Source organism: Schistocerca cancellata, chromosome 10 (assembly GCF_023864275.1).
Source record: "Schistocerca cancellata isolate TAMUIC-IGC-003103 chromosome 10, iqSchCanc2.1, whole genome shotgun sequence".
In the NCBI taxonomy this organism is placed as follows: Eukaryota; Metazoa; Arthropoda; class Insecta; order Orthoptera; family Acrididae; genus Schistocerca; species Schistocerca cancellata.
In genome coordinates, this window is record NC_064635.1 from 99,448,467 (window position 1) to 99,520,555 (window position 72,089).

A 72,089-nucleotide genomic window follows, 5' to 3' on the forward strand; every position below is an offset into this window, starting at 1 on the left:
CTCCTCGGTTTGCCTCACAAGGGCTGAGCGCACCCCACTTGCCAACAGCGCTAGACAGATTGGATGGTCACCCATCCAAGTGCTAGCCCAGACCGACAGAGCTTAACTTCGATGATCTGACGGGAACCGCTGTTACAACTGCGGAAAGGCAGTTGCCCACCGATAACGTAATCCACACGAAATCATACTATTGAAAACGGTACAATGAAACAAGTTTCATTCCTAGTCGTGTAGGGTGTTACGTATGCGTTCATCACAGGACGGGACTGGTAACGACATTGAGATCTGGAAGTACAGGATGACCTAAGTGCTCGTTAACTTTTGGAAATGCACTACTTCGCGCGGAATAGCCGCGCGGTCTTAGGCGTCTTGTAACGGTCCGCGCGGTTCCCTCCGTCGGAGGTTCGAGTCCTGCCTCGGGCGTAGGTGTGTGTGTCGTCCTTAGCGTAAGTTAGTTTAGGTAGTGTGTAAGTTTAGGGACCGATGATCTCAGCAGTTTCGTCCCATCAGACCTTACCACAAATTTCCAAATTTTGCACTACTTCAAGGAATAATGTAGATAGACGTAACAACTGACACGGGGTTCTATTGAAACCGAAGCCGATGGCAAAAGAGCCAGCAGATAAAGCCCAGCTGGGTCGTGACGTGCTCGCCCCTCCCCCCCCCCCCCCCCACCCCTGCAAACGGGCACGGGTTCGATTCCCACCAGGGTAGGAGGTTTTTCTCCGCTCCGGAACAGGTTGTTGTGTTGTCCTCATCATCATTTCATCCTCATCACCGTCGAGGACAACATACTGTGTTCTCTTATTTATCTGTTATACTGTGTTCTGTTATCGATCCACTCACGTATCTACGAACTTACTTCACACGCTCGTTTCCATGCCCATGTCCACGAGTGCATCCAGAACTCTTCATCCCTTGATTGTAAGTGTTTGAAGGGCTTCGCTGGCTTCAAAAATAGTGTAGACGGTCTCTCTGAAACAAATGGTTCAAATGGCTCTGAGCACTATGGGACTTAACTTCTGAGGTCATCAGTCGCCTAAAACTTACAACTACTTAAACCTAACATCCATGGGGATTAGTCGAGCGGTCTAAGGCGCAGCAGTCATGGACTGTGCGTCTGGTCCCGGCGGAGGTTCGAGTCCTCCCTCGGGCATGGGTGTCCGTGTTTGTCCTTAGGATAATGTAGGTTAAGTAGTGTGTAAGCTTAGGGACTGATGACCTTAGCAGTTAAATCCCATACGATTTCACACACATTTGAACATTTCAACACATCCATGCCCGAGGCAGGATTCGAATCTGCGACCGTAGCGGTCGCTCGGTTCCAGACTGTAGCGCCTAGAACCGCACGGCGTTCAATCAGGTGCTGGAAGGTTTCTTGGGGAATGGCAGCCCATTCTTCACGTCCACTGAGGAGATGTATAGATGTCGGTCGGTCAGGCCGGGCACGAAGTCGGCGTTCCAAAACATCCCAAAGGTTTATATGGTAACAAATAAGCCCTCGGTCACAAATATTAAGTCAAAATTGACCTGGTTTCGACGCTACTATGAGCGTAGTCTTCAGAATTAGACTAACTGTACTAAAATATTACGTATATAGTAGATTAATAAAATTAAAGTTTGTACTGACTCGAAAAGATGCAGTACTTACAAGTCACGTATTAAAAAAGATCTAAGCCGGAAAGGCGACGTCATGAACACTTGTGAGATGGCGAGCCGCTAAGAGCTGCTCGTACTGTGAACAAGGGTTGCCCTTAGCGGCTCGCCATCTCACAAGTGTTCATGACGTCGCCTTTCCGGCTTAGATCTTTTTTAATACGTGACTTGTAAGTTACTGCATCTTTTCGAGTCAGTACAAACTTTAATTTTATTAATGTTTTAGTACAGTTAGTCTAATTCTGAAGACGACGCTCACAGTAGCGTCGAAACCAGGTCAATTTTGACTTAGTATTTGTGACCGAGGGCTTATTTGTCACAATATAATTCTGACACGGTCACTGAACCTTAGCAGCTATGTTCAAAGTTTTACATCCCAAAGGTGTTCTATAGGATTCAGATCAGGACTCTGAGCAGGCCAGTCCATTACAGGGATGTTATTGTCGTGTAACCACTCCGCCACAGGCCGTGCATTATGAACAGGTGCTCGATCGCGTTCAAAGATGCAAGCTACATCCCCGAACTGTTCTTCAACAGTGGGAAGCAAGAAGGTGCTTAAAACATCAATGTAGGCCTGTGCTGTGATAGTGCCAAGCCCCTCCATGTAAAACACGACCACACCATAACACCACCGCCTCAAAATTTTACTGTTCGAACTACACACGCTGGTAGATGACGTTCACCGAGCATTCGCCATACCCACACCATGCCATCGGATCGCCACATTGTGTGCCGTGATTCGTCATTCCACACATCGTTTTTCCACTGTTCAATCGTCCAATGTTTACGCTCCTTACACCAAGCGAGGCGACTTTTGACATTTACCGGCGTGATGTGTGGCTTATGAGCAGCCGCTCGAACATGAAAGTTTTCTCACCTCCCCCCCTAACTGTCATCGTACTTGCAGTGGATCCTGATGCAATTTGGAATTCCTGTGTGATGGTCTGGATAGATGTCTGCCTATTACACATTGCGACCCTCTTCAACTGTTGACGGTCTCTGTCAGTTAACAGACGAGGACGGCCTGTAGGCTTTTGTGCTGTACCTATCCCTTCACGTTTACACTTCACTATCACACCGGAAACAGTGGACCTAGGGATGTCTATAAATGTGGAAACCTCGCGTACAGACGTATGACACAAGCGACACCCAATCATCTGGCCACGTTCGAAGTCTGTGAGTTCCGCGGAGCGCCCCATTGTGCTCTCTTACGATGTCTAATGACTGCTGAGATCGCTGATATGGAGTACCTGCCAGCACAATGCACCTACTCTGAAAAACGTATGTTTTTGGGACTGTCGGTATACTTTTGATCACGTAGTGTAGCTACTGTCTGCGAAACGTGTTCTGAATAGTGTTGGTATCAAACAAGTAAAAAAAATGGAGTGTTACGCTTCATGCTGCAGTTCTGATTCATGAACAGCGAAAATGTATCAAGCGATAAACTTTTATCCATTCATCATTTGTGGGGGTTGTCAGAGAAATATCGTCAAGTCTTGATATTATGTGTAAAGCTTGTCGCAAGTCACTACGTATTCTCATTCTCAAATACTGGATGAATAAAATATGGGTATTTGCGCATAAGGGGCTAAACTGTCATTTCATCCCACTCTTACCTCTTTCATAGGCAGGTGATTTTTACCCCTACAGCAGTTCTTTCCAGATAATAACTGATATTGGTACCAAGTTAGTTAAAAATGGTCATGTAGTTTCGGTGAAGATGTGGAATTTATATACATTTGTACATGTATGCATCCATTATTATAATATGTGTGTATTCTTCCTAGCTTACGGTGTAGGCAAAATAACAAAAATTTCATTATTTCCGTTCGTTTGTAGAGTTGCAGTTCGAATGGCCAACAGAGCAGGTAAATGTGAATACTATTCTCTTGTCGCTTGTATTGGAGCTCCTGCGCGAGAGGGATTGAACCAGAACAGCAGTGAGTGATGACAAGTCTGTATCAACCTGTCTGTGTACTACAGCTCAGAAGATTGATGCTGACTGAACTGGTCTTCACGTAAGGATAGAGTTCAAGCCCAAGAAACCAGTCGTGCCACTGATATGCAAAGACAAAAAAGCGCTTTAGTAGCGCGAGAAGTCTCGATTTTTGTTGTTGTTGTGTGTGTGTGTGTGTGTGTGTGTGTGTGTGTGTGTTTCAGGCTAGTACTATTGTCCAGAACGAAGTCAGTCAAATTCTTTTATATACTTCTAAATGAAATTCCGAGCGAACCAAAAATTGTTCTGTTACCAACTTCCAATTAAATTAGGAACGGTTCACTATTACAGCAAAATATAGCAATGTGGTGGTGACTAGGTAGTTGTGGGGGCTTTATCACCGTTTGGGATTGTCTTGCAATCCTCGATATGGTTTATGAAACTTTGTCTTGCTTACACAGACGTGAAAAGCTGAAAAATAAGTTTAGACATTAAAAATATAGAAAAGAATAGGTTTGCAGACAACTATGTGTTATTTTCCACATCTTTACTACAGAAGACAAATACGATAATAAATTAAATTTGGAGCAGTATTGTAGCTTACGAGTATGAATGTATACTGGAAACACAGTCACATGCACATGTTTCACGATGATAGTCCCAGTATTTCCATATCTTAAGTCCAGCACAAACACACAGCTTGGCACTTCTTCGTCCTGAAAATGTGTGTTGAAGTGGCTCTCAGGATATGATTTCAGTAACTTCCGTATCAACGAAGACATTTGTTTGGTGTCACGATGTGGAGTGGATGTCTCATCACGACTAGGTAGCCACTGTGCAGTAACTGCTGTCACAGGAACAATCTGTGTCCTGCGCCAGGATAGATTGTGTTATAGTATTACCAGCATCCTGGAAGGTACTAGCTACTCCCTTCAAAGAAATGGGGGGGGGAGGGAGCGGCGAAGGAGGGGGGATCATGTCAATGTAATACAGCGGCGCCATCACATCCACTTCATACCCAATGATCGCCAAGTGTGGTGATGTCTTTAGAGGAGAGCCACCATTCCGCCTGGGCACCTGCACTGATGGAGTTCAGCTGAGTCCGGACTGGTGAAACTTTTGGAAAGTAAACAAAAATTGCCAAGTGAGTGCTTGTCACGGTAGTAGCCAGCTGTGTCCATTACGGTGATAGCTTTGCAGTAGAATCAGTATCTCTACTGAGCGGTTTTTACTGTGAGGACCAAAAGCAGCTGGCATTTCCAAGTCTTTGGAGGAGAGCAGCTACAAGCACTACCTATTTTTAATGAGGCAAGTCTAGCATGGTGATAACTTTGGTATGGAGCTATAGACCTTGCTAGGTGCCAACTATGACACAGCAAGGTAAGTTGAGTGAGCTGATGCCTGCATAGTAGAACCACTGTCCTCTGCAGGGGTGTCTGAACCTGGGGACTAGCTGTGCCAGGTGTGGGGATGCTTACTCAATAGAGTCAACGTGTCCAATAGGTGGCTAGTGGAACTGGCACCTACTACGTCCATCCTGGACTGTCCACACTAGACAGCTTCTGTCGTGGGGACCACCTGCATCTGAACTGTCAAGTTAATCACCGACCTTAGGCACCTGCACAGATGGATGTTAGTAAACTGCAACATGTTGATTAGGGTGGAGCTTTCGCCCTTGCTATGTGTCTGCTATTACTGGGACAAGCTACATAAAGTGTTGTGATATCTTTAATATAGAGCCACAATTACGGGCAGCCACTATGATGGCGGCCACGTTAGTCTGACTTTGCAATGCCTTCAGAACAGTCATGAACATGCTATACGTCATTTATGATAGAAGACAGCTCAGCCTGTTCATAGTGTTCATAGAGTCAAGTAATAATCACCAGTACGTGGCTACCATGACTGACGTTGATTGACTTTGAGGGTGTAATGTCTGTGCAGTAGAGCCACCTTCCCTCACTAGCAAATACAACAAAGGAGAGGTTGACAGTCCCAGTCGTGGAGATGTACGTACATGCTGTTCCGTAGGTGTGGTGATACAGGGCAGTTGAGAGTACATGGTGATATGTGGACAAGACCTGTCATCCATGTAGGCACTTGCCTAATACTAGCATCATAATATTAGTGAAGTGGAGGACCATTCCTTCTATGAAACTACTATGAGAGACGATAGCGAAGACTGGTGTCATGATGCCTTTGTGGTGGTTCTATTATTCCCTCTACGGGACTGTGGTAGCTGATTTTGGGTGAGAGTAACTTGTTGAGACAGAAAACCAGTTGGATGCTAATATGGAAGTGTGCAGCTTTGCCCACTTTCAAAACTCATGTAGAGTAGTTTACCACAAACTCTACTGGCCAGTTGCAATGTCTGGGTGGGCTAAGTGAGTTTTGTCAACGACTTAAAGTCATATGAAGTGGCTGCACCTCTTCTACTGGCTAATTACAATGTCTGGGGTAGGTTCAGTGAACATTGTTGTCGTCTCCCCTATAGTGAGGTCAGGTGGTTATCGTGATCTTTTCTGTCAAGTAAAGGTCCTCCAGACAGCTGTGGTAGCAGGTAGTCATTTAAGCCCAATATGGAACAATCTTGCGTGTTTGAGGCACCTTTGCCAGTTTATAGCCGTCACGACAGAGGCTAGCTGGACCTGGTGTGGTGTCTTGCGAGCAGCAGAGCTAAGCGGCTACTATGGCGGGCGCTTGTCGGGTGTGGCGTGGTGAAGTCTGCGGCGAAGTGGTGGCGTCCGCACTCAGTCGCCGGATGCTCGTGAGGACGATCTTGGGCAGATCGCGACGGTACAGATCTCGTCCCCACGCAGCCATCGCCAGGTTGATCACCAGCAGAGCCATGTCCACCACCACTGAAACAGCAAAGTCATCACCTATACTGACGGAAATGGAAAGCGTTCCGCTGTGAACGCCATTACCGAACACTACCGACTGAAACTCCAATATTTACATGCTTTTTTGATATGTTGATTAAATTTTCATGCTTATGTGAACTTCAGTACTTACAGTACAGACAAAAAGGCCATCCTACATCAACATGCATAGTGCAGTGCATGTTGGAGGGCATGACATACCATCACTAGTCATTTCGTTCCCTGTTGCACTCGCAAATGGGGTTTGGGAGAAGCGACTAAACGACTGTTTGAAGCACCCGCAAGTGTCCTAATTTCTCGCAGCTTATCTTCATCATCCCTACGGGAAATGTGCGTTGTCGGCAGTAGAACGTTCTGCAGACGGCCTCAAACGCCGTTTTTGTGAATTTCCACAGTAGTTCTTTGCGAGAAGAGCGTCATCTTCCCTCGTTCCTTTCTTCCCATTTCAGTTCAAGAAGCGTCTCTGTAATGCACGTATGTATGTAGAATGAAATTTTCACTCTACAGTGGAATCTGCACTGATATGAAACTTCCTGGCAGATTAAAACTGTGTGCCGGACAGAGACTCGAACTCGGGACCTTTGCCTTTCGCGGGCAAGTGCTCTACCAACTGAGCTATCCAAGCACGACTCACGCCCCGTCCTCACAGCTCTACTTCTGCCAGTACTTCGTCTCCTACCTTCCAAACTTTACAGAAGCTCTCCTGCGAACCTTGCAGAACTAGCACTCCTGAAAGAAAGGATATTGCGGAGACATGGCTTAGCCACAGCCTGGGAGATGTTTCTAGAATGAAATTTTCACTCTATAGCGCTGATATGGTAGAGCACTTGCCCGCGAAAGGCAAAGGTCCCGAGTTCGAGTCTCGGTCTGGCACACAGTTTTAATCTTCCAGGAAGTTATGTATGTATGTATTAAACTGTGGACCTAGAAACGACGGAGAGGCTTCGTCCCACCGTAGGCCTCAGTGGTTCACAACCTCATAGCAGGCCACAGCAGTCTACCTCCCCCTCCCCCGTCCACACCCACCCCCCCGCCACCCCACACCAATCAGGGGGTTACTGTGCGGCTTGGCCCCCAGTGGACTCCCTGAGAAACATCCCATACCAGACGAGTGTAACCCCGAATGTTTGCGTGGGAGAGTAAGTGTGGTGTACGCGTATGTGGAAATGGTGTTTGCGCAGCAATCGCCGACACAGTGTGACTGAGGCGGAATAAGGAGAGCCAACCCGCATTCGGCGAGGTAGATGGAAAACCGCCTTAAAAACCATCCACAGGCTGGCCTGCACACTGGACCTCCACATTAATCCGCTGGGTGGTTTCCTGCCGGAGACCAGCACGGCTTCCCACTCGGTGAGCAGCTTGTTAGACTGCACGGTTAGCCAGGAGGGCTATCTCCATGATACTTGCGTGCTGGTCGAATCTACTGGCAACGAACCTAGCTGCACGCTCCTGAATTTTTTCGATGTGTTCCTTAAATGCAGCCTGGTAAGATCCCAAACACTCGAGCAGTACTCAACAATTGGTGGCACTAGTATTCCACATGCGGTTTCCTTTGTAGATGAGCTGTACTTTTCCAAAATTCTTGAAGTAAACTGAATTCGAACTTTCGCCTTCTGTCCTACTATTCTTACATGCTCTTTCCGTTTCATATTCCTTTGCAACGTTACGGCAATGTATCTAATCGACGTGACTGTGTAAAGCAGCACACCTCTAATGCTGTATTCGAACACTGCAGGCTTCTTCCTATTCATTCGCATTAACTTTCATTTCTCTACATTTAGAGCAAGTAAATGATACCAACTAGAATTTTTTCTAACTCATCTTGCATATTCCTACAATCACTCAATGACGACACATTTCCGTACGTCAGAGCGTCATGAGACACAGCTGCAGATTGCTGTCCACCTCGTCCGTCACATCATATGAGAGAGAGAGAGAGAGAGAGAGAGAGAGAGAGAGAGAGAATTATTGTTATTTTCGTATCAGGAGGAAGGTCATCTGCTGTGCAGGTGGCTGGACACCGTCGATATTAAAGCATATGTTGAACAGTCTGTTCTTCCCCACAGTCACATTGGGTTTTGTTTTCTTCAATGCATCCCCATTTCGCCGGGTTAACCCGTGTTCTGCCCACTCCTGACCTCAGACTATTCAAGGACTTCCACACTGGCCAATTCTCACCTTCACCAGGCGGTAAAAACCCTGAAAATCTTTTATAACCAGGAGGACTGAATGTCTCGGTCCTCCACAGTTGCAGCCTGGCTTTTTCATCAGTGGATGTTGGTTTCTCCGATGCACTGAAGAAACTTTACCTTGATCTTAAGTCATTGTGGGTAGTTGCCCATTCATAGGGTGGGTTTTTCCTGCTCCAGTTTTGTCCTTTCTCTGTTTGCTGCTGTTTCTCTTTGAAAAGGTGGTGCAGTTCCTGCAAGGTGGTAGAGCCATTCGGCAGGAGTTGACTTCGAGCACCCTGTTATAATCCTGCATCTGTCGTTTACTGCGATGTCCACCTGTTTGGCTTGTGCTGACTTATAGCAAACAGGACAGGCATACTCCGCAGCGGAGTAGCATAATGCCACTGCAGAAGTTTGCATGGTTTCAGCTTGACTGCCCCACTGTGATCCTGGCAGTTTTCTCTGTAGGTTGTTCCTGGTGGAGACTTTTGGTTTGAAATTCATGCAGTGTTTCTGAACGTTAGAGACCTGTGAAGTGTATTCCCATCTATTCTGAAGTCTCACAGTCTTCCAATTTAACCCCAGACCATTCTACTTTTAACTTGCAAAAAAAAAAAAGAAAGTATAGGGAGTAAGAGTAGTCTTATCACATTTCTCTAGGGAACTCCTGATGATACCCTTGTTTCAGATAACATTCACCATTGACAAGTTGATTCCGTATTTCTAGATTTCCGGATGGCTTTTGACACCGTTCCTCACAAGACTTCTAATCAAGCTGCGGGCCTATTGGGTATCGTCTCAGTTGTGCGACTGGATTCGTGATTTCCTGTCAGGAAGGTCGCAGTTCGTAGTAATAGACGGCAAATCGTCGAGTAAAACTGAAATGATGTCAGGTGTTCCCCAGGGAAGCGTCCTGGGACCTCTGCTGTTCCTGATCTATATAAATGACCTGGGTGGCAATCTGAGCAGTTCTCTTAGGTTGTTCGCAGATGATGCTGTAATTTACCGTCTAGTAAGGTCATCCGAAGACCAGTATCAGTTACAAAGCGATTTAGAAGAGATTGCTGTTTGGTGTGGCGACGCTAAATAACGAAAAGTGTGAGGTGATCCACATGAGTTCCAAAATATATCCGTTGGAATTCGATTACTCGATAAATAGTACAATTCTCAAGGCTGTCAATTGAACTAAGTACCTGGGTGTTAAAATTACGAACAACTTCAGTTGGAAAGACCACATAGATAATATTGTGGGGAAGACGAGCCAAAGGTTGCGTTTTATTGACAGGACACTTAGAAGATGCAACAAGTCCACTAGAGAGACAGCTTACACTACACTCGTTCGTGCTCTGTTAGAATATTGCTGCGCGGTGTGGGATCCTTACCAGGTGGGATTGACGGGGAATATCAAAAGGGCGCAAAAATGGGCAGCTCGTTTTGTATTATCACGTAATAGTGGAGAGAGTGTGGCAGATATGATATGCGAGTTGGGATGGAAGTCATTAAAGCAAAGACGTTTTTCGTCGCGGCAAGATCTATTTAGGAAATTTCAGACACCAACTTTCTCTTCCGAATGCGAAAATATTTTGTTGAGCCCAACCTACATAGGTAGGAATGATCATCAAAATAAAATAAGAGAAATCAGAGCTCGAACAGAAAGGTTTAGGTGTTCGCTTTTCCCGCGCGCTGTTCGGGAGTGGAATGGTAGAGAGGTAGTATGATTGTGGTTCGATGAACCCTCTGCCAAGCACTTAAATGTGAATTGCAGAGTAATCACGTACATGTAGACGCACTGGGTTCTGTTACTTAAGAAGTCTTCGAGCCACTCACAAGCCGTATGCTCGGATCTTCGTCAACAGTCTGCGGTGGGGTGCCGTCTCAAACGCTTTCCGGAAATCTAGAAATATGGAATCTGCCTGTTGCTCTCCACTATGGTTTGTAGGTTTGCTTTCTAAATCCGTTCTCATTTGTGGGAAAAAGCTTTTTCTTCTTATGGAAGTTTAATATATTCGAACTCAGAATGTGTTTCTTGGACAAACCGCGGGACTGCTACGGTCGCTGGTTCGAATCCTGCCTCGGGCATGGGTGTGTGTGATGTCCTCAGGTTAGTTAGGTTTAAGTAGTTCTAAGTTCTAGGGGACTTATGACCTAAGATGTTGAGTCCCATAGTGCTCAGAGACAATTTTTTTTTTTTTTTTTTTTTTGGACTATGCAGCAACCAGTGTTAAGGATATTGATCTGAAAGACACATTGCGCTTTTTTCCGGTTGGTATGAACTTTGCGCTGGGCGAGAAACTCGCAATAAACACACGCTCAACAATGGGTCAATGGCGCTGAGTACTCTCTGCTATATCGAACTGGTATTTCATCTGGACCTGGCGCCTTATTTGTTTTCAACTCTGTCCGCTGCTGTGAATGACGTGAGGACATGGCCTTACCTGCTGTTACTGGATCGTTTCGTATGGAGATCGCAACGCAGTGTGCCCAGAAGCTGTTCAAATGGTTCAAATGGCTCTGAGCACTATGGGACTTAACATCTGAAGTCATCAGTCCCCTAGAACTTAGAACTACTTAAACCTAACTAACCTAAGGACAGCACACACATCCATGCCCGAGACAGGATTCGAACCTGCGACTGTAGCAGCAGCGCGGTTCCGGACTGACGCGCCCAGAACCGCTCGGCCACAACGGCCGGGCCAAAAGCCGTGCACGCGAGATAATCACCATCTACGCTAACATCGTGTCGAACCTTCTGTGGCCCGTTGTAGTGCAGCATCTCGCTATATGATGGTCTCAACAAGTCGTTGGAAGTCACCTGCAGAAATACTGAAATATACGATGATCAACTGAAACCTCAGCTTCCGACAGGTGTTGTTGATATACCTCGATGTGGAAAGCTGAAAATGTGTGCCCCGACCGGAACTCGAACCCTGGATCTCCTGCTTACATGGCAAACGCTCTGTCCATCTGAGCCACCGAGGACACAGATGAATAGCGCGACTGCAGGGACTTATCCCTTGCACGCTTCCCGTGGGGCTCATATTCCCAACTGTCCACAATTCTACGTATGTACTGTACCTTATAGACGTTTGCCCATGTACTCATTACTCGCGCACAGTTTGGCGATTCCCGTAAGAGTTTGGGCAACCTGTGCGCATTCGCACAGACGAAGGTCAATGGCTGGGTAGCCTTTAAATATATATATGAAGACAGTAACTCTTCTCGAAAGAGAGCTCTTACGGGAATCGCCAAAGTGTGCGCGAGAAATGAGTGGATGGGCAAACGTCTATAAGGCACAGTACATATGTAGAATTGTGGAATGTGAGTCTCAAGGGAAGCGTGCAAGGGATAAGTCCCTGCAGTCGCGCTATTCATCTGTGTCCTCGGTGGCTCAGATGGACAGAGCGTCTGCCATGTAAGCAGGAGATCCCGGGTTCGAGTCCCGGTCGGGGCACACATTTTCGGCTGTCCACATCGAAGTATATCAGCAACACCTGTCGGCAGCTGAGGTTTCAGTTAATCATCATTTATTCCAGGGAAAAGCTGCACGGTCATCAACAGTATCTCGTCTTTCGAGAACAGTTACTGTCGTCATATATACTGAAATATACCGTCCGTAACTGCGAAAGTGTTACAGTGCAGGATTTTGTGCGCGAACTGACCTTTCGATTATGTCTCATAATGTTCGAAGAGATTCGTGTCGAGCTCTCTGAGTGACAAATCATTCGCTCGAATTGTCCAGTCACCAACAATTGTGGGCTGGTGACATGACACATTGTCATCCATAAAAGTTCTATTGTTGTTTGGAAACATGAAATACATGAATGGCTGCAAATAGTCTCCAAGAAGCCCAACATAAAACGCTTCCAGTCCATGATTGGTTCACTGGGACCAGAGGACCCAGTCCATTCCATGTAAACACAGCCCACACCATTTTGGAGACACCATCAGCTTGCACAGTGCCTTATGGGTAAGTTGGGTCCATGGCTTCGTGGGATCTTCGCCACACTCAAACCCTACTATCAGCTTTTACCAAATGAAATCGGAACTCATCTGACCAGGCCACGGTTTTCCAGACGCCGGGGTCCAACCGATGTGGTCACAAGGCGAAAAGGCGCTGCAGGCGATGCCGTGCTGTTAGAAAAGGCACTTGGGTCGGTCGTCTGCTGCCAGATCCCATCAACGCCACTTTTCGCCGCACTGGCCTATCGGATTCGCTTGGTTTACGTCTCTCGTCGATATGTGCTGTTATTTGACGCAGTGTTGCTTGTCTGTTAGCACTGACAACTGATGCAAACGCTGCTGCTTTCGGTCGTTAAGTGAAGGCCGTCAGCCACTGCGTTGGCCGTGGTGAGAAGTGATGCCTGAAAAGTGGTATTCTCGGTACACTCTTGACACTGTGGGTCTCACAGTATTGAATTCCCTAAAGATTTTGGAAATGGAAACATCCTGTCCGATCACGTGCATCCATTCATGTCCATTGTGCATTCCGAAGGACTTGGGCAATTCCAGAAGCAGAATGCGACACCCCACACATGTCCAGAATTGCTACAGAGTGGCTCCAGGAACACTCTTCTGAGTTTGAACGCTTCTGCTGGCCATCAAACTCTCCAGTCATGATCATTATTGAGCATATCTGGGATGCCTGTTCAGAATAGATGGGATGCTTTGCAACGTGCTGTTCACAAGAGATCCACCCCTCCCCCCCCCCCCACCCCACCGTACTCTTATGGATTTATGGACAGCCCCGCAGGATTCATGGTGTCAGTTCCCTCCAGCACTACTTCAGACATTAGTCGAGTCCATGCCACGTCATGTTGCTGCAGTTCTGCGTAATAGCGGGGGCCCTACACTATGTTAGGCATATATACCAGTTTCTTTGGCTCTTCAGTCTATATGGAAGAATATGACGATTCCAAATTTATATGAAAATTTCAGCATATGAATGAAATGTGAAACTATTTCCTGACATGAAACATTTTTTCTTGTAGTAGGCCTAATAGACAATTGGTATGGTACTTCGTGAATTGTTTTCTGTCATGTTATTTATGTAAATGAAATACATAAAAATTACCATTTTTACCAAAACAGTGTCCCTTATTTGGCGTGTATTACAAATGCTGCGATATTAGAAAGCCCATTTTGTTTTATCCAGTAGACACTGAGAAAATAGACGTAATCAAATCACGAAACCACGCTAGTCTTGGGTACTATTCGTATCAACAGGTTTTTCGGTGTCAGACAACGACATTTCGATTTTCCGCATAGCGAAATGTTTAACGACCTTTGATAAGGTAGATTCTTTCGCAGGAAAGGAAAAAAAATGGCTTTGAGCACTATGGTACTCAACATCTGAGGTAATCAGTCCCCTAGAACTTAGAACTACTTAAACCTAACTAACCTAAGGACATTACACACATCCATGCCCGAGGCAGGATTCGAACCTGCGACTGTAGAGGTCGATCGGTTCCGGACTGAAGCGCCTAGGCAGAAAGGAAACCACGCCGTGTAAATCTGTAGCAAGATTAGACAGAAAAAAATGGGGCATATGGACTGAAGAAATATGAACTGTGCCGCGCGGGGTTGCCGCGCGGTTTGGGGCGTCTTGTCACGGTCCGCTCGGCTTCCCCCGTCGGAGGTTCGAGTCCTCCATCGAGCATGGGTGTGTGTTGTCCTTAGCGTAAGTTAGTTTAAGTTAGATTACGTAGTGTGTAAGCTTAGGGACCGATGACCCCAGAGGTTTGGTCCCATAAGACCTCCCCATAAATTTCATTTCAATGTGGTCTTGCTTGTCTCTTGTATTTACTGGTTTTATGTTTCTTATATTTTATGTGACACTGAAGAGAAAGTTATTAGCCAATAAGCAATTAAGAATGCAAATTTTCTGAAGAGGTCTTATTCTCCCAGTCATTAATAACCCCACCCAGTATTCATTGTGAGGTTTTTTAAACGGGGTTAGGTTGTCAAAGCGACCGAGGGAATAGGAGAGGCACCACAGGACATTTTAATGTCCACTGTCCTGAATATCGGTTTGACGGCTTCCATTACAAAATATACACGTCTGAATTCCACAGTGCGAAATACAGTGTCATGAAGTAGAAGTATGCTGCGTGAAGAGGCTTGGCACTGCACTTAGGCTAACATGTCTTACAGTCCCTCAAACAAATATCTTTTATATGTCACACTCTTGCGCTACAAAGTATATTTTTGAAAAATAGATTTTTTTAGAATTTTTGAACTCCTGTCTCAAACGGCCGAGGGGGAGGAGAGAGGGGAGGGGAGGGCACTATCAAGTTTTAGCCCCAGGCCTAAGTCGCTTTGCAGTATGGCACATGGAAGATACCTACCAGATTGTCTGCGGTGGAGGGCCTTAGGAATAATGGAAGCAGGACACTCTCAAACTGAGGTGACCCTATGTGAATCGTTCCGTTGTTTCTCGGATATAGCGAGAGTTCATAGAGACCGAAAGTACGAGGTGCATTCAAGTTCTAAGGTCTCCGATTCTTTTTTTCTAATTAACTACTCACCCGAAATCGATGAAACTGGCGTTACTTCTCGACGTAATCGCCCTGCAGACGTACACATTTTTCACAACGCTGACGCCATGATTCCATGGCAGCGGCGAAGGCTTCTTTACGAGTCTGTTTTGACCACTGGAAAATCGCTGAGGCAATAGCAGCACGGCTGGTGAATGTGCGGCCACGGAGAGTGTCTTTCATTGTTAGAAAAAGCCAAAAGTCACTAGGAGCCAGGTCAGGTGAGTAGGGAGCATGAGGAATCACTTCAAAGTTGTTATCACGAAGAAACTGTTGCGTAACGTTAGCTCGATGTGCGGGTGCGTTGTCTTGCTGAAACAGCACACGCGCAGCCCTTCCCGAACGTTTTTGTTGTAGTGCAGGAAGGAATTTGTTCTTCAAAACATTTTCGTAGGATGGACCTGTTACCGTAGTGCCCTTTGGAACGAAATGGGTAAGGATTACGCCCTCGCTGTCCCAGAACATGGACACCATCATTTTTTCAGGACTGGCGGTTACCCGAAATTTTTTTGGTGGCGGTGAATCTGTGTGCTTCCATTGAGCTGACTGGCGCTTTGTTTCTGGTTTGAAAAATGGCATCCACGTCTCATCCATTGTCACAACCGACATGCTGTCGTTGCGTGTCAACATTGCTCGGCAACATGCCACACGGGCAGCCATGTGGTCGTCCGTCAGCATTCGTGGCACCCACCTGGATGACACTTTTCGCATTTTCAGCCGTCATGCAGGATTGTGTGCACAGAACCCACAGAAATGCCAACTCTGGAGGCGATCTGTTTAACAGTCATTCGGCGATCCCTCAAAACAATTCTCTCCACTTTTTCGATCATGTCGTCAGACCGGCTCCTACGAGCCCGAGGTTGTTTCGGTTTGTTGTCACACGATGTTCCGCCTTCATTAAATTGTCGCACCCAAAAACGCACTTTCGACACATCCACAAATCCATCACCACATGTCTCCTTTAATTGTCGATGAATTTCAATTGGTTTCACACCACACAAATTCAGAAAACGAATGATTGCACGCTGTTCAAGTAAGGAAAACGTCGCCATTTTAAGTATTTAAAACAGTTCTCATTTCTCGCCGCTGGCGGTAAAATTCCATCTGCCGTACAGTGCTGCCATCTCTGGGACATATTGACAATGAACGCAGCCTCATTTTAAAACAATGTGCATGTTTCTATCTCTTTCCAGTCCGGAGAAAAAAAAATCGGAGGCCTTAGAAATTGAATGCACGTCATATATACCGAAGACCAGGACAGGGCTGACCATCTGTGACATCAAAAAAGAGCACCGTTATTTGGCTGTAAGGGCACGATGGTACTGCCCTTGGACTGCATGGCAACTAGCATCTGAGCCCGCAGCATCCACTGGACGTATTGTATCGAGGCAAACGGTGTACAGAAGGATTCGGCAGAGTGATCTTTACTGTTGGAGACCTGCTGTATGTGTACCTCCGACACGTCTTCGAGGGGGAGGTCCAGAGTCGAGTAATCAGCTTGCCGGATGGACGGTCGAACAGTGGGCCAATGTCATTTTCACAGATGAGTCCCGATTTGATCTGGAGAATAATTATGGACGCATTCGTTTATGGAGGGAATGTGGATTCCGAAATCCGATCCAAACATTGTGGGTTGGTTGGTTGGTTTGGGGGAAGAGACCAAACAGCGAGGTCATCGGTCTCATCGGATTAGGGAAGGACGGAGAAGGAAGTCAGCCGTGCCCTTTCAAAGGAACCATCACGGCCTTTGCCTGGAGTGATTTAGGGAAATCACGGAAAACCAAAATCAGGATGGCCGGACGTGGGATTGAACCGTCGTCCTCCCGAATGCGAGTCCAGTGTGACATTGTGGGAAAAGACCGATGTCGAGGCAGATCTTTAATGGTGTGGGCAGGGATTATGTTGACTGCTCAGACCCCTCTTCATGGAATTGTATGGGTGAATCAGCAAGATTTAACTGCTGTCACGTATCGCAATGAGATCTTGGGACTTTATGTGAAGTTGTCGCGACGTGCTGTGGCCCCAGACGTCTTACTGATGGACGATAATGCTCGACCCCATATGGAACAGGTGGTTGATGTATTCTTTGAGACGGAAGGTATTGCACTCATGGCGTGGTCTGCTCGCTTTCCCGAGTTCACTCCAGTACAGGGAGACGGGTTGCATCACGTCAGCGTCCACCAACCACTTTCCAAGAATGCGAGCAGCTCTGCAGGAAGAATGGGCGTTATTGCCACAACATGAGACTGATGACATGCATGCCGTATCGCTGTCATTCCTGCATTGCTGCCAGAGGTGGTCACGTCCCATACTGATCGCATTACCCAGTCGTCAGAAAGTGTTTGGCTGGTTTGTTGTTTGGGGAAGGAGACCAGACAGCGTGGTCATCGGTCTCATCGGATTAGGAAAGGATGGGGAAGGAAGTTGGCAGTGCCCTTTTAGAGGAACCATCCCAGCATTTGCCTGGAGTGATTTAGGGAAATCAAGGAAAACCTAAATCAGGATGGCCGGACCCGGGATTGAAACCGTCGTTCTCCCGAATGCGAGTCAAGTGTCTACCCACTGCGCCATCTCGCTCGGTGTCAGAAAGTGTGTGCAAATCCGTTAAGTGGAAAAACAACTTTTTTTTTGTTTATCGTTATGCATGTTGCAGTTGCTTACATTCTGTGTTCTTAATGTTGTTTCTACTTTACTGTCAACTGAGTATACTTCTATCTATCTATCTATCTATCGCTTGTGCCTTTGTCCCGTATTGTGCACGGCGTTGGCGTGGTTGATATGGCATGTTAATGTGAAGGGTTGGCCGGATGCCCTTTCTACCACCACCTCGTACCCCCTGGGATGGAATCAGAGTAACACATCTGTCTGTATCTAGTGGAAATCAGGCAAAAGTGTGGATTTGTTTCAAATGTCTGTGAGTCGTGTAACTGAGGTGAGACATGGGGACCATCCCGGTATACACCTAGAGGGATGTGAGAAACCTCCTAAATACCACATTCAGGCTGGCCGGCACACCGTCCCTCGTCATTAATCTGGCGGGCGGATTTGACCCGGGGCTGGCGCGCCTACCCGAGTCCAGGAAGCAGCGCATTAGCGCTCTCTGCTAACCTGGCAGGTCAAACTGAGTATACTGTCTAGTGCCAAAATAAACACAACCTTGTAAAATAGTCTAAAAGTGGCGATATAGGAAAGTCATCAGTGCGTGACCTTTTGCTGTCACTGTCGTCCCGACCGCTTGCTTTGCCTTCTCAATCATTGCTGGAGACTCTGAGTCCGATTTCTGCCACAGTATCAGCCTCATTACCGACCTCGGTCTCGTAATCCTTCACCTTTAATAGAAAGTTTCAATCGCTGTTCAGTCTACTTTTATTGCTGGACACAATAGCAGTAAAAAGACTGATTGTTTCAAAAATCGGTTTATTTTATCGGTTTTTAGAGCCAGTATAAACTGGAGAGGAATAAAACGCTATAACTGAAAACCGGTTTCCGCTATAACCGCCATTCCTAGCGTTACGCTTCTGCAGTGTGGCGGAGAGAGTAACAGAAAACCGGTCCATTCGCAAGTTAGAATCTATACTTTCTGAAGGTCCTGCAAGAATTATGGCCCAAATATTCGCAAGGGGATTGATTGCCGGGTCCAATGTCTTGCTAGTATACCTTTTCACTTAAAATGTGAGGTCACCATGGTGACGTTGCCTCGTGAGATTCAGTTTTCACCACGAGCCTCCTCCTCTCGATGGAATGTTACAAGCGTGGCCACAGCTGACCAGTGCAGTTTTATCACACCACTCTCCCCTCGGTTTAGGAGACCGGAGGCGCTAGTTCTCGATCAAGCAGCCCCTCACTTGGCCTCACAAGGGCTGAGCGCACTTCGCTTGCCAGCAGCGCTCAGCCGACCGGATGGTCACCCATCCAAGTGCTAGCCCAGCCCGACAGCGCTTAACTTCGGTGATCTGAGGGGAACCGGTGTTACCGCTGCGGCAAGGCCATTGGTGAAGCAATTCAAAGCCAGATATGTTACCAGTAGGTTCGAACAACACACAAATTTCACAGAAATGCTTTGGAAACTCAAATGGGAACCCATGGAGTAAAGATGACATTCTTTTAGAGGAGCATCATTGATAAAATTTAGATAACTGGCATTTGGAGCTGAGTCTAGACACAATTCTATTGTCACCAACGTACATTTCGCATAAGGCCGAAGAAGATAAGAGAAACCGGGGCTCATACAGAAACGTATAGACAGTCTGTTTTTCGCTCACTCTGTTTGTGGCATATGGAGTATGTAGGTGTAGATGTAGACGTAAAATGCGAAGAGGTTAGAAAATGTATCAGAGTTGCCCAGTGTGTGCTTACTGTGGCAGTAGAGCGCAGGGGTGAGAGGTGGGTAGCAGGCCAGCGCCGCTGCTATTGGCCGGGAGACGGCCTTGAGCATTGCATTCAGGGCTACCACCACCTGCATGGCGACGAACTTGGACCTCACGCGGTGCTCGGCGAGGGCATCCCCGAGCAATGACAGAAACATGTTGGCGCCCCACAGCGCCACCATCAGTGAAACCATGGGCACCACCTGCACCCACTGGTACACTGCCTGGTACACCGCCTGTGGAAATATGGTACAGATTATTTCTGACACACACAGAATGTTGCAAGAAAGCGTATATTTTTGAATTGGTCTTCTTAACCTAGGGTAGACTTTACAGATACTACAGTATCCTGAGGAAGATAATTCAATTAGCCCAAAAGTTCCTATTATCGATGACACTATTAGCACCATCTGCCTCCCCTAGTACGTCATCAGGTACACTACATAGCCATTTGAGAAGTTTAAAAAGTAATTAACGTAATCCAGAATGAGATTTTCACGCTACAGCGGAGTGTGTGCTGATATGAAACTTCCTGGCAGATTAAAACTGTGTGCCAGACCGAAACTCGAACTCGGGACTTTTGCCTCTCCCGGGCAAGTGCTCTACCATCTGAGCTACCCAATCACGACTCAAACCCCGTCCTCACAGCTTTACTGTGGCGGAAGTAAAGCTGTGAGGACGGGACTTGAGTCATGCTTGGGTAGCTCAACTGGTAGAGCACTTGTCAGTGAAAGGCAAAAGTCCCGAGTTCGAGTCTCGGTCCAGTACATAGTTTTAATCTGCCAGGAAGTTTAATTAACGTAATCTTAGTAAACTCACACAGTTTCAGGACATCATTTATCTTCAGTAATGCATGATTAAATTTTGTCAACACAAGCCAGGTGAAATTTTTAGAAAATTTTTTGAGTGTCAAGTCATACAAATAACTGCTCCCGGTTTTTAAGCATATTGAAACAATAAAAGAGAAACTAAATGGCTAAAATACTAGGGAACTGAACTGCAAATCTAATTAACCTCTATACATAGCTACAGGGTGTTTTATAATTTTAGGTGCAAGTGAAAGGTGTTAGCAGGAGACAACAAAACAATCAAATACTCCTAATAAAGATAGGTCCAGGAGTCAATGGTTTCTTTGACACAACATTTACACTAGTGCAGTCAAGCCAGTGTTACCATACTGTTAATGATGTCTGGATGATATTCTTACAGTGAAAATGTGTGTATTGTGTACATGCATGGTGGTGAATCAGCAAACTTTCATGTGGCTGTTTGGCAACTTGCATTCTGAATCTTCGACAATAAGTGTATTGGTGGAGGATCACCAATAACATGTCCTCTGAGGACCCCTGACTTACACCCACCGGATTTTTGTGTGGGGATATTGAAAAGCTATAGTGTACTACAGCCCGCTGATAGTGCTGATGAACTGTGGGAACACAGGAATTGTTGTCAGGGCATTCGGAACAAGCGTGGAACTTTTGTCATCGATGAAGAGACGCACTGAAACCTACCTTCACAAGAACAGTAGCCATGTGGGACAATTGTCATAATGTGTTTGTCCTCACGTGAATGTAACCAGCATGAATCCTAAGGACTCAGTTATAATGTGTTCATATACTCAGATAAATATTTGCTTGTTTCATTGTCATCTACTGATCTTTCATTCACACCTAAAGTAGTTACAGACCCTGTTTAGATACTTCAATAGATTACTCAGGAACATGTCAAAGTACACCAGGGGAGGAGGTATGCTCACAAAGTGAACATATCCACTGTCTGATTGTTGTAACTGATGTCTATGACTAACCACATAATAATACAAAAATGATACAAATGGTTCAAATGGCTCTGAGCGCTATGCGACTTAACTTGTAAGGTCATCAGTCGCCTAGAACTTAGAAATAATTAAACCTAACTAACCTAAGGACATCACACACATCCATGCCTGAGGCAGGATTCGAACCTGCGACCGTAGCGGTCGCTCGGTTCCAGACTGTAGCACCTAGAACCGCACGGCCACTCCGGCCGGCAAAGATGATACATCTTAAATCGCAAATATACAATAAAATATTTACAACATAAAATTTATTTTCAGATATACCGTTCTTGTAGTGAAAATTGGTACAGCATTAGGATGCACTTATAAAACTTGAAGTTTTTCTAATTAAAAAAGTACCCACATTAATTTTTCAGTGAACAAAGTGATTCCTGTAACAATGCTTCATTTCAGAGTAATTTATGATCTGTTATGCGACTCTTCCCTCTTTTGAGTAATTCAGTATGTAGTTTGGTTTGCCAAGGTGGTAACTGAAACTTTATGGTTACCCATGTAGATGTGTGAAGACGTGATTAATGGAGGATGTTGGAGGAGACCTATGACCATCAGCAGATGCCAAATGGCAGACGAAGGTGACGGCTATAAGCGAGAGTGGTTATCTTTTTAACACACGGACAAATTCACTATCAACTCAGTACAGCACACAATGTGCTGAGACATGTAAATTGTAAAGTCTCAGCGAATATAGCTTCCATCTGGCTTTATGGTTCTTTACATCAGTATTAACTGAAATGTAGTCTTTCAGGTTTAACTAGCACTCGTATTTCTGTACGACGAACACAATACCGTTCTATTAATATTACTTATTTTTTTATTTTTTAGCTACAAAATCACACGAACATTTCACAGTGCTGTAACCGCTCCAGATACGGCAGTGATTATCGTCAGATACATGACGCATGCTGATTACATGCCCGTTGCTAAGACCACATGATTAATAATCAGCAACGGCGGCCGAAGACTTTCGGTATAAGAAGTCACCACTTTGCCAACGGCCTTGTCAAAGAGGGCGGAGGAGCTGACAGAGTTTCAGGACACTCTCTTGTCCCAGAGGTGGGAAACTGCCACTAAAGGCGGAAGAATCGGCAATGATCAACGGCTTGAGGATGCAGAAGGCAATGGAAACCACTGCATTAAAGACATGTAACGTGTATCAATAGGACATGTGGCCTGTTGTGGAAGAAGTGTCATGATGATCTCCCCATTGGAAAAAGATTCCGGAATAGTCCCCCATTTCGGATCACTGGGAGGGGACTACTAAGTGGGAGGTTACCATGGAAAAAGATTGTATAATCAAGAGAAGTATAACGTTCTACGAGGCGGGGCGTGGAATGCCAGAAGATGGGAAGTGGTAGGGAAACTAGAAAGTCTGAAACGCGAATTGCAAAAGCTCAATCTAGATATAGTGGGGATCCGTGAAGTGAAGTGGAAAGAAGACAAGTATTTCTGGTCAGATGAGTGAGGGTAATATCAACAGGAGCATAAAATCGTATAACAGGAGTAAGTAGGAAGGTAGGGCAGAGAATTTGTTACTGTGAACAGTTCAGTGATAACGTTGTTCTTATCAGAATCGACAGCAAACCAACACCAACAACGATAGCTCACGTATACATACCGACGTCACAAGCTGAAGATAAAGGGACAGATATGTAAGGATATTGAAAGGGTAATACGATACGTAAAGGGACTTCAATGCAGCTGTAGATGAATGAGTAGAAGAAAATGTTACAGGAGAATATGGGATTTCGACAAGGAATGAGAGAGGAGAAACAGTGATTGAGTTCTGTAACAAGTTTCGGCTAGTAATAGCAAACATTCTGTTCAAGAATCACAAGAGGAGGAGGTATACTTGGAAAAGCCCGGGTGATAAAGGAAGATTTCAGTTACATTACATCATGGTCAGGCAGACATTCCGAATCACATAAAGGAATTGTAAGGCGCACCCAGGAGCAGACATTGACTCAGGTCACAATATAGTAGTGGTGAAGAGTAGGCTGAAGTTTAGAAAGAATCAACACGTAAAGAAGTTCGATACGGATGAACTAAGGAATGACGAGATACGGTTGAATTTCTCTAAGTCTATAGATACAGCAATAAGGAATAGCTCAGTAGGCAGCATAGTTGAGGAGGAATAGACATGTCTAAAAAGGGAAGGGACAAATAGGTACAAAGAAGGTAGCTGCGAAGAAACCATGACTAACAGATGAAATACTTCAATTGATCGATGAAAGGAGGAAGAACAAAAATGTTTCGGGAAACTCAGGCATAGAGAAATACAAGTCGATGAGCAATGAAATAAATACGAAGTGCAGGGATGCTAAGACGAAATGGCTGCAAGAAAAATGTGAAGTCATCGAAAAGGAAATGATTAGCGGATTGACAGATTCAGCATACAGGAAGGTCGAAACAACCTTCGGTGACACTGAAAGCAAGTGTGATAACGTTAAAGAGTGCAACGGGAATTCCACTGTGAAACGCAGAGGAGAGAGCGGATAGGTGGAAAGAATACACTGGAAGCTTCTATGAGGGGAAGATTTGTCTGATGTGACAGAAGAAGAAACAGGAGTAGATTTAGAAGAGGTAGAGGATCCAGTATTAGAATCAGAATTTAAAAGAGCGTTGGAGGACTTAAAATCAAATAACACAGCACATGGCAGTCATGCTTTAGCAAAGTGCCAGGAGACCCACCTGGTCCTCAGCCAAGAGGACGAAGAGCACCAGGTCGATGAGCCACTGCACCACTGGCAGCTGCAGGATGAGCACCCGGATCCTCGTCAGGCTGCTCCTGGTAACCACAGCCAAAGCAAACGGTCAGTAGACGTTAGGCATCTCCCAGACACTAGGTCAGCTTACACTCTAGGATACTGTGAGTAGTGGTTCAACGGCAGTTATTTATTATTTATTTCATTAACAGTACGGAGTAACCCACCACCTTGAAATGTAAGGTGGGTCGGATTCTACTAAATCTATTGCAAAAACTTCTTATTGTTACAATCTTATTGATATGCAGTTCTTAATGCTATTTTAAATACTATAAATAACACAATATATAAAAATTTCTCTGAGTTACAGAGAATTTAATGGTTCACGATTGTTAATAAGGTTCTATATAATTTGTTTCTGCCTAGTTGAGGAGAATATAATTTATATAATGTAAGTATCAAAAGAAGTGTTGAGCTGTGCTGCGGCTCGCGTTGGTGCCGTTTGTAGGTTTCCGCCCTCTGTTGGAGGCCACACCGTATCCTTCAGTTGGCATGGTTGCGGTTGTTTGTCTTCTTCTCGTCTTGACTGGCGCCACTCGTTTCGCAAGTGTCGCCTGTCCGTTACTGGCAGCAGCGGCGGTTATCGATATGCAGTATCTGTTGCCCTATCTTTGGTGTGACGTCGTGGTTCTTCCGGGTCGTGTGAGTGGGCAGTTTGGTTGGGGACTCAGGAGGAGTGAGGTCCACGCAGTGCGGGAACACGCCGGGACTGCTGGCGGCACACGTGGACTGCTGGATGGAAGGGCTGTGGTCACGGGGGTGCACGGCCTCGTCGTAAACCAGATCCAGCAAGCCGTAAGATGAGAGCATTTTAATCCAAGTAGAGCAATCACCCGTGTGTGCCCCGTAGTACGTTTGTGATGTTGTGACAGATTACTATCGTGCCATCATGTACAGTTTTGTGGATCTGCATACCGCTTAGTACTTGAAGACCCTGCTGTGTTAAAAGCACTTGGCTCAGTAATTAGACGGTGTGGTTACTCAGCTGTGAATTAATAAAGCAGTGAAGAGATTTGTTTCATTCTGCCAACGATCGTCAGTGTTGTCGCAGTGATTTCAGCGTGCGTTTGTGTGCCTAATGAATTTGATGTCGCTCATTTGGTACTTGCTTTTGGCTCGCTTTGCGATTGTTTGTGCAATGACGTGTGGTTTCTGATTCTGGTTGGTTACATTTCGGTTTTCCTTCGCACGCAAATCGAGTGTGGCTTTAGTTACTGTTAGTTTGTCTGGTGTTCTGTACTGTGACTGGTTTGTTCAGATTTTCGGTTCTGTGGAATCGGACGGAAATATGGTAGCGCTTCCTTTCTCGTCCCAGGCACTCTAAACATTGTATTCTGGGGGCGTAGTGCAGACCGCCAGTTCCGGCTTTGGCGTATTTTTCCATCGTTGTTTTTGGTTTGTCGGATGCCAGGTAGCTTCAGCAAGTTATCACTAGTCATACGTTGGAGTGCCACTAGTCTGAGTTACCATCTGGCGAAGTGATGCAACTCTTGGGCAGCCTATCGCATCGTTCGCGAAAGTGTTTGTTGCCGGACCTCCTCAGAGGTCGTTATTGGAGCACCGTCTCGATTAGTTGCTTGTTTTTTTTTTTAAATTAACTTTTGCTATTGTATTTGCTGTTTTATAGAAGGTTTCAAATATTTTTTATAATTTTGTTGCCGATCCTGGCGTTTAAGGCCTTCAGCTGTGATTGTGGCCATTTGCCTTAAAATTCTAATTTGTACTGGTGGTTTAGCAATAAGCCTTAAAACCTTATTTACTGCCATTCCTGTGTCTGATATCTTCTGCTGTGTTTGTGGCTACATACCTTTTAATATTTCAATACCCGTAAGTGGTAACTGCAGCGAGTTCTTAAACAATCTTAATTTATTGCCATTCTTGGTGAGTAAGACCAGCTGTGATCACAGTGGCCTGTTTTCTAACATTATCTGTATCTGTATTTTATAGTGATTTGCAAAACTGTAACGCAATTAAACCACTATTATTTACACAGTTGTTTATTTCTTCGTTAATAACGCGTGGTATTTTTTATTTATTGTTGAGTCTGGAATTACTGTTTTAAAAATAAATGTGTGCAACTGAAAAAGGCAACCAATACTAACTGATTATGGCCCCATCCACAATCGTAACCGAATCTTGCCTTCCTTCATAAGCCAGGTTTCAAGTGTGATACAATAAGTGTGGTAGAAATAAGTTGCAATATGTAGAATAAAGTGATATGCTACCTTTGGTTGTGTAATATGGTCTAAGTAGCGTGTTGGTTGATAGCAGCCTAATTCTACCTACTTCATATGAGAAGGTCTCAGTAGAACCTCGAGCTGTTCTCATCTCAAATAATGTGTGCTTATGTAGGTTTGCTATTCTTGTGTGTATTGATTTATTACTTGGAATTATGCGTCTTAGTCACTGTGTGATATTCAGTAGTTGTTTGTTTGTCTAGTTGTTGGTAGTTGTGCTATATTCTGTGTGATACATCAGATACATACACACCTGGTGTTATACAAATTATATACTGACTGAGCATTTGATACATGGAATACATAAATTTTAGCTTTACCTGAAGAATAAACTTATGGTTGTAAATTTATTAGTAGAAAGAGAATGTAGTTCATTGCTAATTGAGTGCAGTATTTCTTAAACCATACGTTACATTTTCAGTTTTATGCATGGTTTATACAGAAAATATTTGATAAGTAACATAAATTAATTGTAGCTTTACATAAAGAAGAGGATATACTTCTGCCAATTGAGTGCAGTATTTCTTAAACCATACGTTACATTTTCAGTTTTATGCATGGTTTATACAGAAAATATTTGATAAGTAACATAAATTGATTGTAGTTTTACATAAAGAAGAGGGTATACTTCTGCCAACAGATAATGAGACGAATAATACATTACTGTACAGTGTACTATAAACAATACACAATGTGTCATTGGGGAGATGGAGCCTCGAAATAAAACTTCTTCTAGCCTTTTCCTCCCAAGCATGGTTACCTTATTACTAGAGTATTAGTATGTGGTGTCACTGTTTGTGTCAGCGCTTTTCTTGTTTTATGATTGTTACTCCCTGTTGTATTGTTTGTGGCTGTGTTATGGCATACAGTGTCATGTGTTGTTGGTTTGGGTCACTTAAATGTTAATCCCAACTGGGTCATGTTCACTTAGTGTGTTGGTTCCTTCCTCAGTGTGAGAATCTGTTATTATGCTTGTGTTCTCCATTGTTAAGAAACCACATCAGATGACGTCAGTGTGTTTTCAAGTTTATTTTGAATTTCTTTACAGATTAAAACTCCTTGCATGGCTGACTGCTTGAACCCAATATCTCGTCTGTTGGCCTGGATTTTGTGTATTGATACACTAAACTGTTTTGATCTGTAAAAAATATTCATAACTGTATAATACTTTCCACTGCTCGGTGGAAGATGTGTGTGTGTGTGTGTGTGTGTGTGTGTGTGTGTGTGTGTGTGTGTGCGCGGCCCTAATGCACACACATGCCTGTGTGTGTACTTGGTTTATAGGCACTCAACAAAGGGGTTACTCACTAAAATAGACAGATGTGGTTAAAACATGTAAAACTTTAATACAATAAAAAAATCCGCTTCAGTTGCCAGTAATTTCGTTTTTATTGCACGACCGGTTTCTAACCGTAAACCTCCATCGTCAGTTGCGATCAAATAATTTTATTATGGCACCTGAAAATCTTCCTTCAGGCTTCAAAACTGGTCATGCAATAAATAATACATTACTGGCAGCTGAACCAGATTATTTTATTTTATTAATATGTTCCTCAGTTGCGGGCATTTGCTGCATTAAATATTTGGATATAAAACTTGAACAGATGCTAAAATACATTCTTATTTAAAATTGCACTCATTTTCTCCCAGCCTCAATCATCGACACCATCATGTTTACACTTTTTCGCAACTTCTAAGATTCTGAAAATCTGCTCTTATGTTCCAAAATATTTTTAAACATGGATAACACAAGATAAAAGCAACAACAATGAGACAGAGACACATTGCTTGAATAATATCCGTAAAAGAAAGATGGATGAACCAACCACCTTGATTCCAAGTTACATGGTCTACACTCATATTTCAAAGACCAAGTAGAACACTTCAAAGAATCTTAAAACTGGTACCAAATTCGTCTCACTGTGAGCTAATGCAGACAGTGAATATGCAAGTAAATGAGCCCCTGCCGTCTTGTTTGACAATGAGAAATGGTCAACTAAAATGTGGCGAACTGTGACTGCATGCCACGTGCCTAACGCTGGAGGAACCTCTTGCAGGATTAAGAAGACATGCATCAGATGGCTGTGTACTAAACATTGGCAACTGAAAGAATCGTACCTTATCTGTGTGTTTGTGAGGGGATGTGCCGTTGCTGCATTTTTGAGTTCACTACCTTTAGCTTATTGCCCACCACGTCCACCCATCCTTCTTCCCAGCTATGCATGACCCTGTATCTCGGCAGTGAGGTGACAGAACGTGGGATGACAGGTAGAGATCAGAAGTGGGGTCTAAATGCTTTTAACTCGCCAACAGTCCTACGATGTTACCTCCATAGTGTCTATCCCCGTCCACTTGGAGACTCACCACACTAGTCTCTGCTGCTGCCCATTTAACTGAAAACTCGTTGCTTGAGTATGTTGTGGCTACAGGAGGACTATATCAATGTAGAAATGATAATGAATACATGACTTCACAAGTATATCCGAGAATTCCCAACATTGCCACTAGATAGAGAAGTGATGGGCATGACGATTATTTTACCAATGCATTGACCAACAAGTTAGCAGAGAATATTGTAGAATACTGTTATTCATGTGTATATACTTGCTTTTTCCCTTCAGCTTTGCTTGTTTAAGCATTTGACACCTATATTTCACACATCTCCTCCCCACTCTCTCTGTCCACATCTCCCTCCCTCCTTCCATCTCTCTGTGCATCTCATCTTCTCACCTCCAACTGTCCATCTCCTCATCCCTACTCTCCCTGTCTCTCCATATCCTTCTCGATCTATACCATCCCCTCTCTCTGACCATATTTTGTATACATCCTCCCCACCCTCTCTTCGAACATCTCCCCCTCTTCCTTCTCCACATGCCCATTGTCCCACCTCATCTTTCAACTGCCTTAAACATCTCCTCCTCCTCTCTCCTCTCTCTGTCCATCTCCTCCTCCCATTCTCTGTCTATCTCCTCCAATATCTCTCTGTGTCCATCTCATCCACCCTCACACTCCTTATGTCCACTACATCCTCCCACCTCTCTCACTACCCATCATTTCCTGCCCAACTCTATCTGCATAGCAATGCCCATTCACATGCATAGCTCCTGTACGACATACCAATACGTCATGTACAACACACATCCTTTCCCTCTGTGTGATAATCTCATTCTCTGTCCGCCCATCTCCTGTGCCATCTGTCTTTCCATCTCCTCTTGCCTCCTCTCAGTATACATCTCCTCCTCTTCCTCCCTCCCCCTCTTTGTCACCCACCTCATCACTCCTTATTCATCTCCACATTCCACTTGTACTATTCATTCCTCCTGCGCCCGCCCCATACCTATCTCCTCCTCCCCCTCTCCTTATCCATGTCTTCCTACTCTCCCTCTGTGTACATACCCTGTTCTATCCATGTCAAAAGTTTCCATTCCGTGTCCATGTGCATGTGTAGCACTTGAAAAATCGGCCCATGAAGCAGCCTAATACTACTGCCACAACATGCAGATTGTGCCTACACATTATTGGCTTAAAAATTTGTTTTCCTTTTTTGCTGTGGCATATACACTACTGGCCATTAAAATTGCTACACCACGAAGATAACGAGCTACAGACGCGAAATTTAACCGAAAGGAAGAGGATGTTGTGATACGCAAATGATTATCTTTTCAGAGTATTCACACAAGGTTGGCGCCGGTGGCGACACCTACAACGTGCTGACATCGGGAAAGTTTCCAACCGATTTCTCATACACAAACAGCAGTTGACCGGCGTTGCCTGGTGAAACGTTGTTGTGATGCCTCGTGTAAGGTGGAGAAACGTGTACCACCACTTTTTCGACTTTGATAAAGGTCGGATTGTAGCCTATCGCGATTGTGGTTTATCGTATCGCGACATTGGTGCTCGCGTTGACCGAGATCCGATGACAGTTAACAGAATATGGAATCGGTGGGTTCAGGAGGGTAATACGGAACGCCGTGCTGGATCCCAACGGCCTCCTATTACTAGCAGTCGAAATGACATGCGTCCTGGTTGTAACGGATTGTGCAGCCACGTCTCAATCCCTGAGTCAACAGATGGGGACGTCTGCAAGACAACAACCATCTGCACGAACAGTTCGATGACGTTTGCAGCAGCATGGACTATCAGCTCGGAGACCATGGCTGCGGTTACCCTTGACGCTGCATCACAGACAGGAGCGCCTATGATGGTGTACTCAAAGACGAACCTGGGTGCACGAATTGCAAAACGTTATTTTTTCTGATGAATCCAGGTTCTGTTTACAGCATCATGATGGTCGCATACGTGTTTGGCGACATGGCGGTGAACGCACATTGGAAGCGTGTATTCGTCATCGGCATACTGGCGTACCACCCGACGTGATGGTATGGGGTGTCATTTGTTACACGTCTCGATCACCTCTTGTTCGCATTGAGGGCGCTTTGAACAGTGGACGTTACATTTCAGATGTGTTACAACCCGTGGCTCTACCATTCATTCGAGCCCTGCGAAACCCTACATTTCAGCAGGATAATGCACGATTGCATGTTGCAGGTCCTGTACGGGCCTTTCTGGATACAGAAAATGTTCGACTGCTGCCCTGGCCAGCACATTCTCCAGATCTCTCACCAACTGAAAACGTCTGGTCAATGGTGGCCGAGCAACTGGCTCGTCACAATACGCCAGTCACTACTCTTGATGAACTGTGGTATAGAAGCTGCATGGGCAGCTGTACCTGTACACGCCATCCAAGCTCTGTTTGACTCAATGCCCAGGCGTAACAAGGCCGTTATTACGGCCAGAGGTGGTTGTTCAGGGTACTGATTTCTCAGGATCTAGGCACCCAAATTGCGTGAAAATGTAATCACATGTCATTACTACTACAATATATTTGTCTATTTAATACCCGTTTATCATCTGCATTTCTTCTTGGTGTAGCAATTTTAATGGCCAGTAGTGTATCGCCGCATGTGATTAGCCGAGCGGTCTAAGGCGCTGCAGTCATGGACTGTGCGGCTGGTCCCGGCGGAGGTTCGAGTCCTCCCTCGGGCATGGGTGTGCGTGTTTGACCGTAGGATAATTTAGGTTGAATAGTGTGTAAGCTTAGGGACTGATGACCTTAGCAGTTAAGTCCCTTAAGATTTCACTCACATTTGAACCATTTGAATAGTAGTGTATCATTGAACTGGGAACCTAGTCTATGCTTTGGATGCATCGCTCACTCATGGACTGACTTTGTTGATGAACACAGAGAGCGGCGAAACTGACTTGGTGGGTGTTGTTTCAGACTGCTTGACTCTTACCTTGGTTGTCGGCCGGTTCTGTCCCCACTATACCGTTGAACTGGGAGCCTGGTCGATGCTTTGGCTGCATCGTTTTAAATGGTTCAAATGGCTCTGAGCCCTATGGGACTTAACATCTGAGGTCATCAGTCCCATAGAAATACTTAAATCTAACTAACCTAAGGACACTTCACTTAAAACTTCCGGGCTGATAGGCCGTGGTCGAAGTATAAAAGTCTTCCCTGACGTTTCGTCTCCGACTGCGGGAGACATCCACGGAGGTTCAGCTGCGAACTGCGAAGAGAACTCGAGGAAGCGCTGATCATATAGGTTCTACAGAGGGCGCCACTGTCCATCTCGGGGCGTCGGCTATGAGACTGTCTCTGGTATTGCCGACATTCTCGATTGAAAGTAATCGATAGTCACGCTTGCGGTGCAACGCTGACAACCAAATTTTATCCAAAAAATGGTTCAAATGGCTCTGAGCACTATGGGACTCAACATCTTTAAGTCATAAGTCCCTTAGAACTTAGAACTACTTAAACCTAACTAACCTAAGGACATCATACACACCCATGCCCGAGGCAGGATTCGAACCTGCGACCGTAGCAGTCCCGCGGTTCCGGACTGCAGCGCCAGAACCGTTAGACCACCGCGGCCGGCAATTTTATCCAGTTTAACACCTTCGTCTTCCCTGTTAAAATTCACGGTGTTTATCAATCTCGATAGCCTCTCTATACAAGCGTGCATAATAATGCGAGGTTTTTGATATGACGCTCGTCTCGCTGAATTTTATTTCATGATCACCTTCCTGGTAAAGATGTTCCGCTACGGCCGATTTATCCGTGTGACCCAGGCGGCAATTCCTCTTATGTTCAACAAGACGGGTGTTCACACTTCTCTTTATGGTACCAATGTAAACCTGCCCACAATTACAAGGAATTTTACATACCCCCGGTGTAGCCCAAGGGTGTCGTGCATCTTTCGCCGACCTTAAAAATTCTTTTATTTTCCTGGTAGGTCTGAAAATAGTTTCCACTCCATACTTGCCTAAAACTTTCCCAATGCGGTCTGTGACCTTACTAATGAACAGAAGAAAAACTTTGCCCTTGGACGACTGTTGTTCGTCGTTACTCCTGATTCTCTGCCTAGAGCGAAGTGCTCGATCTATATCCTTGCTAGAATAGCCATTCTTCACGAAAGTTGACAGTAGATGTTCAATCTCATCTTTGAAATAAACAGGTTCACAAAGTTTGTACGCCCTGTCTACCAAAGTTTTCATTACACCTCTTTTTTGTCTAGGGTGGTGGTTTGAATCTTTGTGTAGATAACGATAAGTATGTGTGGGCTTTCTATACACCTTATGGCCCAACGTTCCGTCCCGTCAGCTTTAACTCCGTGGATGTCTCCCGCAGTCGGAGATGAAACGTCAGGACAGAGTTTTATACTTCGACGACGGCCTATCAGCTCGGAAGTTTTAAGTAAAGACAATATCGGCCGTGAAAGCTTACATTGTATGATCATAACCTAAGGACACCACACACATCCATGCCCGAGGCAGGATTCGAACCTGAGACCGCAGCGTTAGCGCTGTTCGAGACTGAAGCGCCTAGAACCGCTCAGCCACACCGGCCGGCTGCATCGTTTTACTTGTTCAGGATCAGGCATCTTGTCTGTTTGGCTAAAATTGTGGACGTCGTGCTGAGGAGGTTTCTGCATTGGGGAGTTGCTTATTTTACTGTTACTTGCTGCGTGCGCTGTGGCCTCCTACTACACTTTTGGAAATGGAAAAAAGAACACATTGACACCGGTGTGTCAGACCCACCATACTTGCTCCGGACACTGCGAGAGGGCTGTACAAGCAATGATCACACGCACGGCACAGCGGACACACCAGGAACCGCGGTGTTGGCCGTCGAATGGCGCTAGCTGCGCAGCATTTGTGCACCGCCGCCGTCAGTGTCAGCCAGTTTGCCGTGGCATACGGAGCTCCATCGCAGTCTTTAACACTGGTAGCATGCCGCGACAGCGTGGACGTGAACCGTATGTGCAGTTGACGGACTTTGAGCGAGGGCGTATAGTGAGCATGCGGGAGGCCGGGTGGACGTACCGCCGAATTGCTCAACACGTGGGGCGTGAGGTCTCCACAGTACATCGATGTTGTCGCCAGTGGTCGGCAGAAGGTGCACGTGCCCGTCGACCTGGGACCGGACCGCAGCGACGCACGGATGCTCGCCAAGACCGTAGGATACTACGCAGTGCCGTAGGGGACCGCACCGCCACTTCCCAGCAAATTAGGGACACTGTTGCTCCTGGGGTATCGGCGAGGACCATTCGCAACCGTCTCCATGAAGCTGGGCTACGGTCCCGCACACCGTTAGGCCGTCTTCCGCTCACGCCCCAACATCGTGCAGCCCGCCTCCAGTGGTGTCGCGACAGGCGTGAATGGAGGGACGAATGGAGACGTGTCGTCTTCAGCGATGAGAGTCGCTTCTGCCTTGGTGCCAATGATGGTCGTATGCGTGTTTGGCGCCGTGCAGGTGAGCGCCACAATCAGGACTGCATACGACCGAGGCACACAGGACCAACACCCGGCATCATGGTGTGGGGAGCGATCTCCTACACTGGCCGTACACCACTGGTGATCGTCGAGGGGACACTGAATAGTGCACGGTACATCCAAACCGTCATCGAATCCATCGTTCTACCATTCCTTGACCGGCAAGGGAACTTGCTGTTCCAACAGGACAATGCACGTCCGCATGTATCCCGTGCCACCCAACGTGCTCTAGAAGGTGTAAGTCAACTACCCTGGCCAGCAAGATCTCCGGATCTGTCCCCCATTGAGCATGTTTGGGACTGGATGAAGCGTCGTCTCACGCGGTCTGCACGTCCAGCACGAACGCTGGTCCAACTGAGGCGCCAGGTGGAAATGGCATGGCAAGCCGTTCCACAGGACTACATCCAGCGTCTCTACGATCGTCTCCATGGGAGAATAGCAGCCTGCATTGCTGTGAAAGGTGGATATACACTGTACTAGTGCCGACATTGTGCATGCTCTGTTGCCTGTGTCTATGTGCCTGTGGTTCTGTCCGTGTGATCATGTGATGTATCTGACCCCAGGAATGTCTCAATAAAGTTTCCCCTTCCTGGGACAATGAATTCACGGTGTTCTTATTTCAATTTCCAGGAGTGTATAAGATGTGTGGGACGGCGGGTTAATTTTAAATAAGAGCCTGAAAACTAATTTTGCGGTCAGCCAGGAAGCTATGGAGGACAAGTCCACATTCCTCTTATGCTCAATGAAATTAATGTTCCTACACTCTGTTTAGTCATTGGTATCAGGAACTATGATTATAGATAAAAGTTTTGACTTCTGTCTGATTAGTATATGCAGTAAAAGTTCACACGCACAAACACAGTAACATTCCTCATAATAATAATAATGTCCGTATCATAGAAGCGCTATGAGCAGTTCAGAGGTGACCTCTACGGTAAATTGCTCGCCTTAAAAGTGGAAAATAATCTCGCCACTTGCCCCGCAGTTTGGTCAACATTACTGGCGGCACGCAAACAGTTACTTGCGTGAAATCTGAGCGAGCCAGGACGGTGTATAGTCCTCGCGAGTTCACTTCCTATTTGTATCGAAAATACGCATTTGGTAGCAGCCTGGCTGTGACTTCATTGATAGCTGGGTGCGAAGCGTGTCTGTTATTGCCTCGCAGGCCTTATATACGGGCGCAGCGGACGGCCGAAGGGGACACCTGCCTTCATCCGCTCTATCCTCGGGCAGCGGCATCTAAATGGCCGCTTTCACGGACAAGTATTATTTAATAACTCGGTCATGAATCAATTTAATATCTTTATAATGTTTATATCAATGGAGTTAAGTTGCCTTTAATTACAGAAAAAGTTCTAGATCTATTGCCGGCGATAATTTTTAGAATGGAACCTATGGCAGAACGTGACCTCTGAACTACAACTTTAAGAGTCTTGTATTGATTGGTATCTACGCCAAAGTCTTTAATCTTGTTGTACCTTTATTACTTAATTGATGTAATCACATGCTGCATCTGGAATTAATATACACTGAAGAGCCAAAGAAACTAGCATAGCCATCCATATTCAAATACAGAGATATGTAAACAGGCATAATACGGCGCTGCGGTCGGAAACTCCTATATAAGACAACAAGTGTCTGCCGTAATTTACCATCCTCCACACCTACAAATCTGTCCCATCCTCTGTTATGCCAGTCCCACCAGGATATCTGCCCCCCGCCCCCCAAATTCTATAAGTCCCTCCAGATCCTCGAGCACCATGCACTTCGCCTCGCCTTCCGTATACGCCTCCCGTCCCCCAAGCGCATCCTCTACGACCTGATTCCTTTCCCCCATCTGCTCCTATTCCTCGAATATATCTGCATACTTTACACCTCCCACCGACTTGATCCCCCTCACCCCCTGGTTGCTCCTCTCCAACCCTCGCCCCCTGCCACGCTTTCACTGTTGTGTCCCCCCTACCCTCCATCTCTACACCCTTCATCTCCTTTCCCAAGGTGGCTTCCATCAACTTCCCCTCCTGGACGATGCCATCTCTCCCTCCATTTATCCCTCCTATCAACTCTGATCCTCACCCCCCCTCCTTTCCTCCGTCCTTTCCCTGGGCTCCCTCTTCCCCTCTTCCATTCTGTGTTTCTCCCTGCCTAACCTCTCCCTACCTCCCTTCTCCCTTCTCCCCCCCGAGTCCTTTTGTCTTCCCGTCCTCTGCCTTCCCCACTCCCTGTTGCGTCTGCCCAGCACCCCCCACCCCTCTTATGGGTCCTCATCCTCCATTGGCTCCTTTTCCCCTCCCCCCTTCGCTTTTCCTCATCTTCCCCCCTTTTTTATTTTCCCATCATCTGACCAGTTTCCCCCCACCTGTTCTCGGCTGTGGTATGTCATATTTTGGTGCAGTGTTCCAGTGACTGTTCAGTGTTGTTTCGTCTTTTCCCGTGTTGCGGACAGAAACTGTGCTGTTGCTGGGTGTGAATTTTGTCTTTTGCGATCAGAAACCAGATTGTCGCTATGTTTTCTTAATTGTCTGTCTATTATTTTACCTGTCTGCTTCATATGTATTTTATTAGCATCATCATCCCTTTGTTCTCTGTTTTAAGTTCCACGATTTTTTCGCCATGTTACCCTTTGTCTCCGATTTTCTCGCCTGTTTTTTTTAATTATACATTATTTTCTCCTTTTTAAAAACAAAGTCTGTAGGCTGAAGAGCGGTATACTAAGCTACTGCCAGCCCTCCCTCTTCGGGGGTATTCAATAAAGGAAAAAATGCCGTAGTTGTTAGATCGGTTACTGCTGCTACAGTGGCAGGTTATCAAGATTTAAGTGAGTTTGAATGTGGTCGACTCATGAGTAATGGGACACAGCATCTACAAGGTAGCGATGAGATGAGGGTTTTTCCGTATGATCATTTCACGTGTGTACTGTGTATATCAGGAATCCGGTAAAGCATCAAATCTCTGACATCGCTGCGGCCGGAAAAAGATCCTGGAATTACGAGATCAACAACGACTGAAGAGAATCTTTCAACGTGACAGAAGTGCAACCCTGCACAAATTGCTGCAGATTTCAATGCTTGGCTATCAAAAGGTGTCAGCGTGCGAACCATTCAACGAAAATTAATTGATGTGGGCTTTCGGAGCCGTAGGCCCACTCGTGTGCGCTTGATGACTGCATGACACAAAGCTTTACGCCTCGCCTGCGACCGTCGACATCGACGTTGGACTGTTTTTTGGCTGGAAACATGTTGCATGGTCGAACGAGACTCGTTTCTACGGGTAAGGAGACAACCTCATGAATCCAGGGACCATGCAAGTCAGCAGAGGACTGTTCAAGCTGGTGGAGGCTCTGTGATGGAGTGGCGCATGTGCAGTTACAGTGATGTGAGACCCCTGATACACCTAGATACGACTCCGACAGATGACAGGCACGTAAGCAGCCTATCTGATTACCTGCATCCATTCATGTCCATTGTGCATTCCGACAGACTTGGGCAATACCATCAGGACAATGCGACACCCCACACGTCCAGAATTGCTACAGACGCTCCAGAACACTCATCTGAGATTAAACGTTTCCGCTGGCCAACAAACTCCCCAGACATGAACATTATTGAGCATATCTGGGATGCCTTGCAACGTGCTGTTCAGAGGAGATCTCCACCTACTCGTACTCTTACGGATTTATGGACAGCCCTGCAGGATTCACGGTTCATTTCCCTCCAGCACTACATCGGACATTAATCGAGTCGTGTTGCGACACATCTGCGTGCTCACGGGGACCCCACACAATATTAAGCAGATGTACCAGCCCTTTGATTCTCCAGTGTATTTCGTTGAGATATAACGAGTCAGAAGCTACCAGTACCTAGCCCTCCATATTCTCCTTGATGTTGGACCCAAAGATGATACATCAACCCCGGTGTTTATCCACTACACCAAACAAAAATTCAGGCTGTCAGACGGCTGTTATCACAGCACAGGCTGAAGCTTACTAGTCTGAATATACCTTATTTGTCCACTCATTACGACATACTCGTTTTCATGCGTCCTCAGCAGTTTGCCAACATCATTCTGCACTGGACTGTCGACGTCGTCAGGTCCACAAGACCTTCAGCGCTCCAGTGTCGGGACAGAACATCTTTCTGCTACAGACGGACAGATAAGACGGGGAATGCCCGATGCTCTGCAGTACTAGCTCGTAACTGTGGGCGATTCTTTCCAAGCAAGCAACACAGCTTCAGCGGCATACTCGTATAAGCATGGCAGACCTGTGTGGTTCAGACTTATCCTTCTGTTTTGTTCGAACTCACTTGTGTCATAATACCGCGTTCTTTAATGTCAGCAGTACTTCTCATGTTTTCACCTCCACTCATTCTGAAAGCATAGTGTCTCAGTACTGCAGCTAAACCTTATGAGTAATTATTAATATCGTGTCAGAAACATAGATATAAACACAGTTTACGCAATTTTTGACAGATCTACACAGTTCATGTAATCTTTGACTAAAATTTTCCACTTTCAAGGCAATTTTCAACACCTGGTGGAGGTCAACTTACGTTCAGGTGGCTGGACACAGTTGACACTGAATCATATGTTGAAGAGTCTGTTCTTCCCCGCAGTCACATTGGATTTTGTTTTCTTCAATGTAGCAGGTGTTGACAGATGTGAAAATTACCGAACTATCAGTTTAATAAGTCACAGCTGCAAAATACTAACGCGAATTCTTTACAGAAGAATGGAAAAACTGGTAAAAGCCGACCTCGGGGAAGATCAGTTTGGATTCCGTAGAAGTGTTGGAACACGTGAGGCAATACTGACTCTACGATTTATCTTAGAAGAAAGATTAAGGAAAGGCAAACCTACGTTTCTAGCATTTGTAGACTTAGAGAAAGCTTTTGACAATGTTGACTGGAATACTCTCTTTCAAATTCTGAAGGTGGCACGGGTAAAATACAGGGAGCGAAAGGCTATTTACAATTTGTACAGAGAGCAGATGGCAGTTATAAGAGTCGAGGGAAATGAAGGGGAAGCAGTGGTTGGGAAGGGAGTGAGACAGGGTTGTAGCCTGTCCCCGATGCTATTCAATCTATATATTGAGCAAGCAGTAAAGGAAACGAAAGAAACATTCGGAGTAGGTATTAAAATCCATGGAGAAGAAATAAAAACTTTTAGGTTTGCCGATGACATTGTCATTCTGTCAGAGACAGCAAAAGACTTGGAAGAGCAGTTGAACGGAATGGACAGTGTCTTGAAAGGAGGATATAAGATGAACATCAACAAAATCAAAACGAGGATAATGGAATGTAGTCGAATTAAGTCGGGTGATGCGGAGGGAATTAGATTAGGAAATGAGACACTTAAAGTAGTAAAGGAGTTTTGATATTTGGGGAGCAAAATAACTGATTATGGTCGAAGTAGAGAGGATATAAAATGTAGACTGACAATGGCAAGGAAAGCGTTTCTGTAGAAGAGTAATTTGTTAACATCGAGTATAGATTTAAAAGTCAGGAAGTCGTTTTTGAAAGTATTCGTATGGAGTGTAGCCATGTATGGAAGTGAAACATGGACGATAAATAGTTTAGACAAGAAGAGAATAGAAGCTTTCGAAATGTGGTGCTACAGAAAAATGCTGAAGATTAGATGGGTAGATCACATAACTAATGAGGAGGTACTGAATAGAATTGGGGAGAAGAGGATTTTGTGGCACAACTTGACAAGAAGAAGGAATCGGTTGGCAGGACATGTTCTGAGGCATCAAGGGATCACCAATTTAGTACTGGAGAGCAGCGTGGAGTGTAAAAATCGTAGAGGGAGACCAAGAGATGAATAAACTAAGCAGATTCAGAATGATGTAGGCTGCAGTAGGTACTGGAAGATGAAGTGGCTTGCACAGGATGGAGTAGCATGGAGAGCTGCATCAAACCAGTCTCAGGACTGAAGACCACAACAACAACAACCACCCCCATTCTGCCAGGTTAACCCGTGATCTGCCTACTACTGACCTCGGCCTATCCAACGACATCCAGATTGTCCAATTATCATCATGACCTGGAGTTAAAGATTCAGAAAATCTTTTCCTGCCAGGAGAGTGGGATGTCTCAGCCCTCCACAGTTGCAGCTTGGCATCTTCATTGATGGATGTAGTTCTTCCGATGTTCTGAGGAAACTTTTCCTTGACAGTGGTTGGGGGTAGGGTTGTTGCCCATGCGTGTGATGCGTTTTTTCTTGCCCCATTTCGTTCTTTCTGTGATTTCTAATTTCTCTTCGAACAGCAGGTGGTGCAGTTCCTCCAAGTAACCTGTTATAATTCGGTACGTGTTGTTTAGGGCAATATCCATCTGTCTGGAATGTGCTGACTTATACGAAACGGGAAAGGCATACTCTGCAGAGAGTAGCATAATGCCGTTGCTGCATTGTGATCTGGTCAGTTTTCTCAGTAGGTTGTTCCTGGTAGAGACTTTTGATTTGAAATTCATGCAGTCTTTTTTGAACTCTGGAGATCCGTCAAGTGTTATTCCTCGGGATTTTGGAGAGTCACAGTGTTCAAATTTAATCCCCGTCCATTCTATCTTTAACTTATGGGTGTTTTCCCAATTTCTCATATGGAAAGCAGACACTTGTGTCTTTGATGAGATTGGTTTAAGCTGGTTTATTCTGTAGTATTTTGACTTATCTTCAAGAGCACTCTTTATAAATGACAGTGGGGTGTTGTGGAGGGCGAAAAAGGGCAGAACAATTTGTAAGCATACTGTTTATTCCTCTAGTAATGCTCATAGTGGAGCACTCTGCCGGCCGAAGTGGCCGTGCGGTTAAAGGCGCTGCAGTCTGGAACCGCAAGACCGCTACGGTCGCAGGTTCGAATCCTGCCTCGGGCATGGATGTTTGTGATGTCCTTAGGTTAGTTAGGTTTAACTAGTTCTAAGTTCTAGGGGACTAATGACCTCAGCAGTTGAGTCCCATAGTGCTCAGAGCCATTTGAACCATTTTTTGGAGCACTCTGCTTGAGGACCACACTTTACAGAGAAATCGCCATTAAAAGTCTCACATGGCCTCGCACTGACAGGCTACTTGAAAGCTTAGGATATAAGACAGAAGGCATGTTTGATCAGGAATGAAGCACCGATATATCTCTATCGTATCTGGACCAAATTTCAGAGACTATATCATTCCCAGCACTAGCTTAAGGGGAGGTTTACTATCTCTTGGTTCAAAAAAATCTATTTTTTTAAATTGCATTTTTGGATCCATAAAAGTGTTTGGAATCCACCCCGGAAACGGTTTTTCCGAATGCGGAACGGAAATGTCTGTTTTTCGCGGTTGAAGAAAAAAATGCACCTGCCTAAAATCGGCCTTTTTCACGCACCAGTTTTTTTCCTTCGGAGGGCGACTTATTGTACCGGTGCTTGGGAGGAAACACAAAATTCAAATGAAAATTTGAACGAGTGTGTTCGGAAGTTATCCCCCAAGCATTTGCATTCTGTTGCGAAGATTGTGGAGATTGCAAATTCTGAATACCATGACAACGACGGACGTCACCCTGGGACTCTATTCGACGCAGTTCGCCAAGCATTCGGTCGACCACCGAATTCAACCGGCCGAAAACCGCTTGTCACCGGCCGTACGAGCGGCTCTGGAGCAGTGCAGGATGGCCAAGATCGAGCAGAACGCCTGCTGTGAGCAAGAGGAAGGACTAGTTTATGGACGCAGAATAACAGATTAAACGTATGTTGCATAATATTGCATTTATATGTAGTCAAAACTTCAAACGCGTTTTTCTGGAAATGACTTTTTTTATCGCGCGGTATGGTAACTTCAAATCTACTGAACCGATTGGCGTGATTATTTGTTTCCGACGAAGCTAACTAAATTGCCTAGGAGTTGTACCACTTTTATTCCGATCCATCAACTATAAATATTTTTACTTGGTCGACGAAATCGAAAAATGGATGAAAAAAAACCTTATTTTTTTCAAATGACTGCGATTTTTTTTTTCCTATGGTCCAAATAACTTAAGCGAGGTACAACTCCTAAGGAATCTTATATACTTGGCTAACGTCAACTCAATTTTGATTTCAGACGAGCCGGCTGACCCGTGACATACAGCGCGTGGAGGTCTACATCGAAATTTTGTTTCGTTCCGACGGACTTCTGCCTTTGCTCTTCGACATTTCCGATCGAAAAAAATCCAGTTTGTAGAGGAAATATCAATAAAAATTTTGATCGAATTTCATATTGATATCTCTAACACATCCCGAGAAAAAAATTCTTAAGGAACATGCTTTTTTTCGAGCCAAAGATAGTAAACCTCCCCTTAATGCTACGTTGATTCAACGCGACCGTAGAAACACATGTTACGACCTGAGGCAAGGTACGAGTCTTGTGTTGGGGTTGAGGCGATACGCACTTGGAGACCTCTAGCGGCGAGCAGCAGAGACGGCAGCACGGGCAGCAGCAGCAGGGCCCTGTGATTGGCTGGAAGGCGGCTGGACGCAGCTTGAGGGTCAGCTCCTCCTCACCGCCGCCGTACGCCACCAGCAAGCAGAAGAATTTGTACAGGCACACCACGAAGGTGCCCTGCAGCACCACCTCCACCAGGAAGTCGGCGCGCGGAACCAGCAGCGACAGGAAGACGATCACTGCACCCACCTACGGCATCATCACACACCTTGTTCACTGACTGGACAGCAGGCATCGTGGACCCTATGTGCATCGCCTTCTCCAGGAAGTTCACAGGCGACAGCAATACTGACTGGAATATGGTCGGGACTCCTGCCATCGGCTCCAGGCGCCAGATTTGTACATTATCAGGAGCCTCACTTCCACCAACAAGTTAGCTTGTGACTTTACCAACATGAGAACTGTTCCTTGGCAGCATCTCTGCAAACCATCCTTTGTACTCTCCACCCAGAAAACTTCGTAGAGCATTTTCAGCAGAATACCATCCTCCAAGAAGTTGGCATGAGGCCTCAGCACTGATAGGAACACAAACACCACACCTCTCTCTGGCCTAACAATCCACATTTGGTGACATGACAGCAGAAACTTGCAAGTAACCAAAACTATTACATCTCACTAAGATGCTGGTACTTGGTATAAGCGCTGAGGGGAGCTTGCTCTGCAGTCCTACCTGTGCTTCCAAATACCATGTTTGGTAACTGAACAGTTGACAACATGGACATTACCAGCAGCATCATGTCTGATACGCCCGGCTAAATCCGCAGGACAGGACAGATAGAATAAATTGTGGAAAGGGACCAAAATAAGGGGATGTCAGTTACACTCAAACATACAACATTACAAGAGCCCAAAATATTTTTTTAATCACACAACTTTAATCTTTGGGACTTAATTACTGGCTGAAAGCCACTTTAATTTAAAAATGGCTAAAGGCCAATAACTTAAAACGCAAGCATAATCAGAAATTTAAAAGGCAAGCCTTATCTTAAAACTGTTCTTTAGTTAGGCTGAAGTAAACAACCTAAATTCAAATCGGCTGAAGGCCAAAGACTTAAAATTCAAAAATTTTCTAAAATTCCAAAGGGCTTACATGAAACAGTACTTTAAACTAGGCTGAAGGCCTTAAGAGTAAAACAACTCTAATTTAAAACAAAAATCGGCTAGAAGCCATACAAGTACAAACAACAAGAATAAATTTAAAAAAAATAAGGCAGTACACACAAGGGCACCCAGATGTTCGAGGGTCGGCCTGTAATTCAAACACTAATGCTCGCTTAGGTGAGACAGCCAGTCGGGCCAACCATTCACGATCTAACAACAACCGAACTGACCGACAGTTAGGGGACCCACCGACAAAGTAACTTCCACTTCACTTGACCAGGGTACAACAACGTAGAAGATATTGGCGCCCACAACCAATCATACACAGAGCTGTCAAACTATACACCATGCTGGACAGCAACAACACAATGAGGAAACTATACTGCCTGAAATTTACGTCAATGGCCAGGGCACGTAACCAGAACAAAATGTGTGTGAAATCTTATGGGACTTAACTGCTAAGGTCATCAGTCCCTAAGCTTACAGACTACTTAAACTAAATTATCCTAAGGACAAACACACATACCCATGCCCGAGGGAGGACTCAAACCTCCGCTGGGACCAGCCACACAGTCCATGACTGCAGCACCTTAGACCGCTCCGCTAATCCCGTGCAGCAACCGGAACATTAACGGCCACAAGGCAGAAGATTCCGCTGGTGCACTTCAATTCAAATAACCAAATACAGTGAAACTCCACCAGAGGGTGGCTAGAATTTTCCAATTTGAAAACCACGTTGTTGCTCTCAGGAATACCCCAACAGCCGACAGCGAACTCCAAACGACACAATGTGAACAGTCTTGACTTGCTGGTAGAGTAAATCAAAACTCAGCTTTCATGTCCAGGGTCGGTGAGCCACGGACCTGGTAGCAATGGGAACAGCGCCACACACTCTGACACAACGTAGAGACCGCCAGTGGGCCCGGCCACACTGTGCCCCACCGAGATTTCCTCACTGCTCCACACCAACCGACCGACTCCTCAGAGCCAGTATGTCAACAACATTTAAAATAACTTGTCCATCAAAATCACACAAACTACACACAGTTTCACGAACACTTGCACGAAGAACCAGACAATGCTAACTGCAGTGACTGTACAATAGCAGGGACGAATCATGAGTCGGCTCACACAGCCAACCTATAAGCGATCGCCAGCCAAATACACGTCATCCGGCAAGACGACCGACCGACGATCAACCAAAGTCGTCGCCTCTCCAATCATGTGTGTCGGCAACCGTCGGGCGAGTCATGGCGGTCCAGACCTCACTGCTGCTGCGCCCTGACTGAACTTGTGCCACGTGCCAACTCAAACACTGACAGGTCCGAACTAACTGGTGGCACGTTCCAACTGGCTTCGACACACGACGAATGGGAAGTCTAGCAGTCCCATAAAGATAATACAGCAGAGCTTATATCGATAAGTGCTGCTGCTGCCGCTCACGGGCAGGCAAAGAACCAACTCAGTGACACAAGTAGTTGAAACTAACATAACGAGATGGCAGTACGGCAAAAACAGGATGTTAAATAAGAGATGGCAAGAACACGAGCACGCACTGCTCAACGTCCTCCAAGAAGTTGACAGACACAACCAGCAAACAATCAGTACTGGCTCTGAGCACTATGGGACTCAACATCTTAGGTCATAAGTCCCCTAGAACTTAGAACTACTTAAACCTAACTAACCTAAGGACAGCACACACACCCATGCCCGAGGCAGGATTCGAACCCGCGACCGTAGCAGCCTCGCGGTTCCGGACTGCAGCGCCAGAACCGCACGGCCACCGCGGCCGGCCAATCAGTACTCCTATACCCTTGGACCCAAGCACCACGTTTGCTGAATGGACAGTAAACATCGTGGTCATTACAGCTAGCACTACCAGGAAGTCGCTGCAAAGCACCACCACTGACATTACTGTACACAACACTCTCACCTCCAGCTCCACACATGTTCTTTGACTAGACAGAACACATCACTGACTTTACCCACAAACCGCGCTGATTATCAGTTTGACCTGTAGCACCAACAGCAACAAGAAGATGATCACCGAATCCACCTGTAGCATTAAGCAGCTTGCTTGACAGCCATTTGGACAGTACACTCACTGAACATTGCATGCGTCACTGTGCCCACCTAGGAGGTCTTGTGTTGGTAGACACAAGATGGAACCTGTCAGGCGATAGTACCAAATCCATGTACTGCTTAATCTTTACCTTTTGGACATGCACATGGACATCCAAACGGATGAGGACATGATAAACAATGCTGGACAAAAATATTACCAAAGATACGATCCGAAATTATACCACTTAATTCTTAGGCCATCTGTTATAATTGCTGTAACACGAGGAAGGATAGAAAAGTATGAAATATTGTTTCTTGTCGGTGTACAGTGTACTAGGAGTCGAGGTGATTTTTGGTGCACAAGATGCGAAATTTAAATATGAAGAGTTGCCACCTTTGACAGTAACAACAGAGGATGACGGTTTAAATCTCAGTCCAATCATCCAGGCCGCGTGGGATGAGCCGCGCGGTCTCAGGGGCTGCAGTCATGGACTGTGCGGCTGATCACGGCGGAGGTTCGAGTCCTTCCTCGGGCAGGATAATTTAGGTTAAGTAGGGTGTAAGCTTAGGGACTGATGACCTTAGCAGTTAAGTCTCATAAGATTTCACACACAAAAAAAAACAATCATCCAGATTAAGGTTGTCCGTTTTTTCCCAAGTTTTCTCCATACAAATCCCGGGATGGTTCCTTTGAAAATGCCAAGGCCGATTTCCTTCCACATTCTTTCATAATCCGAGCTTGTGCTCAGTCCCTAATGAACGTGGTGTGGACAGGATTTTAAAATGGTTCAAAAGGCTCTGAGCACTATGGGACTTAACATCTTAGGTAATCAGTCCCCTAGAACTTAGAACTACTTAAACCTAACTAACCTAAGGATATCACACACATCCATGCCCGAGGCAGGATTCGAACCTGCGACCGTAGCAGTCCCGCGGTGAGGATTTTAAACTCTTACATATTCCTTCTTTCCTTGTAGCAATAACGGATCTCACCTAGTTTCCCATAGACTCAAACAGAGTCTGTACAACTGATACAAATAAGTCATCCTGGGCTGCTTCATTTCAGTGCCAGAGTTCATCAATCATAAGTGGCTTGTGAGTCCTGTCACGCCAGTCTCTTGGTGGCGCATTGGCACAGTTGTCAGAGTTTATTGACATAAGAGAGCAAGTATTTATTGTAAGAGGTGACATGGCTGCTAAATTTTATTAATGTACGAAGTGTCTTGGACACAATGAAAAGAAAGGAAATGTGATTAAGTAATAATGTTTAACACGAAATACAGACAGATACAGTGCTGGGAAGAAACAACAAGTAAGACCGAAAAGTATGGTAAACATAGCTGTTACTACATGCATAAGAGGAAGAAGTGAGGGACGGCCAAGTCCAATGACCTAGAATAGCAGACCCATACGTAATAGCAGCCAAAGCAAGGAAGGGGTAGCCCACTGTTCGACATGCTTCGAGTAACTTCTGGATAGATTTCGACGATTAAACAGACTTTCAGTAACAGTTGGTAAAAGCAACACAGCTAGAGAAACTCTCCCAGGACCCTGAAATACCGCTTTATAAATGACCAGTCGGGGTCAGTCACAGCAGTCACAGTAAGAGTCACTGTTATCAAGGAGGCACCGAGTCCCTGGGATTCATCACTATGGAGCTACGGTGCGATGGTTCTGCAGACAGTAGAAATACACAGAAATAAGCATACCTGGAGTAGAGAAACAACTGAAAGATTTCAAAACAAATAATAAAATCACCAGGTCGGGATGAAATCCCAGTTCGAATTTGCAAAGAGTTCAAATGGTTCAAATGACTCTCAGCACTATGGGACTTAACTTTTAAAGTCATCAGTCCCCTAGAACTTACAACTACTTAAACCTAACTAACCTAAGGACGTCACACACATCCATGCCCAAGGCAGGATTCGAACCTGCGACCGTAGTGGTCACGCGGTTCCAGACTGTAGCGCCTAGAACCGCACGGCCACCCCAGCTTACAAAGAGTACTCCAGGCATTGGCTCCTTTCGTAGCTTGCATTTTTCGTGAATCTCTCGTCCAGCACAAAGTTACAAGCGACTGAAAAAAGGCGCCGGTGACTCCAGTGCATAAGAAAGGAAAAAGAACGGATCCGCAAAATTCAGTATCGCTAACCTCTGTTTGGTGAGGTATCCTTGAACATATTCTCCAGTTGGAACGCAATACACCTTCTTGAGACTAAGAAGCTTATCTTTACGAAGCAGCATGGTTCTAGAAAGCATGCTCGTGCGAAACTCAGCTTGCCCTTTTCTCACATGATATACTGACAAGGGAACCTCCCCATCGCACCCCCCTCAGATTTAGTTATAAGTTGGTACAGTGGATAGGCCTTGAAAAACTGAACACAGATCGACCGAGAAAACAGGAAGAAGTTGTGTGGAACTATAAAAAATAAGCAAAATATACAAACTGAGTAGTCCATGCAGAACATAGGCAACATCATGGATAATGAATAACAAGCGGCTCCGTGGTCCCGTGGTTAGCGTGCACAGTTGTTGAACGAGAGGTCCTTGGTTCAAGTTCTACCTCGAGTAAAAATTTTACTTCCCTTATTTTCGCAAAGTTTTGATCTGTCCGTTCGTTCATTGACGTCTCTGTTCACTGTAATCAATTTAGTGTCTGTGTTTTGCGACCGCACCGCAAAACCGTGCGATTAGTAGACAAAAGGACGTGCCTCTCCAATGGGAACCGAAAACATTTGATCGCAAGGTCATAGGTCAACCGATTCCTCCACAGGAAAACACGTCTGATATATTCTATACGACACTGGTGACGGCATGTACGTCACGACAGGAATATGTTGTCGACCCACCTAACTTGTACACTTGGCGAATGGGTAAAAAGATTCTTCTACCTTGCCCGATTTAGGTTTTCTCGTGGATGTGATAATCACTCCCAAAAAAGTGATGAAAACATAAGAGTTTGTCACATAAACTGAAAATAAAAAATTAAACTTATCACTCGAGGGAATAATGGAACCGAGGACCTCTCGTTCCAGAGCTGCTCACGCTAACCACGGGACCACGGCGCCCCTGCGCTCATATTCTACTTGATATTGCATATCTTGCACATGGACTACTCAGTTTGTATATTTTGCTTATTTTTTCATAGTTCCACACTACTTCTTCCTGTTTTCTCGATCGATCTGTGTTCAGTTTTTCAAGGCCTATCCACTGTGCCAACTTATAACTAAATCTGAGGGGGATGCGATGGGGATGTTCCCTCGTGAGAACTATGGATGAAGAGCAACAGGGAGATTCCAAAAATCTGCATTTCAGGAAAGCAGTTGACACGGTACCCATTGCAGGCTGTTAACGAACGTACGAGCATATGGAATAAGTTCATAGATATATCAGTGGCTCGAAAGCTTCTTAAGTAATAGGATACAGTATGTTGTCCGTGACGGTGAGTGTTCATCAGAGACAGCGGTATAGTCAGGGGTACCCCCAGGGAAGTGTGACAGAACCGCTGTTGCTCTCTGTATACATAAATGATTTGGCTGACAGGGTGAACAGAAGTCTACAGTTGTTTGCTTATAATGCCGCGGTGTACGGTAAGGTGTCGAAGATGAGTGACTGTAGGAAGATACGATTTAGACAAAATTTGCAGTTGGTATCATAAATGGCAGTTAGCCCTAAATGTGGAAAAATGTAACTTAATGCGGATGAGTAGGAAAAACAAACCCCTCATGGTCGGATACAGCAATAGCAGTGTCATGCTTGATACAGTCAAGTCGTTTTGAAGATCTATGCGTAACGTTGCAAAGTCATAACAGGTGAACGAGGTTGTGAGAACTGTGGTAGGGAAGACAAGTAGTCGACTTCGGTTTATTGGAAGAATTTTGGAAAGAGTGGTTCACCTGTAAAGGAGATCGCATATAGGACGCTGGTGCGACCTATTATTGAGTACTGCTCGAGTGTTTGGGACCCGTACGACATATGATTGAAGGAAGACATCGAGCCGTTTCAGAGGAGGGCTGCTAGATTTGTTACCAGTAGGTTCGAACAGGACGTAGGTGTTACAGATATGCTTCGGCAATTGAAATGGGAATCCCTGGAAGGAAGGCGGCGTTCTTTTCGAGAAAGACTATTAAGAAAATTTAGAGAACCGACATTTGAAGCTGACTGCCGAACGATTCTACTGCCACCAACATACATCGTGCGTAAGGACCACGAAGATATGTTACGAGAAATTAGGGCCCATACAGAGGCACTATAGACAGTCGTTTTCCTCTCGCTCTATGTGCTAATGGAACAGGAGGCGATGATGACAAGTAGTGGTACAGAGCACCCTCCACCACGCACCGGGCGGTGGCTTGCGGAGTATCTATGTAGATGTCGATGTACATGTAAACATTCGAGGGAGACAACTGACCTTCCGAAAAGTGTCCACCACAGACAGTATCTTGTGTCTTCTGCCTGTTCGTGAGGAATAAGCTCAGTAGACTTTGTCATTAGAAGCAGCAACGAGTAATAGAATATATACTAAGATCGGATCTGTTCTTTCGGACATGTCCGAAAGAACAGATACCATCTTAGTATATATATAGTTAAGGCTCACCGGCCACTTGACCATCTTCTTCTTCTGTGCGAATGCACAAACAGTGCCCGAACTCTTACGGGAATCGGCAACGCCCCGCGAGTAACTAGTACGTATAATGGGCGGGGGGCACTACGAATGTAGTGCGGGACAATACGTTGAGAGTGTGGGTTTCGCGGGAGGCGTGGCAGAGATAAATCCCTGCAGTCACACTGTTCTCGGTGGCTCAGATGGATAGAGCGTCTGCCATGTAAGCAGGAGATCCGGGGTTCGAGTCCCGCTCGGGGCACACATTTTCATCTGTCCCCGTCGACGTATGTCAACGCCTGTAAGCAGCTAAGGGTGTTCATTTCATTGTAATTTCAGAGTAATAGAATGTCTGTGCGTTAGAATATACAGGGTAACAAGAGACGTCTTACATTTGTCTCCTAATGCGATTAAGGTGTCTAGTTGCACGAAGTGCAACGAGGGATAATTAGTATTTCTCTGTGCATCAGAATATAGGAAGCAATGAGCGCTGCCTCGCGATTGTTTCTTATCTTGGTTAGAGTACTGGGTTGTGCATCATCGGACTGAGTCCCAGCCAGAGCACTTGTCTCTGACAGTGAAAGGGAGAACTGAGGAAATGTGATATACTCGAAACGAATAACGTACAGAGTAGTAGAGTTTAATCATTGACATGACAATTATTGAACTACACGAAATAAAATCGTCATACTTTCTGAACGGTTTGCGTTAGGACTGCAAGTGATTGTTGTCCTCGAGGAGCACTTTGGGGACCGCATTCTGGCTCTGGGGTTCCCAGAGGCCACTGGCAAGGGCCTCGATTGGAAGCCGTAATCTCAGGATCTGAACACATGTTGGTCTATATTAAAGACAAGATGTATAGCACCAACCCCAAAACCACTGCTGAGCTGAAAACAGCCGTTCAGGTGGTCATCGACAGCATCGATGTTCCGCACTTCAGCTGGTCATGCAGAATTTCGCTATTCGTCTGCGCCACATCATCAACAATGGTGCCAGGCACACCGAACATGTCATAACCTAAATCCGAATATCTCTAGTGACGTTTACATGCTGAATAAAGTGTCTGCACGCCGCAGTTTGTAACTAATTTATTTTTCATATAGTTCAATAATCCTCACCCTGTAAAAAGCCACTGTAAGGCAGCTGTCTGAGTAGGATTCAGATTCTTGTTGTTGTTGTGGTCTTCAGTCCTGAGACTGGTTTGATGCAGCTCTCCATGCTACTCTATCCTTTGCAAGCTTCTTCATCTCCCAGTACTTACTGCAACCTACAACCTTCTGAATCTGCTTAGTGTATTTATCTCTTGGTCTTCCTCTACCATTTTTACCCTCCACGCTGCCCTCCAATGCTAAATTTGTGATCCCTTGATGCCTCAGAACATGTCCTACCGACCGGTCCCTTCTTCTTGTCAAGTTGTGTCACAAACTCCTCTTCTCCCCAATTCTATTTAATACCTCCTCATTAGTTATGTGATCTACCCATCTAATCTTCAGCATTCTTCTGTAGCACCACATTTCGAAAGCTTCTATTCTCTTCTTGCCCAAACTATTTATCGTCCATGTTTCACTTCCATACATGGCTACACTCCATAAAAATACTTTCAGAAACGACTACCTGATATTTAAATCTATACTCGATGTTAACAAATTTTTCTTCTTCAGAAACGCTTTCCTTGCCATCGCCAGTCTTCATTTTATATCCTCTCTACTTCGACCATCATCAGTTATTTTGCTCCCCAAAAAGCAAAACTCCTTCACTACTTTAAGTGTCTCATTTCCTAATCTAATTCCCTCAGCATCACCCGACTTAATTCGACTACATTCCATTATCCTCGTTTTACTTTTGTTGATGTGCATCTTATACCCTCCTTCTAAGGTACTGTCCTTTCCGTTCATCTGCTCTTCCAAGTCCTTCGCTGTCTCTGATAGAATTACAATGTCATCGGCGAACCTCAAAGTTTTTATTTCTTCTCCATGGATTTTAATACCTACTCCAATTTTTTCCTTTTGTTTCCTTTACTGCTTGCTCAATATATAGATTGAATAACATCGTGGAGAGGCTATAACCCTGTCTCACTCCCTTCCCAACCACTGCTTCCCTTTCATGCCCCTCGACTCTTATAACTGCCATATGGTTTCTGTACAAACTGTAAATAGCCTTTCGCTCCCTGTATTTTACCCCTGCCACCTGATCTTCCCCGATGTCGGCTTCTACCTGTTTTTCCATTCGTCTGTAAAGAATTCGCGTTAGTATTTTGCAGCTGTGACTTATTAAACTGATAGTTCGGTAATTTTCACATCTGTCGACACCTGCTTTCTTTGGGGTTGGAATTATTATATTCTTCTTGAAGTCTGAGGGTATTTCGCCTGTCTCATACATCTTGCTCACAAGGCAAAGAACTTCTCCTCCCCTTTCTAATCCCAGCTCTGCTGAGTATCCTGGGAGACATTTCCATTCCCACTCTGTTACAGGTTAAATTAGCAGATCTCAGTCGACAGTGTTGTCAAACGTCGTGACTGCGCCACATAGCCCACACCTTCATCCACAGCTGGGGCGGCACCTCTGGTGGGACGCGACACCCCTTGACCGAGTGTTTCCAGCAGGTGAGGGACGTGACGTGGAGAACGTGCTCGCCAGGGCAATAGCCGACTGCCGTGAGAAATTATTTAAATAGTTTGGTCAACTTATTCCGTTTCATAACTCGCTGACTACATTTTTACAGTTGTGCTAACAAAACAGAAATGTGGTACATTCATAAAAAAAGGGCAAAATAACCGGTATGTGATATACCGAGTGATCAAAAAGTCTGTATAAATTTGAAAAATGAATAAATAACGAAACAATGTAGATAGAGAGGTACAAACTGACATACATGCCTGGAATGACATGCGGTTTTATTAGAACCAAAAAGTACAAAAGTTCAAAAAAATGTCCGACAGATGGCGCTTCATCTGATCAGAATAGCAATAATTAGCATAACAAAGTAAGACAAAGCAAAGATGATGTTCTTTACAGGAAATGCTCAATATGTCCACCATCATTCCTCAACATTAGCTGTAGTCGAGGAATAATGTTGTGAACAGCAGTGTAAAGCATATCCGGAGTTATGGTGAGGAATTGGCGTCGGATGTTGTCTTTCAGCATCCCTAGAGATGTCGGTCGATCCCGATGCACTTGCGACTTCAGGTAACCCCAAAGCCAATAATCGCACAGACTGAGGTCTGAGGACCTGGGAGGCCAAGCATGACGAAAGTGGCGGCTGAGCACACACGATCATCACCAAACGACGCGCGCAAGAGATCTGTCGGACATTTTGTGAACTTGGTTTTTTTTTATTGTAATAAAACCCCACGTCATTCGAAGCATGTGTGTCAATTTTTAAAAAATTGTTCAAATGGCTCTGAGCACTATGGGACTCAACTGCTGTGGTCATCAGTCCCCTAGAACTTAGAACTACTAAAACCTAACTAACCTAAGGACATCACTCACATCCATGCCCGAGGCAGGATTCGAACCTGCGACCGTAGCGGTCACGCTGTTCCAGACTGTAGCGCCTAGAACCGCACGGCCACTCCGGCCGGCGGCAATTTTTACCTCTCTATTTACATTATTCCTTGGTTTATTAAGTTTTCAAATTTATACTGACTTTTTGATCACCCGGTATTTCCATGATTTGCTATAAAATGCAAATATCCAGTTAACTGCGTTTTGTGGGCGATTCAAGAAAGTTCCTTATAGAAAACGTACATTCCATCTTCAACTGGCGAAATAGTGGTTCATTGTGCGAATTGTGTAACGGCTCGATTCCGGTATTTTCGGCACAAAGCTGTTCTTGGATTTTCACCTTTTTCCACTTGAATTACTTTCCACGAAGAATTGATTTTGGGATTGGCAAAAATATTTCCTGCCACTTACAAAAATTTGAAATCACTGATTTAATTTATAGGCGCAGCCGCAATTTTTTTTCTTCTCAGACGTGCTCAAAGAGCCAAACCTATTTTGACGATTTACGCAGAAGCTGACAGAGTGAAACTACATTAATGTGACGGTTGCATATAGCAATGAAATTTCTTGCACAATTTTGTCAGTTAATAATAACTTCTGCGTTTCAACAAACTACATCATCTGTAAAGAACTGGTGTAGGTCCAATGAAGACGAAGAGGGAAGTAGAACTGTGTTCTACTTATTCTGGAAGTACATTTTCCACACAAGACACTATGAGGACTATTAGTGAGAGAAACCCAAACAAAACTTACGACGACTTATCTTTTCTGTACAGAAGTCTCTCAGACTGTGTTCCAGTGCTAATTATAAATATTCTGAAAGAATGCATGCTCTCAAGGCGATGTCCAAGTCGCAAATTTCGCAAGCAGTTCCATCTAAGCCACGAAAACAGGAGGCCTCCGAAGAAGACACGAAGACGACTTTGCTTTCACCGTTTTGTGGCCCAATAACAGGGAAGATTAGTCGGATCCTCTAGGGAAATAAAATCGGTGCTGTCCTGAGACCACCAGCAAAGATCCGTCAACTGATGAAACCTGTGGAAGATTATGTAGCCTTCAGAACACCTGGAATAAACAAAATACCGCGTGAGTGTGGGCAGTTTTATTTCGGTCAGACTGTCTGCGGTATTCAACATACAACGTGAAAGGTGTTTCCGCCTAAGGTATATCGCAAAGTCAACTGCAGGACAATCTAAACTGGAAAATTGACACCGAAATACGTCCGGTGGGACATCTCTTACTAAACGGACCAACGGCTTCTGTGATACCATAATAAATGAAGAAATAGAGATAAAAATACCCTCTCAACTAAGACAGGGGATTGCATCTGAGGACGACCCGGGATCCTATGACTGGGGAGTTGAAGTGGGCGCCATATACGGTGCGGGACGAGGCATCAGTAAAGCCACTGGCGGTGGCGTGGCTATACGGGCTCATTTTTTCCACCATGCACAAACTCTAGGGATCTACATCTACATCTACATACATACTCCGCAATCCACCATACGGTGCGTGACAGAGGGTACCTCGTACCACAACTAGCATCTTCTCTCCTTGTTCCACTCCTAAACAGAACGAGGGAAAATGACTGCCTATATGCCTCTGTACGAGCCCTAATCTCTCTTACCTTTTCTTCGTGGTCTTTCCGCGAAATGTAAGTTGGCGGCAGTAAAATTGTACTGTAGTCAGCCTCAAATGCTGGTTCTCTAAATTTCCTCAGTAGCGATTCACGAAAAGAACGCCTCGTTTCCTCTAGAGTCTCCCACCCGAGTTCCTGAAGCATTTCCGTAACACTCGCGTGATGATCAAACCTACCAGTAACAAATCTAGCAGCCCGCCTCTGAATTGCTTCTATGTCCTCCCTCAATCCGACCTAATAGGGGTCCCAAACGCTCGAGCAGTACTCAAGAATAGGTCGTACTAGTGTTTTATCAGCGGTCTCCTTTACAGATGAACCACATCTTCACAAAATTCTACCAATGAACAGAAGACGACCATCCGCCTTCCCTACAACTGCCATTACATGTTTGTCCCACTTCATATCGCTCTACAGTGTTACGGCCAAATATTTAATCGACGTGACTGTGTCAAGCGCTACACTACAAATGGAGTATTCAAATATTACAGGATTCTTTTTCCTATTCATCTGCATTAATTTACATTTATCTATATTTAGAGTTAGCTGCCATTCTTTACACCAATCACGAACCTTGTCCAAGTCATCTTGTATCCTCCTACAGTCACTCAACGACGATACCTTCCCGTACACCACAACACCATCAGCAAACAGCCGCACATTGCTATCCACCCTATCCAAAAGATCATTTATGTAGATAGAAAACAACAGCGGACCTACCACACTTCCCAGGGGCACTCCAGATGATACCCTCACCTCCGATGAACACTCACCATCGAGGACAACGTACTGGGCTCTATTACTTAGGAAGTCTTCGAGCACCTCACATACTTGGGAACCAATCCCATACGCTCGTACCTTAGTTAGGAGTCTGCAGTGGGGCACCGAGTCAAACGCTTTCCGGAAGTCAAGGAATATGGCATCCGTCTGATACCCTTCATCTATGGTTCGCAAGATATCATGTGAAAAAAGGGCGAGTTGCGTTTCGCAGGAGTGATACTTTCTAAAGCAGTACTAATACATGGATAGCAGCTTCTCTGTCTCAAGGAAATTCATTATATTCGAACTGAGAATATGTTCGAATATGTTCGAATATGTTCGAGAATCCTGCAACAGACCGATGTTAAGGATATTGTTCTGTAATTTTGAGGATCCGTCCTTCTTCCCTTCTTATATACAGGCGTCACCTGCCCTTTTTTCCAGTAGCTCGGGACTTTACGTTTGGCAAGAGATTCGCGATAAATGCAAGTTAAGTAAGGAGCCAATGCAGTAGAGTACTCTCTGTAAAACCGAATTGTAATCCCATCAGGAACTGGCGATTTATTTATTTTCAACCCATTCAGCTCTTCACAACCCCAGGGATGTCTATCACTATGTCCTCCATACGGGAATCTGTACGACACTCAAACGGCGGTATGTTTGTACGATCCTCCTGCGTGAAAGATTTCTCAAACGTTAAATTTAAAATTTCATCTTTCGGTTTGCTGTCTTCCGTTGCCTGGCCAGACTGATCAGTGAATGACAGCAGTGGATTGAGAGGATACAGAACAAAAAAGGTCCAATGAACTTATGTCCGGAAATGAACGGTTTCCATTGTAGAGACCATTTATTCAATTATACTTTGTTACAGAGACTGCGGTATAATACGCGCAGTGCCATGCAACCACAGTTGCAGTATGCATCGTTTCCTCCTAGAGCGTCGTACTGTTCCTCATTCGACATGCCCTACAGCCCTGTCCTGCCATAGCAATTGCAGCTGTTCTCTCCGATTCACTTCTCTTGCTGATTCTCCTTGTATTGGATGTGATACAGCGTTGTACAGTATTCGAGTCGAGAGCTTGCCGGGCCGACTGGTGTGGCCGGGTGTTTCTAGGCGCTTAAGTCTGGAACCGCGCGACCATTACAGTCGCAGGTTCGAATCCTGCCTCGGGCATGTATGTGTGTGATGTTCTTAGGTTAGTTAGGCTTAAGTAGTTCGAAGATCTAGGGGACTGATGACCTCAGATGTTAACTCCCATAGTGCTCAGAGCTATTTGAACCATTTAGAGCTTGCTGACATGGTATTTATTACAAAAAAAATGTGTGTGTGAAATCTTATGGGACTTAACTGCTAAGGTCATCAGTCCCTAAGCTTACACACTACTAAACCTAAATTATCCTAAGGACAAACACACACACCCATGCCCGAGGGAGGACTCGAACCTCCTCCAGGACCAGCAGCACAGTCCATGACTGCAGCGCCTAAGACCGCTAGGTTAATCCCGCGCTATTTACTTACAGAAAGGCAAATGACAACGGGTGGCGGCCAGAAAGGTTGTATCAGCAGACCGGTCCCCGCCGTTTGTCAGGGTCGTTTCAGCAAGCAGGACATCATGAAGGACGTATCTGCAATGTTCCGACACCATGCGGCGGCGCGGTTCTTTCTGGCCCCTTACGACGAACCCGCACCTACCTGTGAACATTGTCTCAGCAGATCATCAGAAGGAAAGCCGAGTGAAACCTACTGTACTTCGACGTGAACCATGCTGCAATTACAGTCGCTAATCTACGTTTCGGGAGAAACACGAAATGAAAGGTTGGAAACTTTGTCCTCAATTAATATATTCTGAAACTTAGGTGAACAAGTATCACTGCCAAGCCCGTGCTAGTCTTAACACAGTCACTCTCCCTTTCACTCACGATAGCAAGTTTATGGTGTTGCATTTCCCGAAAACGTAATAGCTACAAAAATACTGACTGTTTTTGATTGAGAATGCTCGCCAAATATTAAGTCTGTCGGTACCTAATGCAGTCACAGTTTTTAGCCACCGACCTGCTCAATACGCCACGCGGAATGTATGTCTTTTCTCGTCACAAAATTCACTTAAATATTCCGAAATTTCTACACGCCCATCGGAATAATCATGCCGTCACTTTACCACACTTTTGATGCATGAAACACTGCTAGATCGGCACTGTTTCATGGTTAGGCTCCCACTCTTCTCTATAATACTCTAAGTATTCTCTACCAGCAGAGAAAGGCGCGCGAAGAATATTGCTTTACCATTTGTCAGTTTACTCAACAGCCAATAGCAAAATAACATTCTACCGCGTCTATCCGCGCTTTTCATCAATAACCAATCGCAAATTTGGAAACCTAACGACTGCACTTTTTACCGACGTAATTTTCTAATATGCTGAATTTTTGTTTATGCATAAAGTTATTTACCATTGTTATTTATACCTGAATTAACTTTCCCTTTACCATAAACTTACTTTACAAATCTATTCTACAAAAAAATCCCCTTTGTCCATATCCATACTTCTTCGAAATGTTCCCACACTAAATCCTACTACATAACTCGTTAAACAATTATCTTGATATTAACCTTAAACTACACTCACGCATCATTCATACTGCTAAAAAACATTTATAACATTTCACCCACACAAAAAAACATAATAACACTTTATGAAAATACTAGAACAGTTTATAAAAAACATTCTATTACTTTAGTGCACTCCAGTGGACACAATCGAAACTGAAATCACTGTCCCCCTTTCCAATATTGTCCTCTATCGGCTGATACATAAACTACGTGCGCGTCCAGTCTCGCGTCACCATCTGTCACTATCCAGCTCTGAGACACATCTCCCACTTAACCGCCTCCAAGGCAGGATCGTTATACGGCGCTACGCCTCAACCAGACTTGGAGGAAAATGTGATGAGCACTGCGGAAGGCGGCCGCCATGTCAGTACCAGGCAGTCGGCCCACCCGTACAGGGTAAGCCACACGACCGTGTGGAACATTCTCCATGACAATTTGTACTACCGTTACCACTTAAAACGTGTGCAGGACTTACTAGCGATAGACTTTCCACAGAGGGAGCAGTTTTGTCACCGGTTTCTTCACCAAGCAACCACGATTCTGGGATTTTTCACCGATGAGGCCACCTTTGTGCAGAGTGGTATCGTCATCTTTCATGACAGTCATCTGTGGGACAGTACGCTCAACTCCCATGGTATGCTGACAGTGAATCATCATGCAGCCAGAATGTGGGACGGAATAATTGGCGACCGCATTTTGGGATGTCGCCTAACAGGCCGGAATTTTCGACCTTTCTTGCAGGTGACTTTGCCTTCCCTGTTGGGAGATGTGCCATTGATGATTCGAAGGATTGTGTGGCTGCTACATGATGGTGCTGCAGCCCACTTCGCCGTTAACGTCCAGACGCATCTGAATCATGTTTTCCCTGGTCGATGTATCAGACGATGCGGTCCAGTTGCATGACCTGCTCATTCATCGGATCTCAACCCGTGCGACAACTGGTTACGGAGCTAATCTCAAAAGTAACATGCATGCAGAGCGCATTCCATATGTGGAGACAGTGGAGCACCACATATTCATGCTGCCTTTGACACTGTTTGGATGCAGCCTGGTTGATGTGAACGTGTGAGACAGGACATGCTATGGCACATACGCGCATGCATTGAGGCACACGGAAACCATTTTCAACACACACTGTAATGGTGGCTGCATGGTACAGCACGTATTAGACCGCCGTCTCTGAACAATGTATAGTTGAATAAATGGTCTCTATCAGGGAAACTACGCATTTCCGGACATAAGTTCATTAGACCTTCCTTGTTCCGTATCGTCTCATCTATTAGTCCCTAGAGTATGTACGCAGTCAAAAAATCACCCAAAAGAACTGTAGCGACCTTCACGCAACATCCAACCACTTGAAAATGGCAGAGGAAAGCTAGTGGGGAGTTAATCACTTGATGCGGCGTGAAACCCGAGATTATTTTATTGTTCTGAAAAAGTTACACTTTAACTGGGAGTCAGTGCACACCGTATGCGAAGCTGATAAATAACACTGTCATAGCACTAATCGCACACTTTAAACTCACTGCCCTGGAAGCAGCAGCCAGTGCACTGTGACCCGATCATAAACTTTCGCTCCCAGCGTCCACCATATAGGGGCCAAGTTAAAATGAGCAATTAGGTGAGCACAGGATTGTACGAGTGTTGCTCCAGAAGTAAGGTTTCCAAAGAGCTCCAACCACACTGGAAGGTACTGCGTGAAATCTGTCAACACCGCTCTGCGCGGCTGTTCCCCCACTCTCGATTCCGTCCAGCTGCGCTTCACTGCCACCTCAGTATTGGCTCAGCAGCTGGCCATGATGGAGGTGCCCGTTGCTGATCTTGCCAAGTGCGAGATTCGTTCTGTAATTCGGTTTTTGCACTCACTTGCGAACATTCATCATGAGCTGACACAAGTGTATGTTCGTTCGACACGTCCGAAAATGGTGCAGGGAGTTTAGTGTCAGTCGGAAGAAGGTCCACGATGAAGAGTGGAGTGGAAGACCAGTTTCGGAGGCGGTTATCGAGACGGCGCAACGCAAATTGCTTCAAAACAGGAGCATCACCGTCTGTGAGCTTGTTGCTCAGATAATTGGGAGATCTTACAGTACAGCTGAAAGAGCTTTGACAGAAAAATTCGGGTGTCACAAGTGTCGCACTCAATGGATAACGGGTATGCTGAAAGCAGAGCACAAGGAGAAACGCGTTCACTGTGCTCTCCAGTTTCTTCAAAAGTGTCAAGAAGATAAGGAAGGATTATTGGACTCCATTGTTACAGAAGATGAAAGAAAAATCCAAATAATGGCGTAAGTTCAAAATGGTTCAAATGGCTCTAAGCACTATGGGAGTTAACATCTGAGGTCATCAGACCCATAGACTTAGAACTACTTAAACCTAAGTAACCTAATCACATCACACACATCCATGTCCGGGGCAGGATTCGAGCCTGCGACCGTAGCAGCAGCTCGGTTCTGGACTGAAGCCCCTAGAATCGATCGGCCACAGCGGCCGGCTATGGCGTCAGTCGGGTTCACCACTGGCAAAGGTATTCAAGCAAAGTCCCGCTGGTAAAACCAAGGCCACTTTGTTTTGGGAGCGTAAAGGGATACTAGTGATGTATTTCAAGGAACCTGGAACAATAATCAACTCAGGCAGTTGGTGTGAAACACTACAGGAACTCAGGCGAGCTATCCAGAAACGTCGGAGAGGATGACTGACAGAAGGTGCAATGCTGCTTGACGATAACATCCGACCTCACATCTCCCCCAAACCTAGAAACTTTTGACAAACTTTGCTTGGACTGTCATTTCCATCCCACCTTACAGTCCACACCCCGCTTGCTCCCCAAGTTAAAGGAACACATGGATGGCCAACACTCCTGGAGCGACGATGAAGACAAAGAAGAGGTGAAATGCTTCCTCAACAGGTTGGCGGTGGAATTCTACATGGAGATACAGAAATTTAAGACACATCTATAAAAATGCATAGAAAAAGATGGGGATTATGTATACGAATAGAGCTAAATTTTTTCTTTCCAATTATGTAAATTTCTATGAAAATAAAGGATGCTGTCTATTTGTCAAAATGAAGGGAACCTTACTCCTGGATTTTTTTTTTTTTGTCAACATGTTGATGCGTGCCATATGTACTTTTGGGTTCAGAGATTTTTTGCTAAGGCCTCGTATAGACAGCAATAGTCACAAATGTCGTTACAGCTATCTATCATCGCAGAGTGTGGCTGCTGGAGTGGAGTTTGACTACTCACCGGGTGTATGGCGAGCACGGCGGCGGTGTCTCCCTTGACCTCGCGAGGCGCCCGCTGGACTATGTCCCTCATGGTGGTGGCGTACAGGGCTATAGTGGTAGCCACCACAGCCAGGGCGGTGCACACCAGCACGATGATGAGGGGGTCGACAGCTGCGGGCACACACACCACAAACCGGGAATACAGCTAGTCAGAGATTTGATTAGTCTGCTGCGGAACTGGTCCACAGTAAGAGATGGAAAAGAGCCACCGTGGTACAACAACCGAGTTAAAAAACTGCTGTGGAAGCAAAGGGAACTTCACAGCAAACATAAACATAGCCAAAGTCTTGCAAACAAACAAAAATTATGCGAAGCAAAATGTGGTGTGAGGAGGCCTATGCGAGAGGCGTTCAATGAATTCGAAAGTAAAGTTCTATGTACTGACTTGGCAGAAAATCCTAAGAAATTTTGGTCTTATGTCAAAGCGGTAGGTGGATCAAAACAAAATGTCCAGACACTCTGTGACGAAAATAGTACTGAAACAAGCAAAGCTGTTTCACAGAGGAAGACTGCACTGTAGTTCCTTCTCTAGATTGTCGCACAGATGACAAGATGTTAGATATCGAAATAGATGACAGAGGGATAGAGGAACAAAATCGCTCAAAAGAGGAAAGGGCGCTGGACCTGATTGGATACCAGTTCGATTTTACACAGAGTACGCGAAGGAACTTGCCCCCCTTCTTGCAGCGGTGTACCGTAGGTCTCTAGAAGAACGTAGCGTTTCAAAGTATTGGAAAAGGGCACAGGTCATCCCCGTTTTCAAGAAGGGACGTCGAACAGATGTGCAGAACTATAGACCTATACCTCTAACGTCGATCAGTTGTAGAATTTTGGAACACGTATTATGCTCGAGTATAATGACTTTTCTGGAGACTAGAAATCTACTCTGTAGGAATCAGCATGGTTTTCGAAAAAGACGATCGTGTGAAACCTAACTCGCGCTATTCGACCACGAGACTCAGAGGGCCATAGACACGGGTTCCCAGGTAGATGCCGTATTTCTTGACTTCCACAATCGTTTAATGAACAAAGTAAGAGCATTTGGACTGTCAGACCAATTGTGTAATTGAATTGAAGAGTTCCTAGATAACAGAACGCAGCGTGTCATTCTCAATGGAGAGAAGTCTTCCGAAGTAAGAGTGATTTCAGGTGTGCCGCAGGGGAGTGTCGTGGGACCGTTGCTATTCACAATATACAGAAATGACATTGTGGATGACATCGGAAGTTCACTGAGACTTTTTGAGGATGATGCTGTGGTATAGCGAGAGGTTGTAACAATAGAAAATTGTACTGAAATGCAGGAGGATATGCAGCGAATTGACGCATGGTGCAGGGAATGGCAATTGAATCTCAATGTAGACAAGTGTGATGTGCTGCGAATACATAGAAAGAAAGATCCCTTATCATTTAGCTACAATATAGCAGGTCAGCAACTGGAAGCAGTTAATTCCATAAATTATCTGGGAGTACGCATTAGGAGTGATCTAAAATGGAATGATCGTATAAAGTTGATCGTCGGTAAAGCAAATGTCAGACTGAGATTCATTGGAAGAATCCTAAGGAAATGCAATCCGAAAACAAAGGAAGTAGGTTACAGTACGCTTGTTCACCCACTGCTTGAATACTGCTCAGCAGTGTGGGATCCATACCAGATAGGGTTGATAGAAGAGATAGAGAAGATCCCACGGGGAGCAGCGCGCTTCGTTACAGGATCATTTAGTTATCGCAAAAGCGTTACGGAGATGATAGATAAACTCTAGTGGAAGACTCTGCAGGAGAGACGCTCAGTAGCTCGGTACGGGCTTTTGTTGAAGTTTCGAGAACATACCTTCACCGAGGAGTCAAGCAGTATATTGCTCCCTCCTACGCATATCTCGCGAAGAGACCATGAGGATAAAATCAGAGAGATTAGAGCCCACACAGAGGCATACCGACAATCCTTCTTTTCACGAACAATACGAGACTGGAATAGAAGGGAGAACCGATAGAAGTACTCAAGGTACCCTCCGCCACACAGCGTCAGGTGGCTTGCGGAGTATGGATGTCGATGTAGATGTAGGTATTTGTTAAACATGGTAATTTGTTCTTATAACATTCAAAGAACTACTTATAATGATTGCAAATGTGATGCGATGGTGTGTGATGCGATGCGGATGAAGATGGAGATGAGGATAGAGATGGAGTTGGTAAAGATGGAAATGCATAGCAATGTAATCTGATGAGAAGCAATGAGGTGCGATGAGACACAGTGAGATGTGATGCTATGAGATAGCGATGGCGGTTATCATCGAAACAACCGGTTTTCATTTATACCAGTTTTTTCGTCTGCAATGTGAGTGATAAAATGGCTAAAAATAACTGGTTCATGGATAAACCGATCTTCTGTTTTTCACTGTTGTTAGTTTCAGTATTAAACGAAGAATTCGAATGAAGACTGAAAAATTTAATGAATGTGAACGAGTAGGAGATTTCGATCGATGTGGGGTTGAGACTGTGGCAGGAATCGATTTTAGTGTCTCTGATTTTAGTGTCCCCGCCTATGTACCAGTTTCTGTTGATCTATCGGTAGTCGTTCTCAGTTTATCATTGAGAAACATGTTTCAAAGAGGCAGTTTTCGTGGAAAGTGAATCAGGGTAGCGTAATTGCATAGGGAACATATCAGCTATAGGAGGCGTGTTCAGAAAATAAGTGTACCGTGGCCAAAACCGGGCATGGTGTTAACGGGGGATCCTGTGACCACAGCAAGAAACGCAGGGACACGGCAGTTCTTAATCGATGTTGTGGCATCCAGCTGCGTGAAAGATGTCGGTAAGAAATCCAGCCAAGTGCGAGCCACGTGTTGTGGTTCGCTTTATATTCGCGGAAAGAATAGCAGAACGAGTGTGTTTAAGCGGTATAGGAAGTTAAGTGAGGCAGAAATAATGTTCATGACAAACAGGAGAGTGAGATACCCTACAGTTTGACTTCTGAGTTGATGAAAAAATAGAGCAAACTGTTCGTGAAAACGGCCCCTTGACAGTGGATGAAATTTCTGCCAAGTTTCCGCAACTCTCCAGAACTGTCTTATACGAGACACTCACCGAAGCGCTGATTTATCGAAAACTGTGCACGATATGGGTCCCAAAACTCTTGACAGAGCAGCACAAGAAAAATCGGGTCAGTTGCGCCCGCGAGGCTCTTGGACGACTTGAATTGGAAGCTGAGGAAATTCTGAGCTCTGTTGTGACTGGAGATAACACATAAGTGGCTCACTACACTCCTGAGACAAAAAGACAGTGCCACAATGGCGTCACAGCAACTCCCCGACTGCCAAAGAAATCAAAACCACAATTTCTGGCACAAAAATCGTAGCCACTGTTTTGGGACCGGAAAGGCATCATTTAGGACGAATTTCTGTCTCAGGGAGAGATCATCAACGCACAACGATATTGTGAGACCCAAAAAATCTCAAAAGCAGCATTCAAAACAAAAAGGGGGGGGGGACGTTGACGAGAAGAGTGTCCTTGTTGCACGACAACGCCCGTCCTCACACTGCCTTTTGCAACCACGGCGCTCTTGGATTCATTTTGGTCGCCACTTTTCGACCCCTGCCACCTCCCCGTATTCTCTTGACTTGGCGCCTTCAGATTATCATGTATCCACCTCCCTGAAGGCGCACGTGAGCGGGATTATCAACCTACGAGCATGTGCAGGAAGAGGTTGTGAAGTGGTCGAAGGAGCTAGCGGGAGAGTTCTTCGAGGAGGGGTTAAAGAAGCTTTCAAGGGGATGGTGATTATGTGGAAAAATAGTTAACAAGAGAATCAACAACATCTTGTAATTTTTTTTTCAAATACACTTCTAAAATATAAAAATGTAGAACACTTACTTTCTGTTATACTGGAGACAAAGTAGCCCCTGAGGGCCGGCAACCCACATAACACCACAGAGGACGAGGTTCCCTATGCCCAAAGGCGTACCCAAAAGCAGCATGGTAAACATCGGCTTATTACACACAATGCAAACAGACATTCCGAGCACTACTTCCTACATGGGGAGCCCGAGCTACGGCCTGCAGGAAGTATCACTACGCCGAAATCTGATTGGCTGGAGACAGCTATTTAGGGGGCTAGAACCAGGCCCGAAGTTCAGTTCACGCCGGATGCCGACCTCGTGTACTGCAACCGTTGAAAATTACGTCTTAGTCTCTGAATTGGACTGTTACTAGTGTGTGAGTGTGTTACCACGAACTTTTGTGGAAAATAAGAAGTGAACTTTTGTTTTCCTCAATTAGGATACTTTTTTCGTTATTGTTACTTTTCGTTTGTATATTAAGTTATCTACCTTGTGAACTTCCATCAATATAAGTTGTATTGTGAAAAACTGCGAATTGTCAGTCACAACACTTTCTGAACATGTCTCGTATATTGTAAACGCCGACGAAAGAGACCATCCAAAACTTCGAGTGTCTTGCGCCTTTTCCTGAAAAAAGACCTAGGGCTCGTTCATTTCTGCGAAAACGACAACTACCTGTGTCACGTACTTGGATAAGTTGGAGACCTGGCTTTTCACAACAGGGCGAAAGACCATTACAATGTCTCCCGCACGTAAGAGCATTTCCTAACAGTGAGCTGCCTCAGCGATGGATCCAAAGAAGTGTGCAGGTCTAGCTTTGCACCATTGGCCCTCTTAGGCCGCTTCCTCACACGACATCTGATCTTTTTCTTTTCTTTTCTGACTCTTAAAGAATCTCTGTGCGTGGTTTCCCTTCCAACAACTTCCGGTGAAGTACGACGCCACAGAGCGTCATCATTGAGACATGGGACGAGTTTGACCATCTCTGGATGTTTGTCGCACCTGGTGAAAGGCACGTTGGACATTGCAACGACAGAGTTACATTCGATCTTTTATATCCTCATCAAATATTAATTCCAAACATAAGATACGACGGTGAATTGCAAGCGTTTTCTGAGTGATGTGAGCAAAATATTTTTATTGACGTTTTGTGAAAATATGTTCCATGTTCTCTTCAACTAACAGCTTCAGAATCACCAATCAGCTTCGAGGTCTAGGAAAAGAAGTACCTCGATGAAGGAACGAAACCGTTGGAAGCGTCGAACAGTCGCCTAACGGCACTGAGATTACAGCTGGCTGTTGCCGTACACAGGAAATGGAAAACTTAATTGTATTCCTGCAGACAAAAGTATAGAAATCTAAAAAGACATGACTATCAGGATGACTGATTCAGCACAGCGAGAATGCAGTGAACTTTGCTATAACGCCTTTTACAAGCTTTAATAATTTGTATAGTAATCGCGAGTTCATTCTTCTGGAATTGGATTACATCAGAATTCAAGAAGTTTATAACCCAAGTTTCAACTTGCATAGTTGTTACGTAACCTCTATGCAACTGATTTCAGTTTTGAAACCTTCTTTTCCTGAGTTACAGTCAGTGTGTACAGCTTGTAAATTGAGCTTGATTTGATGCGCATTGCCGTCAAACTCTTAAGCGGTTATTCTTATAGCTTAGTGTCACTAGAAACTGTAATATGAGGTAAGGGTATGTGACGTGTAATTGTGCAGGAAAACGAAGTTTTGAGCTTTAATATTAACATTTGACTTTTTTTATGTGTAAAGTAATTTCACCGCAGCCCTTACCACTTTCTCCCTGCTCCTAACACTACACGGAGTACATGAAAACTGTGGTGTACGAGACACCCGTGCAGTCACTGCTAAGACCCTGTGACACGAATGCGAGCATCCGGAGTTGTCCGTGATACGCGTGGAATCTTACCAAGGGCTCGCAAGAGACCATCAGGTGATACACAAAATGTACCAAAATTAGTGGCTGTCATATCGAGTACCTTCTGTAAGTGAATTAAAGTGGTGTTGACTGACAGTAGTGTATAATGTCCTCATTAGTCCTTGCCTAGCTTGTGTGGTCCCAATTGCCAGCGCCCTCCTCCGCATTCCAGAGACGCTAGCACGCAACAACACCTAATTCCTCACTCTTTCGACTGAAAACCCAATTTTTCAGTATAACCTCCAGTCAATGCGATGGCCTTACGCCAGTTTACTGCGACAGCGTGTATGCCCGCATAGTATCACTCCACTGGTCTACGTTGGAGCCAACATCTTGCTGCATCAGCAACCTCCCCTGCTTCCCATGGAGCGCATCCTTCATTGGGGGCCAAACAGATGAAGGTCGGAGTGTGGGAGATCTGGGCTGTAGGGTGGGTGAGGAAGAACACTCCAGTGAACTATTGTGAACTACTCTCGGGTGCTATTATGAGGCCTTGTGTTGGCACGGTGAAGGAGAAGTTTGTTTGTACTTTTATGGCGACGAACACGCTGAAGTCATTTCTTCAGTTTGCTGAGGGTAGCGCAATACACTTCAGAATTGATTGTTCAAACAGAACAACCCCTTCACAGACCAAGCTGAGTGTTGCCATGACTTTACTGGGAACAGACTGTCGCTTTGAGCTTTTTCTTCGGAGGATGGGTGCGGCGCGTGAGTTAACGTGCATTGCGCTCTCATTTAAATATATGGCCGAAAGAGTCGGCTTACAGGAACTGTGAAACGAACCCTGTCGTGCAGGACCCCGTGCCACAAAGGGCGCAGATTCACCGCGAGATGGGGAAACTCACAGGCGTCTATTGTCTATTGAGGCCTAAGCGCTGTAATGTACGAATGAGACAGACGAGAACCTACGTCACAGGGAAACCCAGTAGAAGCCGTTTGTGGCCGAGGAGACGTAGCAGTGTTAAATATGGCGGACTTAAGATCGGCCATAAAGGGAATCATTTACGAAAATTATTTAATTCTATAGTAATGCAGAGAATGAAGCCACAGTAATTTTAATCTGCCATCCTCCATGAATTTTCATGGTGATCACAATAAAACTTGAATACTGATCATATCTATAATAGTTTAGGACTTACTGTTAATGTGAAATTAACAAGTTTTGTGACAAAGACCTGAATACTAAAATCTGAAAGCTTTGGTCGATCTTAACGATAGACATTTCGTATAGAAGCGCATCGTTAAATGACAAATGTTGTAAATATCAACTCTGCACCTTTATTTGTTTCAACGCTATTGTAAATTTAAATTACCAGTATTTTCAGTTGAACAGTGGATGATCATTTCCTCCACACAAAACACATTGCACGATGACAGCATGAGACCTTATTGTATCATTAGGTAATTGAATATTTGTTGTAAAGTTTAGTGCATAATAGTTACTTTTGTTCTTTATTTATTTATCAGAAAGCACATTGGTGGAAGGCTACTGGCCGTGACGTTCAAAGTTAAGAAGGGAATTGTATTGGTTTTATGTACAAGAATTTAACAATGGCTACTATTGTTACTTTATTTAGAACGTGAAAGTGATCAAGATTTGATTATTTAAATGTGGTAAAATGTAAAATAATGTAGAATAAGCTTTAGCCAATCAGATGGACTGCTTCAGGCAAGGGAACTGCCCTAGTCACTTGAGCGAGGATTTTCGCCGCGCGGGAAACGCGGCCTGGGACACGCAGAGGGAGTTCTGGTTGAGACACAAAAGAGGACAGTTCGGCTGGAGACACCAAAGCGACTCACCGTGCTTTTGTTCACTGCCAGGTCGCCGTAGACATTCTGCAAGCGCCTACGAATATCTGCGATGCTCTGGTTTTCCGCCAAAAGAAACTCGATGACAGCTCTCTGCCTGCAACGCAGCTCCGTTACAGACGCCATCTTGAAAGTTACGTGTAGCACTGCCAGTTATCGGAACTTGTTGTTGTTGTTGTTGTTGTGGTCTTCAGTCCTGAAACTCGTTTGATGCAGCTCTCCATGCTACTCTATCCTGTGCAAGCTTCTTCATCTCCCAGCACCTACTGCAACCTACATCCTTCTGAATCTGTTTAGTGTATTCATCTCTTGGTCTCCCTCTACGATTTTTACCCTCCACGCTACTCTCCAATACTAAATTTGTGATCCCTTGATGCCTCAGAACATGTCCTACCAACCGATCCCTTCTTCTAGACAAGTTGTGCCACAAACTTCTCTTCTCCCCAATCCTATTCAATACCTCCTCATTAGTTATATGATCTACCTATCTAATCTTCAGCATTCTTCTGTAGCACCACATTTCGAAAGCTTCTATTCTCTTCTTGTCTAAACTATTTATCGTCCATGTTTCACTTCCATACATGGCTACACTCCATACAAATACTTTCAGAAACGACTTCCTGATACTTAAATCTATACTCGAAGTTAACAAATTTCTCTTCTTCAGAAACGCTTTCCTTGCCATTGCCAGTCTACATTTTATATCCTCTCTACTTCGACCATCATCAGTTATTTTGCTCCCTAAACAGCAAAACTCCTTTACTATTTTAAGTGTCTCATTTCCTAATCTAATTCCCTCAGCATCACCCGACTTAATTCGACTACATTCCATTATACTCGTTTTGCTTTTGTTGATGTTCATCTTATATCCTCCTTTCAAGACACTGTCAATTCCGTTCAACTGCTCTTCCAAGGCCTTTGCTGTCTCTGACAGAATTACAATGCCATCGGCGAACTTCAACATTTTTATTTCTTCTCCATGGATTTTAATTCCTACTCCGAACTTTTCTCTTGTTTCCTCTATTGCTTGCTCAATATATAGAGCGAATAACATCGGAGAGAGGCTACAACCCTGTCTCACTCCCTTCCCAACCACTGCTTCCCTTTCATACCCCTCGACTCGTATGACTGCCATCTGCTTACTGTACAAATTGTAAATAGTCTTTCGCTCCCTGTATTTTACCCCTGCCACCTTCAGAAATTGAAAGAGAGTATTCCAGTCAACATTGTCAAAAGCTTTCTCTAAGTCTACAAATGCTAGAAACGTAGGTTTGCCTTTCCTTAATCTAGCTTCTAAGATAAGTCGTAGGGTCAGTATTGACTCATGTGTTCCAATATTTCTACGGAATCCATATTGATCTTCCCCGAGGTCGGCTTCTACCAGTTTTTCCATTCGTCTGTAAAGAATTCGCGTTAGTATTTTGCAGCTGTGACTTATTAAACAGTTAGTTACGTAATTTTCACATCTGTCAACACCTGCTTTCTTTGGGATTGGAATTATTATATTATTCTTGGAGGGTATTTCGCCTGTCTCATACATTTTGCTCACCAGATGGTAGAGTTTTGTCAGGACTGGCTCTCCCAAGGCTGTCAGTAGTTCTAATGGAATGTTGTCTACTCCCGGAGCCTTGTTTCGACTCAGGTTTTTCAGTGCTCTGTTAAACTCTTCACGGAGTGTCATATCTCCCACTTCATCTTCATCCTCTTCCATTTCCATAATATTGTCCTCAAGTACATCGCCCTTGTATAGGCCCTCTATATACTCCTGTAGGCAGTATCTATCTTACCCCTAGTGAGATAAGCCTCTACATCTTTACATTTGTCCTCTAGCCATCCCTGCTTAGCCATTTTGCACTTCCTGCCGATCTTATTTTTGAGACGTTTGTATTCCTTTTTGCCTGCTTCATTTACTGCCTTTTTATATTTTCTCCTTTCATCAATTAAATTCAATATTTCTTCTGTTACCCAAGGATTTCTACTAGCTCTCGTCTCTTTACCTACTTGATCCTCTGCTGCCTTCACCACTTCATCTCTCAGAGCTACCCATTCTTCTTCTACTGCATTTCTTTCCCCCATTCTTGTCAATTGTTCTCTTATGCTCTCCCTGAAACTCTGTACTACCTCTGGTTTAGTCAGTTTATTCAGGTCCCATCTCCTTAAATTCCCATCTTTTTGCAGTTTCTTCAGTTTTAAACTACAGTTCATAGCCAATAGATTGTGGTCAGAGTCCACATCTGCCCCTGGAAATGTCTTACAATTTAAAATCTCTG

At 45.0% G+C, this 72,089-nt stretch overlaps 1 protein-coding gene, 1 non-coding gene and 1 pseudogene across 2 annotated transcripts; 1 reads left to right on the forward strand and 2 right to left on the reverse strand.

Moving 5' to 3' along the window:
* Positions 1 to 4,594: 4,594 nt before the first annotated feature.
* On the reverse strand, positions 4,595 to 43,405 carry LOC126106169 (organic solute transporter subunit alpha-like). Its single transcript, XM_049912408.1, has 6 exons — positions 43,339 to 43,405; positions 43,029 to 43,183; positions 42,616 to 42,857; positions 24,071 to 24,167; positions 19,535 to 19,781; positions 4,595 to 6,453 (listed from the first exon to the last, which is right to left on the reverse strand). Exons 1-6 carry the CDS (start codon positions 43,403 to 43,405, stop codon positions 6,269 to 6,271), a joined length of 993 nt encoding a protein of 330 aa, XP_049768365.1. The 3' UTR covers positions 4,595 to 6,268.
* Positions 12,023 to 12,096, forward strand: Trnat-ugu (transfer RNA threonine (anticodon UGU)). The gene has a single exon. It is a non-coding gene; the product is annotated as a tRNA-Thr (tRNA).
* Positions 19,055 to 19,172, reverse strand: LOC126106935 (5S ribosomal RNA; annotated as a pseudogene).
* Positions 43,406 to 72,089: the final 28,684 nt, after the last annotated feature.

What these genes read in the sequence shown, in the direction of transcription:
- LOC126106169 (XM_049912408.1), bottom strand. Translation starts at nt 43,405, where the DNA reads ATGATGCTGCTGGTAATGTCCATGTTGTCAACTGTTCAGTTACCAAAC. An exon ending in CATGGTATTTGGAAGCACAG is followed by an intron (nt 43,184 to 43,338) that starts GTAGGACTGCAG and finishes TGTTCCTATCAG; the next exon opens with TGCTGAGGCCTCATGCCAAC. An exon ending in TCGCCGCTAGAGGTCTCCAA is followed by an intron (nt 24,168 to 42,615) that starts GTGCGTATCGCC and finishes TGTGGTTACCAG; the next exon opens with GAGCAGCCTGACGAGGATCC.